The sequence below is a fragment of the Ictalurus punctatus genome, chromosome 2 (assembly GCF_001660625.3).
Source record: "Ictalurus punctatus breed USDA103 chromosome 2, Coco_2.0, whole genome shotgun sequence".
Classification (NCBI taxonomy): domain Eukaryota; kingdom Metazoa; phylum Chordata; class Actinopteri; order Siluriformes; family Ictaluridae; genus Ictalurus; species Ictalurus punctatus.
Window position 1 is genome coordinate 6,008,317 of NC_030417.2, and position 68,927 is coordinate 6,077,243.

Below are 68,927 nucleotides of genomic sequence, written 5' to 3' on the forward strand. Positions count from 1 at the left end.
ATGATAAATTCACTCTCTTTTTTTTTTTTTTTAATCTGACCTTACATTTTTTCTCACCTTATCCAGGAATGCTCTTGAGAATATCTACACTCTTCTCCAGCCCCCCAGGATACCTGGTAGAGGTGGCTGCCCAGGTGAAGCTGATGGGAATGTAGAGGACCAGAAAATGGATGAGCAGAGAGTAGGGATGATGGAGATACGCTCTGTCCAGGGAATGCCGCTCTCTACATTCAGGACAAACAAACACCCCTTTTACGCTGGCAAAATGGTACGGTCCGTGTTCACTTTTAACACGCTGAAGAAGATGGTTGTCAAGTTGTGAAGCTTTTATAGTTGTTATATGAAGCTTGTAAAATGAGCAAAAACAACTGTGATGTTAATTACCTTAGTGACTGCTGAGTCATTTTCTTAACATCTGTTAGTGGAATCAGGTGCTAATCCTAATAGGACAATGCTAGCACATATCTGAACAGTTTGCTCTGCCAGTCCGGACTTTACTGAGAAAGATTCTTGTAACAGTTAGCACTTGAGCAAAAAAAACCCCACCTCAGCTGCTCAGCTATATGCCAGGATTATACTCTAAACAGTATCCTATTCTCATAAAACCCTCTGAAACCTACCACTTATACACTGGCAGAATAACAACAATGCTTTTGCTGTCAAGAGCAATTGTACATAGATTTTTTAAAAATCCCCAAGTTGTCACTTGTCGCTTACCAGCCCAAAGTCATCCGGAAGTGTCTTAATCCTCTTGTCCTACAGCAGTTTGCCAATGATTAAAAACTTTCAAAATGTAAAACACAAGCTTTGTTTCGTTACAAAATATTCACTATTTGGTGTTTTTGTGATTACAGAAATCTGAGACGGAACCTGACCATGACCCATCCTCAGGAACAGCTGACCGAGAGATCGACAGACAGACATTACGGCCAGGAGAGAAACAGATGAGCTGGGAGACAGACAGGCAAAGACAACTTGACAGAGAGCTTGAGTGGCAAAATCTCAGGAAATCTGAGAGTGAGACAGACGGGCAAACTCTGAGACACATAAGCAGAGAATTGGAAAGACAAGCGTCAAGACAGACAGACAAAACCTCAGAGAAAGAAGCAGACAGGCAGACCCTGAGGAAGACTGAAAAGGAGCTAGACAGACCAACGTCAAGGCAGATAGATAAGCCCGTTGAGAGAGAGTTAGACAAACACACTTTGAGACAGATCGACAGGGAGCTAGACAGGCAGACACTGTGGAAGGCAGAGAGAGAGTTAGACAGACAGGCTCTGAGACAGATAGACCGAGAGTTAGACAGGCAAAATCTATGGAGGGCAGACAGGCATTCAGAGAGGGAGTTGGACAGACACACGCTGAGGCAGATCGACAGGCAGGCCGAGGCTCAACAGAAACAGTGGTTAGAGACGCGAAAAGGTTCAGAGAGGAAGTGGGCGGAGTCAAAACAGCCAACGGACGCACAGTGGACAGACCTAAGGCAGGTGGACAGGCAGTCTGAGAGGCAGTGGATGGACAGACAGATAGACAGACATGCACCCGGGCAGCACAGGATACCGTCCCCCATCGCTGAGAAGGAAGTCTGCATAGATGCAGATATGCAAATGTACTGTGAAGCATCTATAATCACCGACACACACTCTGATTCAGGCTCCTGGGAGCAGCCGATGGAAAGAAGCCCACCTTCAGATCCACAAATGGAACACCGGATCGAGCCATATCCATCAGACGAGAGATGTAGGGGGGCAGGCACCAGAGGGACATCAGTGGGGCGTCTCATACTGTGCCCATCCAAACCGGAGCCACCTCCGCAGAGCAGCAAGCCCAGTTTAGCCAAACTCAGACAGAGACCTCTGCAGGAGAGCTCAGGTACTGCAGCTTCTCTTAAACATCTAAAATAGATAAAAGCCTTGAAAACATTATTTAATTAGTCTATCCTGTTTGACTTCCCAAACGAAACATTGAATGTCAATAAATGCACATTTTTATTACATTTTAATCAATTGGGAGTGTGTGTTTTTTAAAAAAAATTTATAACATTTTTTAAAAAAATGTGTTTTAGGTACCGAGGATGAATTTGGAGAGAGCAATAGTAGCTTCCGAGTGGAAAGGAAAGACAAAGATGGAGGGATGGAGCGAGTAAGAGAAACAGATACACACCATCCTCCAATCCCAGCAAAGGTATGCGGGTATCTGTGGGTGCACATACTTGGATTGTTCACTGCTAGCAGTTTATTGATAAGGGTTACAGATATACAGTAGTACTTCAAAGTTTGTGAACCCTTTAGAATTTTCTACATTTCTGCGTAAATATGAAGTAAAACTTTGTCATATTTTCACACAAGTTCTAAAAGTATACAAAGAGAACACAATTAAACAAAATGAGAAAAAAACAAAAACATTATACTTGGCCATTTATTTCTTGAGGAAAATGATCAAATATTACATATTTGTGAGTGGCAAAAGTGTGTGAACTTCTAGTGTAAGCAGTTCATTTGATGTCAGGTGTTTTCAATCAGTGGGATGATAATCAGGTGAGTGTGTACCCTGTTTTATTTAAAGAACAGGGATTTATCAGATTCGGATCTTTACAACACCTGTTTCTGGAAGTGTATCATGGCACAAACGCAGGAGATTTCTGAGGTCCTCAGAAAAAGAGTTGTTGATGCTCATCAGACTGGAAAAGTTTACAAAATGATCTCTGAAGAGTTTGGACTCCACCAATCCACAGTCAGACAGCTTGTGTACAAATTGAGGAAATTCAAGACCATTGTTACCCTCCCCAGGAGGGAAGACCAACAAAGATCACTCAAAGAGCAAGATGTGTAAACGAGTAAGGAAGCAGGGTAATTTTTAAGCAACTAAAGGCCTTCCTCACACTGGCTAATGTTAATGTTAATGAATCCACCATCATAAGAACACGGAACAGCAATGGTGTACAGTACATGGCAGGGTTGCAAGGAGAAAGCCACTGCTCTCCAAAAAGAACATTGCTGCTCATTTACAGTTTCTAAAAATCACATGGACAAGCCAGAAGGCTATTGGAAAATGTTTTGTGGATAGATGATACCAAAATAGAAGCAATATTATGTTTAGAGAAAGAAAAACACTGCATTCCAGCATAACCTTATCCCATTTGTGAAACATGGTGGTGGTAGTGTCATAGTTTGGGCCTGTTTTACTGCATCTAGGCCAGGAAGACTTGCCATCATTGATGAAACAATGAATTCTGAATTATTCCACCGAATTTTAAAGGAACACATCAGGTCATTCTAACAACAAATGGTTAAAGAAGTATGAAGTTAATATTTTGGAATGACCAAGTCAAAGACCTGACCTTAATCCAATAGAAATGTTGTGGAAGAACCTGAAGCAAGCCGTTCATGTGAGGAAACCCACCAACATCCCAGAGCTGAAGATGTGCAGGACTCATCAACAGTTACTGGAAACATTTATCTGCAGTTATTGCTGCACAAGGGGGTCACACCAGATACTGAAAGCAAAGGTTCACATACTTTTGCCTCTCACAGATATGTAATATTGGATCATTTTCCTCAATAAATAAATGACCAAGTATAATATTTTTGTCTAATTTCTTTAATTGATTGTTATTAATTATGTTGTTGAAAATTCTACAAACTTTCAAACATGACTGCATATAAAAGAGCTGACATGCTGGTTTATAAAGCATTTCAGACTCTGGCAACTGTAAGTTGTATCTCCAATACTGTGGTACAATGACTACTGGCTGGTAAGGAAATAATGCTTGCAGCAAAAGATGCAAGAGCACAGAGATCTTACAGACACCATTTCAAGCTTTCAAGGCCAGATTGTCAGGATATTGGTGTAAACATGGTACACAAGGTGCCACTGGTACCTGGACAAGTCATTGGTCCACAGGCTCAGGAGCCATTAATTGATCACCTCCTTCTGTCTAAGACAAGAGCAAAACACATGCCTCTCTAGGTATTCTAGGTCTGCTCTAAAAACATTGTTCTGTTCAATAACAAAGATCGCAACAGTGGATTTGCAGGAGCTATGCAGGATATAGCGGGGACCACATTCATCACGCCATCACAGCGCCCCAGAAGACAAAGATTGTTTTCATGCCAGAACATTGTAAGTCACTGTGGCACAGCAGAACACACACCATGGAATTATGGGTATTAGCCTTGTGAGTGACCCCATCATACTGGGCTATTTGCATGGGAGTGCATAGTCCAAACTCTTCTTAAACGTGTGCCAGGTTTCCAACTGTCTCTTTGGTGATCCCACAGTAGGATTTGGATTTGGAGCAGTTGGAGCACCGTATGAATCAGTGGAAGATGCAGGAAAAAAATTTCACGGAAGACAGCCTTATTACTTGCCATTACTATGGGACCAAAGTTCAAACGTGTTGTGCTGTGCTCAAACTCAGCACTCCTACCAAAGATAATGAGACCACATATATATATTATAGCAATAAACTTTTGGACCTAGCTGCCCTTGTAGATGAGAGTGTGCCCAGGCCAGCCTTATGTTAAGTCAGAGCTCCCAGGCACTTTGTACACCGACCAGCTGTTTGTGTGCTTTGGGGAAGACCATCTGCTCTAAAGGAAGTGGTTGTGCTCGGACAGTTGCACAAAGGTCAAGATGTACCTTCTTCTATTAAATGCTGTTTGACCGGTGATATGGGTACGTCCTAGAAGGTTATAAGAGGAGTGTCACTTGTGGATCTTATGTAGTAGTGACATGGAGTTCATGGTCTACCTTTGACAGAGTTTACAGTTTGAATGTTGTCATACCAACCCATGTGCTCTATGGTAAATTTGAGTGACCTTCACCTTCAATAAAGTACAGCATCAGGACTATTAAGACCAACTCTTATACTCAATAGAGTACGGTACATTATAGACCGTGAGGACACTATAGTTTTGCCCATAGACTTAATCACTTGTTTTGTGATTAAGTCTATGGGCACTAAACACTGTGCTACCAGACTTAACTTCCTGTTTAGAGACACGCAACACATGTATTATCATCTAACATCTGACATACTGAGGGCAGTTTAGAGGTGTATAAAATGCTATGTCAATTGATTCTGTTGCCATTTTCTCTACCGACTCATAGCCAAAGACTGCTCCGTATGTGCTCTCACCCACCGAATCAGCCAGCGATAGGAAGATCCTTCCAGCTACACCTCCAGCCCCCACAAAACCCACCCTAGGGCTGACTGAACGTTCCCATACTCAAGGTCTGCCTTTATTTTTATTGATTAGTATCATGTTTAACCTTGATTATAATTGTATTTTAATCTTTAATGCTGTTTGTGATGAATGCATTTGTGAAGAATGTTAGTATTATTCTAATAAGTCCAAGCATCACACCAAAATACTTTCTATGTATGTGTAATCTAATTTTCTTTAGAACTGGGGTAACTGATCAGCACACTGGTCTAACAGATTTATCTGGAGCAGCATGCAGTTTAATACACATTTATTACGTATGAGTAATTATACTTTTTTCCCCACATCCATCCATTCCTCATTTTTACTTCACTTGACACACACACACAGTAGTGAGTTTCATGTAAGTCAATGCAACACTCACTGCTCACTGCTAACATGGAAGTATTTTGAAAAGCCATCGAACCAGAGATATGTTCTATGTTCCTGAGTTCTTTCATTACTCCCAGTTGAAGTTATCCTGGGTAATAAGTAGTTCAGCACCATATCTATATAAATACTTGATGATGATTGGGTATATTGATAAATCGGTTTGTAACTGAAGCTTATTACATTAGTTATTAAATATTAGTGTAATGTTTATAAGTAAATGAATCCTGGGTAATTGGTAGTTCTGTGTGTACGTGCATGGCGAGCAGGCGAGGAGTGTGTGAGACCGCAGGCTCCAGTCAAACCACAGAGAAACAGAAAAGCTCTGTCCTGTGACACAGGTATTTTGTTTGGTTGTGTATATACACACACACACACACACACACACACACACACACACATATTAATTTGGTAGCATGGCTCATCATATGTTTCATGATCTATGTTTGTGTGGTGTATTGGATTTTTGTTGTTGTTGGGTTTTTTTGTAATTCTTGCTGATATTGCTGTCATCATTAGGCTTTGTATGTGAAAGTGTGTACTTGTGCATAAATTCAGTGTGTGTGTGGTCAGTTGTGACACATGTCAGTGTGTAAGGTCACATGTGTAAAGTGTCCTGACGTTGTCCTTGTGCGGTGTTTGTTGCTACAGGCACAGACAGGGACAGCCCTAATAACCTGGAGAAGCCCCCAATCCCTCGCAACCCCCCTGTGAAAAAACCTAGAGCCCCCCAGAACAGAAACCAATCCCTGGACCATCCTGGTACTGTGTGTGTGTGTGTGTGTGTGTGTGTGTGTGTGTGTGTGTGTGTGTGTGTGTGTGTGTGTGTGTGTTTCAGATGACGTCACATAAATGCTGTCAACTTTATCTCTCTCTGTCTCTCTTACTTTCTCTCTCTCACACGTACACACACACACACAAACACACACACACACACACACACACACACACACACACACACACACACACACACACACACAAATGCACATATGCCCTCAAAATTTTTTAAATAAATTTCTTCTGTTAAAATTCAGATGAAATTTTCAAAATTACAGCAAACACCCCCCCCCCCCCCTCCCCCCAAAACACTTTTTTTTAAAAGCCCCAGCAAAAATTTATGGCTGTGACAATAACAAAAAAAAACTCAGAGAAAGCCTGTACGGTAAAATTTATATCTGGAATCTGTATATTTCTGTAAAATCACCATTCAAATAAAACTGAATTGAATTGAACTGAATTAATTGAGTCCAAGTGCAAACAGCCAATAGTCAGGTGAGTTGGAGCGTGACATAGAGTGTGTGTCCTGGGATGTATAGTCTGTTGCATCAGTGTTTGTAAGCCATGGTGCATTCTGGGAACTCGACATGACAGTCCTCTCTTAATGAGAAGGTTTTTTCTAAAAACAAACAAACAAACAAACTCAAATCTCAAATTTTTTAATTCATCCTTTTGTGAACCCTGAAGGGTTGGATCCAAAATGTAGATAATCCAAAAGTAAACTATTGTTTAGGCTTGTTACTGATAACAGGATTACTTCCCATCGTGGCCTCTTGTATTCGTGGTTAAAATATTCTGGAAGTACTGATTCCTCTCATTGCATTTTTTCTTTTTCCCCTTCATTTCCTTCTCCCCTAATATTTTCTCCCACTTCATCCCTCTCGTCGTCTTTCTCTCTGTACAGATAGTGTTGGAGTGTTGCCTGGTAACAGTGAGCCCTTGTGACCACTTACCCACCGATGGCTGACCAGGAGGTTGTCATGACAACAGGTGGATGATGACGACAACGACGAAGATGATGATGATTGTGACCAAAAAAAAAAACCCATTTTAATAGATAAATAAATAAAAGGTGATCAGAGATCAGAACTGTGAGAGTAACCCCAAAAAAGGAATGTAGGAAAGGCTGGTGATAGCATTTATGTAAAGCAGTGGTTCTCAAACTAGGGGCTGTGGCCCCCACCAGATGGTGCCAGGGGGGCCGTGTAGAAATTCTAGAACAGAATTTTTTTAAAATTAATTTTATCTGTATGTAAGTCGGGATTGTGAACCTTTACACTATGATGTACATAAAAATGAGAAATATTAATGAATGAAATCAGTTATACACAGCACACTAAGACACACATCAAAACAAAGACATATGTTGATATACTAGTGTACAGTGCTGTTAGCCACACGTTGATAAAACCTAAAACTATTTTAAATCGATACGTTTTTAGATAGAGGACGTAGTCTCTTATCTGAGAACGTTAATACAGAAAAGCCTAGTGTGAAAAAAACTAAACTGCAAAAATTTGACAAAGGGATGCACCCTACACAAAGGGGGCCTTATGCTGAAAACGTTTGAGAACCACTGATGTAAAGCGATATGCACTTGAGTTGATGTGTGTACTTGCAGTTTATTGTTTGTTTGTTTGTTTTTTACATGCATCACTATCTTTGTCACATTGAACTTGTCTGACATAAAAAATGTAAGCAATTTTCAGTAATTACATGATGACTAAAATGCTTGCAACTCAAACGCTAGCTTACAATTGCTAGGGGGCCAAGCACCAAAAATTATTTATTTATTTATTTATTTATTATTCTTATTATTATTAACAGAATAACAATAATAATTGATATTTTCTTTCATTTTTTTACAGCTGTGTTTACTGGAAATGGGAAAAAAAATATATTTGTATTTGTTTATTAAAAAACTATAGATTTTCTGTTGTTTGCGCTCACAGATTCCGTCTATGACCGCTGTTAGCATTCTTTGCTATGGAATTTGATTTGTTGATATTTATGCCTATCTGCTTTCCTGAGCTGATGTCTAATATATTTTGTACAAAATGAGGAAGTTATCTATATGAATTAAAGACTTAAGTTGGGAGTCCTAAGAGAAGATCATTGTTTCTGGCTAGCACTCATGGGTCAAGCATATTAGGTATGTTAAACATATTACTTTAACAACTGCTAAAAGGCAAACAGTAAACATAACAACTTGTTCACCATTATAATAATACAGTATAAATAGTGACTGATCTGCAAAATGATTGATTCAAATTAGATTTGTTTAAAGATTAATAATGTTTATAACCGTCATGGAGATTTGTCCTTGTTTATGTTTCAGATACTGCAGAAAATCCAGGCCTCCCCATACTCTGTATGGGAAACAAAACAAAAGGGGTTCTTCAAGGCATTTAGTTGAAGACAGTTCAAGTTTAGGACTGTCCTGTGTCTGTTACAATATTGTATACAGTAATCCTGAATCAGCTGAGCAAAATGTCAAATTAACTATATAGTTGGGCAAGATGAATAACACAGCCCCAAGAGAAAAGTAAGAGCATCTTTACATATTCATTTAAAGATGAAAAAGCTCACAATCCTTCCTAGATCAAACACATAATGGCAAATCAACCCCCCATTAGGAGTCTACATGACTTGGCCAAAGTATGTTTAAGGTGCTTAACATGGTCCAAACTAGGTATTGAATTTGATTGTATGAAACATTGAATCTTACAATTTTTTGCTAATTTAGTGGCAAACCTAGCATCAGTCCGAGGCAAACCAGAACCTACTGCCTCTGGATGCACTGGTATGCCTAAGATCTGGATTAGGTGGCTGACTCTAGAGGTCCCTTGAGTTTTCTTCCCAGAACCACCTCAGCAGGTGTGAAACCAGTGCTTCACTCTCATGTAGTGTTAATGCCAATTCAGAACTCTGGTCCCATAAGCAATAATGCAGGCAATCATAGTTTTTAGGGTCCTGCTGATGCATTTTGGTTAAATTGGTTTGTGGATATTAGGCAGCAGTTAATCTTTGAACAAGACCCTGATAGGCTGGTTTACCCCTTCAGGTGACGATGTCCTTGATGAGGATCTGTGGAGCTTTAGTTGGTTGAAGGGGGCACATCTTATACCGCTTACTGCAATAATCCACAACCACATGTAGGTGTTCATTTTATGCAATAAGATCAATATCCCATATACAGTTGCAATCAAAATTATTCAGCCCCCATTGAAAATCAGGATTATTGTAAAAATTGGCAGACATTCAGCTGTTTGAAATGAGCAAATCAAACAACAGCAATTGAAATCGTTTAACACAATGAAGTGGTTTCCCTAAATTTAACTGAAAATGCACCTTACAATGACTTCTCCAGTTTCAAAATTATTCAACCCCTTCATGGTAAGCATCTTTAGTACTTAATAGAGCACCCTTTTGCTGTTATGACCTGCTGAAAATGAGATGCAGAGCTTCTGGCAGTGTTGCTGAGGAATCTTATCCCATTCCTCATGAGCAATGGCCTCCAGTTCAGTAATATTCTTGGGTTTGCATGCTCCAACCGCCTTCTTCAAATACCACCAGAGATTTTCTATGGGGTTCAATTCAGGTGACTGTGATGGCCCTGTAGAATCTTCCAGGACTTCTTCTGCAACCAAGCCTTGGTGGAATTTGAGGTATGCTTGGGATCATCGTCCTGTTGGAAGGTCCAATGATGCCCAAGCTTCAGCTTCCTCATGGACGTCATGACATTTTCACCTAGGATTCCCTGATGCTTCAATGAATCCATCTCGCCTTTCACACTTTGCAGGTTTCCAGTGTCAGAGGATGCAAAGAAGCCGCAGAGCATCACCGAGCCACCACCATGCTTGACTGCGGACAGAGTGTTCTTTCTTCATTCTTCTTCCTCCAGACATACCGCTGATCCATCGTGCTGAAAAGTTCCAGATTTGTTTCATCGCTCCACAGAACAGAATCCCAAAACTTCTGTGGCTTATTTATATGATTTTGAGCGACTTTTCTTGTGCTTTTGGGTCAGAAGTGGTGAACGTCTTGGAGTTCTGGCATGGAAACCTTCTGCGTTTAGTACGCGCACCTTACTGAGCTCACTGAAACCTCAGTGCTTGTTATACCGAGTCTTGCTGCAGGTCTTTTGCAGTCACTCGAGGGTTTTCCACAACCTGCCTTCTCAGAAATCTGCTTGCAGCCGTTGATAGCATCCTTTTTCTGCCCCGTCCAGGTATTTCATGCATTTTCTCCCCCTAGCCAGTTCAAGTATTTCATGTGTTCCAGCTCAAGCACACCTGATGCAACTAATGAAGCGCTTGATTAGTAACATCAGGTGTGCTTGAGACAACACCTATTTTGCATATTTATGCTGTTGTTAGGGATTCTGCTAACATAATTTTGAAACCGGAGAAATCATTATAAGTTGTATTTTCAGTTGAATTTGCAGAAACCACTTGAAGCATTCATTGTGTTGAACTATTTCAGTTGTTTGATTTGTTCATTGCAAACAGCTGAAAGTATGTAAATTTCAACAATAAACCTGATTTGCAATGGGGGTTGAATAATTTTGATTCCAACAGTATATGCCCATGCTCTCTGGGTGAAAGGAATGCCGTACTCTCTCTCCTCTGACACTACACGATCAAGTGCGTCTGTGAGCTTATGAATGCAGAAGTGCAAATAGTGCTTTTCTCTGAGTGTGCTACATTGCCCAGTGATACAGTTTGAGTAGTAGTTGGCTTCATGTGTCTCTTAAAAGGCATACCTATTGTACATGGCTGTTCGGGGGAACTGGCAGGTTACATCATGGGAATACTCTAAAACATATTTCTGGAACTATATTGATAACAAGACTTGTAGTATCTGACCCTGCTGATGGTCTGGTACTGAGCCATTTCAGCTCGCTAGCTGCTATATTGAGTATCTCTTTCAGCCCAGTCCGCTGGAAGGTCATGAAATGGTTTGACGGCCCATAGTGTTTAGCAGTGATACAGGTGAGTGTCGCATAGTCGGAAACAACTTTGAAATGTTGTCCTTCCAAGTACACTAACATTTATATTTGTTACATTTGCAGCAATGGGCAAATCCCTTATCCATACTTACAACATTGCTTTGTAGTGTCCATCCAAAACATATCCTCATGTTAGTACAAACAGGTCATGACCTAAGAATACTATCTTTCAAGATCAATCTTTGTTAGAGAGAAGTTAGTACAGCTCTCAATTTTCTCAAAAGCCCACATTACTGCTAGACAATAGTTCTTTTCTGTAGTTCTTCCTCCAAAATCCTGGACACAAAGACAATGACATGTTCTTATCCATTCACCTCTTAAGTGATTATAACCCCTAGAGCATGAATACTGACATCAATCTGGTCCTGAATGGTTCTGGTGAAATCTGGTAGAATTAGAATAAGAGTTTAATGTCCTCAAATTATCTCCTATATTTATACACAACTGTGTGCGATTGTGCCCTGCGATGGGTTGTAACCCTGTTCAGGGTGTCCCCCGCCTTGTGCCCCATGTTTCCTGAGATAGGCTCCAGGCTTCCCAGAGAAGTGTAAGTTGTGCTAGTGGTACCAGCTGATTAACCCCATAATATTCTCAAGAAGGGTTACTTTAGGGTAAGGGTAAGGTTGAGGGTAATTCCTGCTTTATAGAGACTCTCAAACACTTCTTGAAGGTGGACAAAGTGCAGTTTGACTGTGCCTGAATAGACAATGTAAACCAAGCAGATAGTTCATCTTGATTTGCTCAGGACTGGAAGGATGCTGTGGCATTTTTTGAGGCCAAATGGAAGAACAGAAAACTCAAACAACCCTTGACATATTGGGGGCAGTAATGCATGCACAGTTGTGGAGATTTGTCAGCGGATTTTGTGTGGCACATGCTTTTCTGCCGTTCCACCCACATCAATACAGTGTGCAAAAAATTGCTAAAGAAAAAGCAAACACCAAAATAAACCAGCAATGCACAATTATGTCAGTATGAAAACAGTGTCCAAATGACTTGCTAATGCAGAGTTACTGTCTACATTTATTTATTGCAAATCAAGTGAAGGATTGTCAGTGTTGTTCATGAAATATTCATATTGATAGGCTTTCCAGCAACATACTGTATGTAGATGAGTGTATTCAAATTGCTTAAGGTATGATTAGATAGATCGCCTTTCTTCGTTTCAGGTCATTTGTCCACTAAGTTTAAGGCCCTGTTTATGGTTCTGTGGTGGTGTAATAAAATGTCCAGCATAAATCATCCTGATTGTATCATTTATCTGCTGTGTTAATTTGTACAAACATAAATGTAGTTCAAATCTTATATAGCTCACGTTCCTAAAGACATTTTGGACTTCAATAGCTGCTCCTAAAACTACATATTTGAACTCAAATATTCATGTTGCACCATGTTTGCAAAGCAGAAGACATGCTAGCCTAGCTGACGCAGAGATACGGCTTTATGCTTGCCGTGCTCTTTCCCCCAAAACCATTACTCTGCTCTACACTACACCGTTTGGCCACTGACGTTTTACTGTCTGTTATCATCCTGCTAATTCTATTCTATACAGTATATTCTGTATATCTCTATATAGTTGAACAATTCATAGTATATATTCTAGGTTATCTTTATATATTATTCTATACTGAATATTCTGTATATACATTGTATATTGTCCTTGGAAAAGCTGGGTAATGTTGTTCTATCTATCTATCTATCTATCTATCTATCTATCTATCTATCTATCTATCTAACATAGAACATATACTTATTTTTGTTTTGCTGATTTTGTAACTTTCAGCTTAGCTCTGAAACATATCCATACATTGCCCATGTTTTGATGAACCAGCAGGGGGCATCATACACCAACAAAGAGCTTTCAGACTGTGCACTATCTCACTTTCTCACACCACAACTCAAACTAACATGAACATATTCCCACACGCCAGGGAACATTCATCTAGCAGTCATTCTGCAGGTTGTTAGGAGCAACCAAGCAGTGATCCCTTTTCACCTAGCGATGTCGTAGGAGGAGATAAGGACCACTGTGTCTGTGGGGTCCCTCTGCCTCTCTCTCTCTCTCTCTCTCTCTCTCTCTCTCTCTCTCTCTCTCTCTCTCTCTCTCTCTTTCGACATGGTTGAGTATGTGGGCATAATTTAAGTGTTCAGTTAACTGCTGATTGGTGTTTTATAGACTTCCATTAGCTAGATCAGACATAGTTTAATAGGTTGATTGACTAGATTTGTGGTAACTTGGACATTTCACCAAACATATTTTAAGTTGTATATAATAGCTTACATTCTGTTTTGCAGAATTAAAACTAAAACTAAGGGACTTATATATTATTTGAACCCAGGTCTTTCCTTGTGTAAATACTGCTCCTAATAGAAAAGATAGCAAATAACAACCCTGACATGTCTATTGCAATACGTATTGTGCATTAATGTCTAGAAGAAAAGGAGGCTCTTCATTAGACCTGCTGACCTGCGTGGGCAGGTTTGAGCTGTGAAACATGAAATGTGGGTGAGATATGATAATGATCCAGCATAACGATATGACCGTTCAATATTTTGAACCGACTAATAAACGTATTACTTAACCTTCTGGAAAGATTTTTTTTTTCATGTTTCTCTGCTGGAAAAACATGCTTGTTGGTGGTGTAGCCGTGTGTGACAGTGGGCTGTGAGGATATTCTGGTCCATGTGTCTTCTATGTGTCTCATCTAGTCATCCATAACCAGACCCTATATATAAAAATATATAACATACTGAGCAAAGCAGACAAACTGATCAAAGAATTTCGACTTTTGTGCATATTTAACCTATGATTTAAAAAAAAAAAAAAAAAAAAAAAAAAAAAAACAGCATTTGGAATTTTTTGTGACATAATTTCAATTCTTGATTTTAGAATAAAACTCAACTCTTTGCAATCACACTTCTGATTTTAAATAATCAGGACTCTCAGTGGTACTTATTGAAGTTTCGCTTCAGCATTGTCGAGTCCATAGTTAATTATTCGGCAGGAATGGACAGAATATTAAGTCTGTTCATGTTGAGATTATACTTAAGGTGATGCAGGTTAATTTTATGCAACTCCAGTGACTTCAGTATGCCTTTATACATCATTCCCAGGCTTAAGTAAACACATAGGGGTAAACGAAATCAAACATGCTCTATAAGAAAGAATAGGAATTAAACAGTGCCAATTGTTCATAATTGGCGATGTACAGCTGCATTCACAAACATCATTGGATAGCGCTGGATTACTTTCAAAATTTGCACTGATCCTCCTTATCGAGCATAGAAAGACGCACTAATAATAAACACCAATATTTTCATCTCAACTGCATATGGAAAATTATATAAACAGATTGAAATTAGGCACTTTGAAGTCATATTTCTTTCTTATAGCAGATGCTTGATTTAGTTTACCTCTGTTTGTTGGTACTAACATGTACTTAAGGTGGTCGTTATTCAGGCCCGAATTCATAAGACTTCTTCGTTAACATTAGCTCTTCATTAATTCATGATTAATACATGCCTTAACTCATCATTAGTTCATACTGAAGTAAGTATTAATTCAGGTATTAGTGTATTATTATTCATGTACTGTTATTGTCAAGTGCTACCGGTATATTTATTTGTGACCACCACCTCAGTGGATCTGTAAACTGCTGATGCTATGAAAAGAGTGTGATTAAAATGAAAATGGCTACGTATCAGATTTTCCAACCTTCAGAAGTGTGAAAATCTGTGGTTTATACTATATATAGAAGCTGCAAAAGCCTGTCATGTTGTACGAGTTGTTTTTTAGACATGCATTAAAAATAACCTTGTTAACGCCTTTCAAACTGCTGTCTGTAACAAATATTACCGCATTCGTTTTTTTTATATGTTTTCCAATACCAAGATAAGCTGTTCTCAAAGTGTTCTCAACTCTGACTAGGAAAAACCAAAGAACACGCTCTCTCAAATGGGAATTCCTACTAGGAGGCTTGGGATGGTCTTCTTACCTACGAGTTCAGCATGTGACATCAAATGAACATGGCTGTGCATAGCATTAGCAGTGAATTTACTTTTAAATGAGTTATGCTGTATATACAAGTACTTACTTTAGATCAATCAACATCAACAACAATCTATAACATCGGCGATGCTGTTTTGTGAAGGAAAATATACCGTACATCCCTCGTTACAGTTAGCTGGCTAGCTTGTTTCTAATAAAAGACACGACTTCAATGTATTTTTTCCCGCCACAATGCAGCTCGAACACTTGGAGGTTGCAAAAGATGTATAATTCTGAGCTCTTCCGACTCGAATGCAGCATTAGAGCTTGCAAGTGTATGCATACATAATTTGTATTTACATATTGACATCAATATAGATTTATGTAGCTAATTTACAATTTACTTACAAAGTAATCTTCATTGAATTGTCATTATAATTATGTCACATATCAAGGAGGGAACTCTGGACTTTGTTTCCCAGCAGCCACTGCACCATATTACATCATTGTCACATGACCACCTGCACCTGTATCACGTTTTTTGCTTAACGAGCTCTCATATATATATAGCCACTGTTTGCACTGCTTCCTCGTCTTGCGTATTGTCTCTCTTTTCTCGCTTTTGTCCAGGCTTCGATGTTTAGTTTTGCCACCGTATTTTGCCTCGTGTTATTGTGTCTTTGTTTTTTGTCTGTTTGTTTATTAAATGTTTGAAATCTGCGATTGCTTCCGTCATCCATCTTTGTAACGTGACAAATTACATTTGAAGTATTCATTTACATAGTTAATGTATACAGCATATTAGTTACTTGTTTGTTACTCATATTGGGCGATCAGAGAGGAAATCTGTCATGGAAATAATAAGTTAATCAGATAAATGTCTAATAAGAGTCAGAGAGATGTGTTCACACCAATGAAGCACACACAAGATCGGAGGAAGTGATTTTACATATGTAAATATCACATGAAAGGGTGATGCAAAAAAAAAAAAAAAAGGGTTCACCCTATGATCAGGAGATTGTGAGTTCTAATCCCAGCAATGCTGCAGTCGTCCATGGCCAGGAACCAAGAAAACAAAAGGCTCTCTGGGTGGGAGGGATCGTATTGTTTCACGCTAGCACATCATGGCCAACTGTGAGCAGAATGTATGCGGAAGAGAGTAGCTAGCACTTTCCTATAAGTGTGTTATGTTGCCCTATGACGTAGCATGAGCAGAGGTTCAAAAAGATGGAGTTGGAAATTGGCAGTTGACTATAAATAAATAGTATAAATAACATCCACGCATAACATCCATTCTTCTGCATGTAACCGTGTGTGCGTGTGTGTGTGTGTATGTGTCCTTGTCCCAGAAAGTGTGTATGAGCATCATCAGACAAAAGAAAAAAGGAGCAGTGACCCATTTAGAAAAAAAAAAAAACCCACAGAAACCTTCATGCTAGTAATTATGTAGCCGTTACTTAGCAACATAATTTCAAATTCTAAAGAAGGACAGGAAAGAAGAAGAGTGCGGGAAAAACATGAGTGGGTACAGAGATGGCGCAAGGGATGAAACGTTGGAGTTTCTCAACAAGTGTGTCCTTCTGATGTTATGAAACACTGTGGGTACAGACTAATCTGGAGGAAGCATATTTCTGTCGGGGACGTCTCCAGAAACGTCACTTCAACCTGCCGAAAAATCAACACACAGGGCATCTGGTGATTCATATGACGAGCTAATAAGATACTGGGGCCTGTCAAAGCCGTGAGCCATGAGTCATACTCTGTTGCGGTTGCAAAAGGAGGAATCGGACATGAACGCAGGAGCCCTGCTGTGTGTCAAACTAGGACAACTGGGTGATTTCAGTGATTGTGATCACTGCTTTTCTCATTGTTTGGTATATATGTGTGGCCTGAGAAAACACTTCACTTTTTCTCCTATATATAGTTCTGAAAGCTGTAGCCTTTCCTGAACGGAAATATGTTTAGCATGCACAATAAATCGGCATCATTTAAAAGAAAATAAAGCCTGGTGAAAGTGAAAATGGAGAACAGTTTCTCTCATCAACTGGAAGCTACAGTCTGGAGAGTGCTGAGGATGGTACTGTTTGAAGTACCATGGAAATGGTTTTGGACCTCAATTCCACATGGACATTCTTGCTGTGGTCGCTGGGACTACGGTTGCTGCGATGGCCTTGGGACTGCAATTACCACATACAATTTTGCACTCAAGTCTCCTTTAGTGAACAGTGGACTAGATTAACAAACAGTCTTCATGTTAAAACCACAATGAACTTTCATTTACTTTCACACTATCCGTCGTTACCCAGATGAGGACTGGTTTCCTTCTGAGTCTGGTTCCTCTCAAGGTTTCTTCCTCATATCATCTTAGGGAGTTTTTCCTCGAAACACTGTTAAATCCCCTTCAATTTGTTCTCCTCACTAGTCAATTGGTCCCCTATTAATTCCCACCCACCAGCCAGCTATCATACATCAACTATAAACTGGAGAGGGTGAAGGCTAACGGTACATCTACATTAATCCAGATAAAACTCTAAAACGCTATCCGTCTTCACCGGCATTTTCAAACGTTTTCCAAAAATTCCTCGTCCATGTTGAAACGTCTGAAAACGCTTACATTCCTATACTGCGCATGCGGAAAAAATGTAAAAAGCTTTGACCTGCGTCATTCCCGTCAAGCGTTTATTTACTTTCCGTCTCTTTGAATCGATGCTCCAATGTCGAGGAAACACACTTGTCCTCGTGTTCAACCACCAAATAACAACTGCGAGTGAGCATTCCGTCCCATTAGAATAAAAACTGCAATCTGAAGGTTGTACAAAGTGGCAATCATCTTTAACAACGCTATCAAACTGCATAGCAGGCACAATAACTACAGTACAACATCGTCCACCATGTTGTTTGTTTTTGGGTTGAACGGGTCACAGAAGTAAAAATACGCCATTGTTTTTGAATGTCTCTGTTTTCTCCGTCCACACTACAATGCGAAAACGGCGTTTTCAGATTTCTCCACGTCGGAGAGCGTTCCCGAAGAGCTCCGTTGTCGCTGGACAAAAACGGAAAGCCAAAACATTGAGAAAAAGATGCGTTTTCAGATTCATCATGATTAATGTGGACGTAACCTAACATGTGCTTCCTCCAAGACACGTGAAGCCAGCTAACCACATCTTTTTGAACTGCTGCTATCCACCGTCTTTCTCATACATGAGCTCAAAGACTCCCGCAGTAGTTTACAGTCTCTCACTAAGATTTCTTTGTTTCCTTTTTATTAATTTGGTCACCTTTTTTTTGTTTACAGTTACATTTACATTTAAATTGATTCATTTATCAGACACTTTTATCCAAAACAACTTACAAATGAGTTAATACAAGCAAAAAAAAAAAAAAAAACCTGTATTAACAAAGTATTTTTAAATATCTTTTTTTTAAAATATAATATTTTAAACCTATTTAAATATAAGCAGCGTACATTTTAATATGACTCATATTCCACATATTGTATATGCGGCATTCTGTTTTCTAGTTTAATCAAATTTTCCATGACAGAAAAGGTCAGAAAGGATGCTGCACACTGTAAAACCCGGATAAGTTCATTTAACTCCAAAAATTTGAGCAATTACCTCAAAATTTTTAAGTTGATAAATCAATTTCACAAAGCCAAATACATTTAAATATACTATATATATCACGTGAGTAATATCTGATCTAATTTGAAAAAAATACGCGAAAGTACATCCGACATGCCCTCAAGTAGTCTGTTGACAGGTGTAAAAATTCATATCTGAAAATAAATGAATCACTGGAAAAATCGTGCGAGGAAAGACATACCTGAGACAATGTGTGAAACATAATCTGAAGTCTCGGGAAAAACGTTCGCTTCTTAGTGTTGAACTTTATGCATAATTATGCACTGAGCACACTTTTTTTAATGTAAAATGTGCAGAAATATTGTCTGAGAGCCTTATTAGCCTTCTTAGTGGTAGTCTGGAACTTTCTGGAAAAAGTGGCACAAAGTAGTTGCACTTTCACACCATATAAAAGCAGACAGTTTTCAAATAGAGTGGCTTGGAAATTGCTTCAAAGGCTTTTGATTCTCTGAAACAGGGTTTCAAACCTCCCTGTTTCTCTCCCCTAACCAAGGTCTGTAAGTCAATACTTATCCCATGTCACGCTGTAACCATTTGGACATGATGTACAAAATACACACGCTCACATGACCTAAACTCGACACAATGTAAAGCATAATAATGCAAGCATGTTGTAAGTACCACCAGTATTTTGCATGTTGTTTGAATATTTTTCCAACTTTTCATTCCCAACGTATTTACCATGTAAGCATTTTATTTCTGGCATAGTGAGTGTGCCGGTTGCTAAATAGCACGGGCACAGCTGATATCTAACACTTATATGAATAATTATCATTTCTCCTTTCATCTTAAATATTTGGTTTTTGCTCGCTACATTTCAAACACTCTACTTTCTAATCAGGACATTTTCGATTCAAACATCGCTGCATTCCGATGTAATCGCTATCATCTCCAAAGCCGCATGGGGAATATTTTTTAGCATCAGAAAGCTTTGAGTTGAGTAAATTCCTAACATATCTAAACTTCAACAGATGTGAGAGAAAGAACGAGACTGAATACACATCACTGTACTCTATCTGCTGCTACGTACAGCAGACTTCAGCTAGTCTGTGCTGTCAGACTTATTAGCATGCTAGTTAAAATTTGAGAGATTAGCATGCTAGTTAATATTTGAGAGATTAAGAATAAAGCTGTGTTAGTTTGAGCTCAAGTTGGTTCATTAATGATGTGTATGATTCTTATCTAAATCTTTCTGGTGCTTGTACATTCATACTTCAATAAGTTTATACTTGTTTATAAATTTTTTTATTTACCTTGAGTGAATCATTTGTAGCTGTTGGTATTTTTACTCTGTTGGAAACAAAGTGTTTCCACTGAGTGTGCACATGCATGTATGTGTTTGAGTTGTCTCAAGAAGGATGTTCACACTGTATGACAGTCTTAAATGTTGCTCTTGTGTAGAAAACAGCAGCCCTGAGGTCTGTATTTACACATAAAATGTCTTTATTTCTGTAAATAAGAACTTTTTTAAGGCAATTTCTGTCTTGGGCTGGTACATTGACCAAAGAAAATATTTTTAACTTTTCATCCTGTACATTCCAAGCTTAGTTTAGGAAACGAGGAAATTTAAATCACTTGTAACGATTCACTATTTTCAATTAAAAACCACTACATATGATTACATTCTATATTCCTTCATGTTTAATTCAGCACCAGCTCTCCAGACATTTATTAGTCAGCTTCCCACTAGGTATATCAAATTTCGTATGTGCGTCTTCCCCCACAGCATAATCTGACAGATTTGTACACTGTAAGAAAATGTACTGTATGAATGCTGATCCCACTCCAACCTTAACCTTTGCATTGTTTTTTTTTTATGATTTAAGACAAGTGAATGGTTAAAAATATATATATACATTCTTTGCTTTCATTGAAACTTTACTTAACCAGATTAATCCTGTAAATGTGTTTTTCAACAGAAATGTTCAGAATGCAAGCAAAGCATGAGATTAAAACCACCAACAAAACAACTATCAGGTAAAATTACAACATCCGTTAATATATTTATACTCATTCTTTGAAATCTTGCTGACAGTATGTCAGTTTCTATGAAGGCCATATCTATAATAAACTATTAACATATTAATATCATGTTATAATACGTTCTTAAGGCAGTATTCACACACACACACACACACACACACACACATATATATATATATAAATGCATTACACTTTATATCATTAGGAATTGTTAACATGGTGCATTATAAATAGTGTTAATACCACGTTATATCACGATGCAGCAGTGCATTATGAGAAGATATAGTATAATGGCAATATAATATGCTATAAGCACTTGTGTAATGCCTTATGAATGCATTATAACATGTTGTGTACATGGATGTAATAATAAATTGTTCACAGAAATGGCTACTTAAAAGACTTCTAGCACAACTCAGTCTGCACTTTCTGTATTTTGGCAGGAAAATCGTCTCCCGCCTTCTTTCCAAAGCTGAGCGATCCACTGCTTAAACAGAGACGGTCCCGCTAGAGAGGTCATCGCACTTTGATCACACTTGCATTTGAGATATGTGCAATACAAATCAAGAAACATCCCCATAGAGAAAAGGAGATAGAGGAGTCCTTGTACAAGTGACGGTGATTCCAATCTGGTTTTGGAGGAGCTGAGAGTGAATGCTTGCACCACTCTTAGTCATCTTCTTAATGTGCTGGTACGGGTAGCACACCGTGATGCACGTAACTGCCAGCATTGTGGTCAAGCCAAGAGAAACCAGAGCCATAGTCACACCATCCAAAGTGTCCCGAAATGGATTGAGCTGTATTCTTGAGCCACTGATGATATCTGCACTGCTTTCAATAGTGCTGTTGACTTCAAACGTGTCTGAAGTCAGACCTTAGTCCAATATGAATTCTAATATATAATTGACCAGGAAGTAGTTTTTACTGAAGATGATGAACAAATACACAACGAGCCTGATGTTCCTTTCAAGGCACTTGAAAAAGGTAGTCCTACCCGGAACAATCTCAATACTGTAGAAGATCTTCAGCCAGAGAGTAGTGGGAATGCTAATGCAAACCGCATAGAACATGAATGTGTTCACTGCGTGTTTTAGGTTCCAGCTCGTGGCACTGATGTCCAGGCTAAGTTGAAGGATCAGGCTGACCTGGAACAGACTGGTGCAGAAGATCATGAGCACCAGGAGGGTTGACAGTGGCTGCCTGATGTTCATCATCTGGCCCAAGGGAAATATGAAGCTGAAAACCTAAAACAGGTTTATCTCGAGACCTAATGCAGCGCAAGGCCTGTTCACACTGACACAAATAATGAACTCCATAGGGAGACCAGGACCAGAGGCTGCAGAGGCTGCCTCCTCTAATGAGCAGATTTAGTTTGTCACTCACTTTTACTGCATGATGGTGTTCATGGTGACCGAAGTGCAATGGACTGTTACTGAACTACGTATGTACTATATATGAAAACAGGCTTTCTTTGTAGAGTTTGCATTTTCTAAACAATTTAAGCATTTATTACAACCAGTGGTTACATCATGAATGCGCCACACAAGTACTCGTTCATAATAGCATATTTAATCATTTCTTTTCAAACAGACCCTACAACTGGAACTAACATATTTCCTAGTGTTTATCCATAATTGAAATAATATTTTTTTCATGTTTTGAAATGCGTTGGTGAATTGGTCAGCTGACTGTTATATACAATAAACTGTAGGAGCATTGTACATTCAGACTGTTGGCAATAAATCCAACAGCTAAGGCGCATTAAAAGAGAATAATCCAGCAAGAATTTTGGTAAAATTTTACAATAACAGTACATGAATAATCATGCACTTATACCTGAATTAACACTTACTTAAATATGAACTAATAATGAGTTAAGGCAAGTACTAATCATGAACTAATAAAGAGCTAACCCTGAAGTGAGTCTTTTGAATTCATGCGTGAATAACGACCCCCTTAATTACATTAGCACGTTTGTTAATTAATGTATTAATTAAGATGGAGGGAGTAAATTAAATCCAATTTCACCCTTGTGGGTGAAGGAGCAGTGCCCCGGGCCCTAACTACACAGAGCACATACTAGTACTACAGTAGGATTTGAAGAGGAATGCATAGAGAATGACAGAAAATGGGTTGAGATTAAATGATTAGTGCTTCTTTCTACTTTCAGTAAGGAGGATCGGTGTAAATGATTAAAGTAATCCAGCACCATTCAGTGACGTTTGTGTACACAGCTGTAATATGGCAAATTATATAAACAATTTGAAATTATAGAGCATGTTTGATTTAGCTTACCCCTTCGTGTTCATTAATACATTAACTAATAAACATGTACTAACATGTACTTAAGTGGGTCGTTATTCACGCATGAATTCATAAGACTCACGTCGTTAAGGTCAGCTCGTCATTAGTTCATGATTAGTACATGCCTTAACTCATCATTAGTTCATATTTAAGTAAGTGTTAATTCAGATATTAGGGCATGGTTATTCATGTACTGTTGTTGTAAAGTGGAATTTTTTTTTTATTGTGATTACATTATACTAGGCAAATCCAAGATTACCACTCGTACTTGGACCTGGTTGCCTGAAAAGTTGAAACGCTATATATGTCGTATATAGATGACTCATATTTTCCACCTTGCATGTCAGTCAGACTCCTCCTGCTTCTGGAATTACAATTATTATGCAGTCATGTAAATACTATGATTATACCCTCCAGGTTTTAGAAACCTGCCCCTGTCTTTTTGTGTTCATACATGCTGACACTCAAGACAGCTGATTTCAGAGGGGTTTTTTTAAATAGTACAGTTTTGGTTAAAATCACATTGTGTGTTCTTTGGATTTGCAAAGATGTAGGCATGTAACAGAAATGTAGAGTGTAAGACATGGAGGGGAGGAGGATGATGAGTTGATTTGAACATCATGGGAGGTGTTGTTCTGCAAGGCAAAGCATACCAGGGACAATGCCTTGGACAACATACTCTACTGCATGTAAATCTTAGGAAATGATTATCAATATTTAGTGTGACAACACTTTACTGTTGTCACACTTCTATGCTTCTGTGTTGTTTCAGGAATCCTCGAACCTATTTCAAGAAACATTGCCCTATTTCTTTTCGCAGACTTTGGTTGTCACACTAGAACATTTTTTTATTATTTGGAAATGTGTCGAGGGGGCAGGGTGGCTTAGGTGTTAGCAGGATTGCCTCACACCTCTGGGATTGGAGGTTTGAATCCCGCCTCCGCTCTGTGTGCGTGCAGCTTGCAGGTTCTTCCCATGCTTCAGGGTTTTTTTCCAGGCACTCTGTTTTCCTCCCAAGGGTGTGCGATTATGCACTGCAATGGGTTGGCACCCAGTCCAGGGTGTGCCCCAACTCCCCAGGCCCCTCCAGGCTCCCCTGCAATCCTTTGTAGGATAAGTGGTATGGATAAATGGATCGAAATGTGTGCTCTCATCTACTGGCATATTAAAGCAGAAGATACTGGGGATGAAAGGCCTAAAAGTGTTTATTACAGAAAAGAAATGACTAAGATAGTTAGGCTTCTCAGGGTTGGTGCTGAGGGATGCAGAACAGGTTTCTTATTCACTATGCTGCCCATAGTATGCGTTTCTTGTAGCTATTCTATATATAACACAACACAACTGGCTCAACTGATGCAATAAGTCAACGTTCAAATTGCAGGAAAAAAAACAACAACAAAAAAAACAAAAACAAAAACATGACCTAGATCCATCCCCAACACTGTGGAATCAATCCACCCCAGGGATATTACTAAGCCATTTACAACTTATGTCATGTTCTAAGAACCCTAAAAATATCCACTAGCATTATCAAAATAGTCTGAATAACCATCTTGTGTTTATTCAGCTTGTTGATAATGTTATTCACTGAGAGACATTAAATGGAGGTTATTACAAGCGACTAGCTACCAGAGATCTACTACCCAGACTTGAAATATCTCATCTTTTCTACACCTCTTTTCACACAGAGGTCTATAATGGTGGGTCTCAGTGTGGGAGAAAATGAGCAGATTTAGTGTCACCTTTCAGACTGGCACCAAGCCAGAATATCCACTTTAATCTACTCATCCCACACCATACCTCCTTCTTGTCCTCCTCCTCCTCCTCCTCTGCTTCTCTTTCTTGCCAACCTCTTCTCACGTCTGCCAGTTACATTGTCTGATCCCTGCAACTGCGTTATTGCATTGATCTGAGTCTGTGTTTGGAGTCTAACAAAATTAACTACCATTTATTCTGAGTCTGTGTTTATGGGGTTGTTTTTGAGAAGATGTACACAGGGCAGATGGTCACGTTGATCCTGTTGAGTTATTTATTTCGTTTAGAGATGAAAGTAGAACCGTGCACTGTGATTGTACAATATTATATATCAGAATCAGAGTCAGTTTTATTTGCCCAGATAAATAATAGTAGATACTACTACTACTACTACTACTTTTACTACTACTACAATTATTACTACTATTATTACTACTATTACTATTACTACTACAACTACTACTACTACAGCTATTACTACTACTACTACTACTACAACCATTACTACTACTACTACTACTACTATTACTACTACTACTACTATTACTACCACTACAACTAATACTACAACAACTATTACTACTACTACTATTACTACTACTATTACTACCACTACTACTACTACTACTACAACTATTACTACTACTACTACTACTACAACCATTACTACTACTACTACTACTACTATTACTACTACTACTCCTACTACTACTACTACTACTACAACCATTACTACTACTACTACTACTACTACTACTATTACTACCACTACTACTACTACTACTACTACTATTACTACTACTACAACTACTACTACAACAACTATTACTACTACTACTACTACTACTACTACTACTACTACTATTACTACTACTACAACTATTACTACTATTACTACTACTACTACTACTACTACTACTACTACTATTACTACTACTACTACTACTACTACTACTACTATTACTACTACTATTACTACCACTACAACTAATACTACAACAACTATTACTACTACTACTATTACTACTACTACTATTACTACTACTCCTATTACTACTCCTACTACTACTACTACAACTACTACTACTTTTACTACTACTACAATTATTACTACTATTATTACTACTATTACTATTACTACTAAAACTACTACTACTACAGCTATTACTACTACTATTACTACTATTACTACTACTACAACTACTACTACAACAACTATTACTACTACTACAGCTATTACTACTACTATTACTACTATTACTACTACTACAACTATTACTACTACTACAACTATTACTACTACTACTACTACTATTACTACTACACCTACTACTACTATTACTACTACTACTACAGCTATTACTACTACTACTATTACTACTACTATTACTACTACTACTATTACCACCACTACTACAACTATTAGTACTACTACTACTACTACTACTACTACTACTACTACTAATAATAATAATAATAATAATGGGCGGGGGGGGGGGGGGGGTTTAATTCTGCACATATCTGAACTTTATTCCACATTCTGCCATCTGTCATAACTGTCACATCTGTCTAACTTTTGTATGATATTTTTATATAAACATTGTTTTTACATCAATTCTGTTTTATGTCACTGGACAGTCGTAAAAAGCATTTCACTGCACCTCATACTGTTTATGGTTGTGTGTGTGAGACCAGTACAATTTGCTTTAAGTTGATTCAGTATAAAAATACATTCACATCTATGCAATTTCCTTTCTTTTTTTTTATCCAGTTGATCAAAATTTAACATCTCTCCTTCAGCCCTTATTGTTTCCTAACAAATCTGACAAGCAGTAAAAGAGCTTGTATTGTTTGGGGGGGATTTTGTAAAGATTGGTGTAATTATGTTTTTAGGGGGAGGAAGGAGGGACACAATGTTGGTATTAGAAGTGACCAGCATCTGTCTACATTACAGCCCCCTGTAATAAAGCACTGAGATCTGTTAATCTGACAAGAGATTATAGAAGGAGAATCAGTCACTAAATCCAATGACTAGCCTTATAATCCAACTCAAAACAAGACCCATGCACATGTCCAATACACAAGACATACACTAATTTAGAAGTACGCGTAAAGAGGAATTCAAGCTATAAAATACACACTGTATGCGAGTTACTCAAAACCTTGCTTGATATTAGCATAACTTAATCTGGAGGTGACCGGAATACAAATAATTATGTACTGTAGATACAGTTAATGCAAAGCTTGGAGAAAGAGGAAACATTTGTGTGCCTGTGTGTGCAAGTGTACTAATTGGCATGAGGCGTAGCGACGTAGGGTGCTACGGAACATTATGCTCATTTCCATTTTGACTCAGCTGTCCTTTACACGGCATAGAAAGTAAAAACACACACCCTGTCTTACTGACCTGGGCCAACCTGTTCTAATCATGTCCTCACTGGACCATGTCCTCAGTTGACATGATCATGTTTTATGTTTACGGGATGAACGTAAGGTCACATCTAGGATGAAGGGACCTTGCGGATTTGAGGGATGAGATTTGACAGTAAGACAGGTGGGAATTAATGTACTGTTAGTGTTAGAAGGTGGTGTGAGTGAACAGTTTTGCACACAAATCATATCTATAACACAAAGTCTTGGACCACTACGAGTCACCAGAACAGCTTTATCTTTGCATACTGAAATAATAAACTCTCGTATTCACTTAGAGCTGTTCCTCTTGCCACAAAGCATCATGGTAGGAAGTTAATCGCTTAGCTCTATCGTGGATAGCATTCACGTATGCGTCTACAATTATTTATGCTTTATGTTTTATCTTTAATTTGTCTTACAGCTGTGTAGAAATTGATGCTATACCACAGAGCTACTGTTCTACTGTTGAAATTGTCTCATGCATCTCAAGACCCAAAAAATCTAGCAATTATAAACAGTCAAACAAAACTTATTTATAAGTTAATAGAGCAAACAGTCTGAAAGCCAATGTTTTTTTTTTTTCACTCTAGAACATAGAACATGCGCATTAACAGTGAAATTAGAGGCAAAATAAAACAAAGGTAATATTTAATTTACTTATTAACTCAGTTGAATAAATGATTGTCAATTAAGTTGTGTGTGTGTGTGTGTGTGTGTGTGTGTGTGTGTGTGTGTGTGTGTGTGTGTGTGTGTGTCTAAGGGATTACCCTTGACTCTTTATAACTGCATTTAGTGTATATCCTAAATCAGATTTAGTCACATTATATTAACACACTGATTCCCTAACAAGACGTTATTAGGATCCTCAGATTAGGTGGCTTAGCCCTGGATGGTCATTAAAAAGTGCTCCGTTAGCACTTTGCACAGCAGTAAAAGATCCATAATTACACTATTCTCTCTCTCTCGCTCCCTCGCTCTGTCTCTCTCGCTCTCTCTCTTTCTCTGTCTCTCTCTCTCTCTCAACTATGAATGTCTCAACTAGAGACAACTACTAGACAAGGTTTTCTAGTGCCATACACAACACACACACACACACACACACACACACACACACAATTCCTAAATGAACATAATTGAATGTGGAGTGTGTTCAAAAGAATCCAGAGTGTTGTTTTATAATTTGTGTGAACAAAGTGCTTCTGAAGGCCTTACTTTTTTTTTAACCCACATTTGTTCTTAAAGGATCCTCTGCTAACTTCTTGGTGCCAGATACCACAGCACACCTCCAGACGTCTTGTGGAGTCCATGCCTCGACAGGTCAGAGCTGTTTTGACGGCGCAAGGGGGACCTGTACAATATTAGGCAGGTGGTTTTAATGTTATGGCTGATCGATGTATAGCTACTGTATATCAGTATGCAGCATACATTCAAAATAAATATGGCAAGAGTTTAACATGCAGATCTGATACCTCATAAAACCGTTTGTTTGTTTCTTTCTTTGTTTGTTTGTTTGTTTGTTTGTTTGTTTGTTTTTTTATAACAGCAAGGCTCGGACAGGTGTGTAATCAGGTGTGTAAAGGTGTGTCAGGGCTTTGGAACAGTTTTCAGGATTTCTCAGTAATCTAAGAGAGGGAAAACAGAGAGGCTGGCAAAAGAACGACTATTCATAAAGTAGCTGCTATAAGGTAAGTGATAACAGGACCTAACTTGTTTCACAGACATTCCACAAGTTAACTAGAAAAAATGATTTTGTTCTTTAATAAATAAAATAATTCATGTTAGTGTTGGTAATTGTTGTTTTTTTGTGTATTAGATCCACATATCCATCCACTTTCCATACCGCAGGGGAGCCGAGAGCCTAGGAGGTGCACACATTCACACACACATTCACAAACCCATTCACACACTACGGACAATTTGGACATGCCAATCAGCCTAGAACGCAGGTTTTTGGACTGGGGGAGGAAACAATAATAAATAGTTGTATTGTCATACTGATTTTATCTAACATGCAACATTATTGCACTAGTTTGTTTCCTAAACCTGTCAGGTGCACTAAATAACACACACACACACACACACACACACACACACACACACACACACACACACACACACACACACACACCATGAAGAAGCCACGAGGTGGCAGCAATCACACAATTGCTGGTCTGTATGCTTACCTCTTATCTCCTCATGTGATTGTCTGTCATCCCACATATGAACATTTCAGGACCATAACCACTGCAGTCAAAGTAACATCTATTTATGTCTGCTTACACACTGTTGCCATGACAACTTGCCATGGTAGGCCGGTCCTAGCCACGTTTTAAGAGTGGAGTAGTGGAATGATTGTGTTTATGTACGGGGAGACACACACAGACACACACACACACACACACACACACACACACACACACACAAACACACGCACGCTATAGTCTGTGTCTGCATATGAAATGATGTGATGCTATTTTCCACAGTGATTAAGGCAGCTAAACAAAATGTATAATTAACAGATGAAAAGTACTGAGAGAAGTACTGTGAGAGAGAGATAGAGATAGGGAGAGAGAGAGAGAGAGAGGGAGAGAGAGAGGGAGAGCATGGACATGACAGAACAATTGAACACACATGTGGCTTTGGGAGGAATAAAAGAAATGGGGAGCATGACAGAGAGAGAGAGAGAGAGAGAGAGAGAGAGAGAGAGAGAGGGGTTGGGGGAGAGAGGGATTTACATCTGAGAGGAGGGGGTAATGACACAGTCAGTTACAAAGTGGCACACGCATGCTCTCTCTCTCTCTCTCTCACACACACACACACACACACACACACACACACACACACAAGAGAGGCATCGGTCAGACACACTCGGGAGGCATCAGTCAGTCCGTCAGACACTAATGAGGAATGAAACAAATCAAACGGATCCCTGTCTGCCTCTCTGTGTATGACCCACGGTAAGAACAAAAACAAACTTGTTCAATTAAAAAATATATACTTGGTGTTTTCTACCTCTCTGTGAACTCCTGAACTCCTGAACTCCTCTTGGGACCAACTTTGGTCTTGTCATTTCTGTTCGATTTTGGTCTCTTTTCCAATTCCCTGAGCCTTTGGATCCTTTCAGTAGGCCTGTAACAGTTTTTTTTTTTTTTTCTCTGCCCCGCTTCATTTTTAGGCAACGGAAGGCTATTGATTTAATGAGTTGGATCTAGAATGATCTAGAATGATGACTTCAGTGCTGTATACAAAAACATGTAGAACTTTGAGAAGGTTTACAAGATTCTTCTGGAACGATGTGAAATTGACTCCTTGAATGATAAGAACGTACAAGACCTACATACAATATTTCTTATAGTTTCGTTCTGAAAACAGGAAAAAGATCAATCGAAAAAGTAAGTTCAGAGAAGACTCTGCTCTGTCACACATGTCTGTAACTTCTTAGATTTATCTCTTATGATATAGCCAATAAAACTTCTTAAACTGTATGAAAATCAGGTCTTATATATCACTGTTTGTCAATGTATTAATTATTAGTATTAATATTTGTTTAAGTTTCCCTATCAGATGATCAGGAATAATGAATCATATCATGATATCTCACAAGTGTTTTTTTTTAAATATTTATTTATTGTATTTTTTTATTGAAGAACAATTGCTGGAAATAATAATAATAATAAAACAATAATCTGACCCACTATAGGCACAAAATACTCACAAGCCTAGAAGAACACATTTGTTAGGTGTTGTTCATGTAAACCTTTATCAAGAAATAAAACCACAACTAATACAATGTTTGCTGTTGTTTAGTTAGACATTATACAATTGAGACCGCTACGATGATTACACATGCATTGTATGCCATATTAAAGGGTGTTTCACACTGATGATCTCATCAGAGTTAGATAGATAGATAGATAGATAGATAGATAGATAGATAGATAGACGAAATGCAGTTTAGCACCTATCAGAAGTGCAAATAGTATCATTCCGCAAATTAACAAGTGCAGGTTGAATATATATATATATATATATATATATATATATATATATATATATATATATATATATATATATATATATATACACACTAAATAAATGATATTATATGACATAACTCTATATTGCACTTACACACACACACACACACACACACACACACACACACACACACACACACACACACACACACATATATATATATATATATATATATATATATATATATATAGTAAATAAATAAATAACATATCCTTGTTATGGGCAGTCAACACGTGCAGTAGCCATTGAGTAGAATAGTATGAATGATAAATACACTATGTTGTAATAGAAATAAATAAATAAATAAATATAGCGTAGTCGTAAATATATGTAAGAGATATGTACATTGTATATACAAGAGAACCCAGCTTATTTATGCATAATATTCTGTGCAATGTATATACAGATATATAAAAGATAACTTAGGATATACAGTATATTTTACACATAATACAGATTATGCAGAATGCCGTGTTTTAGGTGTATAAACTTCCCAAACTCATGGAAATTAAAGCAATGTGCAGAAATGTATGACTATTAATTCTCATGTATTCCAAACCTTCGCAATATCCTATATCACATCATTATAGAATGTTTAGATAAAATTGTTCAGAAGGGTTTTTTTTTTTATTAGTATTATTTTTATTTCGTCTGTCTGAATTAAGATTAGATTTAAACCAGGTACCAGGGATTAGATGTAAACCTTTCCCAGTAATCTGAAGATTTATTCCTTCTGACATGGATAGCAACAGTTACTCATATTCTGATTGGCTTCAGGCATGTTCAAGATTTATACATATATCAGCTGCCCCTGATGTTTGAATGTAGTTCACTATACAACACGATGACCAATAACATGCTATATATAGTAGATTCTGCATAAAAAGGTTTTGAATTGAAAGGACCGAATTACTGAACATGTACACAAGCACACGGTGCTAACAACATGCAGGACCTCTGAGTATTTTATAGACTGACATCTATAAAAAGTGATTCATCATGGTCATACTTATTTAACGCACCAGATTTGAATCCATTCCCTACAAAACCATATATTTCCCATAGTGAGACAGGACGCTAATATTGTGCTATAGTGTCGTTCAATGAACATTATTAGCATATTCCAAATAAATTCTGTAATAAAGTCAGAGTTTTGTTACCATTTACAATGCCTATCTCTCTGGCATAATGAGGCACTCGCATGAATAGAGACTGCATGGGTCTACAGTGGATGGGTCATTTCTTTCATGCTGCTTTTGACCTCTCGACCCAAGGCTTACTGATGTTATCTTTACTTCATTTCCTGCCATAACATGATGAGAGCTTTTAGAGAAAACTTTGCCAGATTTGAGACAACAGCTAGAGGTTGGGTACCGCTAGAAAGGAACTAAGCGGAACTAAGTTTAACGTCATCATCCGGATTTCCTGAAATAGCCCCACAGGAGGTCTCACTTAGTTCATGAACATAATCGTGACTGGATACTTACCGTGTTTGCAGGTATCATTAACGCTTGTTTGTTTTATGTTGGTGTGATGTGTTCATTTAGCTTTTGGTTGAATTTTACATAAATCTTCTTCAGTACCGAAACAATCCGACACTTTCAGAATAGATAGATAGATTGATAGATTGATTGATTGCCTGATTTGATTGATTACCCTGACAGATCAAAACAACTCTACAGGGTGTGTAAATTTGTATATGTTTTCGTATTTAAATAAACTGAATCTTTTCAATTTGATATCTGGTTACTCACAGCTCCAGAATCCCTGGTTCCCTTACTGGAGTTTCGTATGTTCTCCCAGTGTTTTCATGGGTTTCCTTTGGGTTCTCTGGTTTCCTCCCACTGTCCAAAAACACACAGGTAGGTGGATTGGCTACAATAAAATTGCCCATAGGTGTGAATGTACTGTATGTGCGCATGGTTCGCTCCCAAGGATTGGAGTACCATCTTGGGGAAATTCCTCCATCTTACTCCCAATGTTCTCGGGATAGTCTCTGAATCAAACATGACCCCGAACGGGATAATACAGTTACTGAAGTATGAATGAATGATGATATCTGGTCCAATATTGCATAGTTCTGTATTAGTTTTACTATCTAATCACAAGTGACGCGTATTTTATCAGCACAATGCTAACATTCACTCACCAGCACTGCGTAGAACAAATAGTATAAGGGTATTTACTATATATAGTAAGTACAATATCACTTCGTCACTTTGCATTGTTGTAGTTTTGGAAATGGATATCGTACACACAAAAACATCTTCATATTATATGGGGGCAGTGGTGGCTCTGGGTTACACATCAGAAGGTTGGGGGTTCAAGCACCAGCACCACCAAGCTGCCACTGTTGGGCTTTTGAGCAAAGCTTTTAAGCTAGGGGGGTCGTATAATGGCTGACCCTGCACTCTGACCCCCAACATCCTAACAAGCTGGTATATGCTAAGAATTTCACTGTGCTGTAAAGTATATGTGACAAATAAAGGCTTCTTCTTCTTCAAAATGATACCATGCTGACTATTGATACATCCATTTCTGACAGGATGATGAGGTGACACAGAAGGTCCGCTGTACAAGGAAGCAACAAAGCCCCAATGCAAGTTTCACATAAGAACACGCCTCCTGGTTTTGGCCAATCAGGGATCTAAATAAGAAGCATCACTGCTGATCCCAACCAGGGCATTGGACCACTAACTGAATCTCAGTCTGAGAGTGAAAGGAGCAACACTAAATACGTCTTAGGAAACCTGCTACACCCAAAACTCTCCAGTTGTATTAGCAATTGGTGGCTATGTCATCGCCTTCCATCCCTCTTCCCCCATTGCCCCCTAGCCCCCTGGCCATGGAGTACTTAAACGATTTCGACCTGCTCAAGTTTGAGGCAAAAGCTGACTCTCCTCCCCCTCCTCCACCATGCTCATATCCAAAAGCAGTCCAGCAACAGGACCCCTCATCATCCCCCTATGTGGTTCGACCTCCTTCGGATTCCAGCCTCAGTTCCAGCCCCTACACCTCTCTACCTCCCTCGCCAACCCTCAGTGATGCTCATCCGCTTCCATCTGCCTCTTCTTCCTCCTCCTCTTCGATATCCATCCCTCTCTCTATCTCTGCCAGCTATGTCTCTGGATTAAGTTCCACCTCGCAAGGGAATCTGGACTGCAGCCCTGCACCTGGTGTCCCAGGCCAGTGTCCAAACCCCACGTCTTTGGAAGATCTGTTCTGGTTGGCAGCAATCCAGCAGCAGTTTGGAGGGGATGCTTCTCTCCTAGAGGCCTTAGGAGGAACACCAGAGAGAGGTGACAGAGACAGGGGGGTCGTTGGGGGATTTCTGGGGTGTGAAGATGCAGTGGAGGTGCTACTCAACTCGGCTGCCACTGCTGTGAGCTCACAGGTGCAGTCTGTGTTTTTGTGTGTTAGTAGGTGTTCTCTGGTAGGTGGTAGGTGTGTGTGGGCGGATGGGCAATGGCTTGCATGTCTTTTTCTGAGGGCTGATAGAGAGAGAGTGTGTATTTTTGAGAGGCACTGAGTGTGAGATGAAATGGAGAGATGTTCATTTGCATAAGTTTTAAGTGTTTAAAATGTCAAATTGGCGGCACACTAAAATCTCTACTGAGATCTCTTACTTTCTTCCTTTCTCTCCATCCATCATTTTTTCTCTCCTTCCCGCTCTCAGTTCCCAGTTCTATCTCAGAGCTCTGGGAGTAGTAATCTGGGAGACTCAAGCAGTGAGAGTGGAGGTGATGTAAAGGCCTCGGAACTATGTCACCGTCCTCTCCTCTTTGTTTCCTCTGGCCCTCCGTCTCTCCATAATGGCAATCCAGCACAAGGCACGTACCACCAGCCCTCAAGCCCTTCAACCCGCCATCATAACCCGCAGCATCATCATCATCATCACCATCATCCCTATCATCTCATTAACAGTCATCACAGTCACCATCATCATCAGCTCCAAGCTAGCCAGGTAATAAGCCAGGAGCTTATACCGATGTGTTGAACTGTTGTATTGCATGGTTATATCTAAAGAAAAAAAAAAAGAACCTCCTAGTTTACTGTTATCATGAAATCAGGTGATGAAAGCTTCTGAAGTCACGTTAGTTTATGTTTCAAATGTAAACTTTATCCACCTTTTTGAATCCTTTCCAAAGATTATACTGCTTGTGCTTGCGTTAAACTTTTGGGAGATTGTGTAGTTCTCATGATAAAAAAAACAACAACAAAGAATCGGTGTCAATGTTGAAGAGGGATGTAAAGATCCTGAAATGTAATATTAATGGTTTGCAAGACTTAATCAAGCAACATCTGTACCACTAGTGGTGCTCCAAGAAAATTTTCAGTGAGGTGGCCAGACAAGGTGACTGGAAACTGCCATCAACAAGTAAGCTAGCTAACTAGCTAACTATATTACCAAGTTATACCCTGTATGCATACTGTAGCAGTGCCCATACTTCATTTACGTTTACACAGTGGGCCAAATTTAATGTTCTCCTGATCCACTTACAGAGAATGAGAACGGTGGTAGTCCCTTGATGCACTAGTGTTAGCAAGATAGTTAGCTAAATCATCTGAAGCAGCTTTTTAGGTGTCATTATTTTCAGCCGTCGTTACAATGTGGTCTGGTCTGAGTGTGTGTGTGTGTGTGTGCGTGTGTGTGTGTGTGTGTGATGTTGTATGTACCAATGTGTGCATTTGTATCAAAGCTGAGACGCTGTTCTGAGATGTATGAGGTTGAATGTGGAACAGGTCTCTGAGATTAGCATAATATCTGCTATTATTGTTTTGTAATCCTGATCACTGTCACTTGCACTCTGTCAGGCAGATTATAGATTATAAACACACGCATGTCTGTTTGCATGCTTGTGACATGGCTCACGACATAACGAACATGCGCCAGCAACATACACGTGGACGCCTCATGGCATCATTCCACATTATACTGTACATATGTAGCTTGGGTAATAATGATTTTTTAATCACCAGACATATCATGACACTATTGATACACCTTACCGTATACAATGTGTGAATGGGAAAATTAGTTCCAATCAAAGTATTCCCTTATTACTAATATCGGTATGACTGGATCCGCAATCATAACAAGGACATTATTAACATTAACATAATGTATTAACATATTATGACTACTAAGAGACCACATGCACTAGGCATGAACTATTTATACAATGTTGAATTCTCAAATCGGATTGGTCAGTAGGTGTTGTATAATTTCTCTAACAGCAGATAGACCCGTTGCCATTTAAATCACAGTTTTATATTAACGTGCGTGTTCTAATCTAATGCGTTATCATTTCTATATATATATATAACTATCTCTATATATAACTCATTTAGAGGAACTTGCACGAGAGATTTATGTGGCTCTAAACAAGGTGTTGTCATAGAATAAAAATAATCAATAATAATTAACTGTTGATATAGTGAAGCTTTCTATAACGAGGTGTTTATTTAACATTTATAGAAGGAGTCTCCAGTTTCAGTACTTTGTAACAGTTAGTACATTTTCTGAGATGATATGAATGAGAGTGTTGCAGTTACTCTGTAACCTGAGAAGCTGCAGGTTTGGGTGTTTTTTTTTTGTTTGTTTGTTTTGTCTTATTAATTTCAAGAGAAAGAATAATGAGATGTCTGGTGAGCTACATGTTTATAGTGTTTATATATCACTATTGATGAAAGGAAATCATTTATCTTGGGAATTTCCACAACGTTGAAAATGGTTAAAAGAACGACGCGTCAATAATGAAAGAGTTAAACAAGTGTAAGTGTGAAATGATTGTGGTGTAAGAGGAATATAACCCTTTGAGGCCAGGCCACGTCATACCAACAACCTCATTGATTATGATAATGATAATGAGTCTTTATTTATCACATATACATATGCACAGTGAAATTGTTTTCTTCGCATACCCCAGCATGTCAGGAAGTTGGGGTCAGAGTGCAGGGTCAGCAATGATACAGCACACCTGGAGTAGAGAGGGTTAAGGGCCTTGCTCAAGGGCCCAACAGTGGCAGCTTGGCAGTGCTGAGGCTTGAACCTCCGACCTTCCATCCCCAAGCCGCCACTGATTATTTTCCTATAACAGCACTTCCAGTTTGTGTTTTATTTTTAACTTGTTGCATTATCCTCCCTCCTTTAGTCTGGGTTGGACGAGCGGTTTTCAGACGAGCAGCTCGTCAGTCTGTCTGTGCGCGAGCTGAACAGGCACCTGCGTGGTGTGAGTAAAGACGAGGTGGTGCGTCTGAAGCAAAAACGCCGCACCCTGAAGAACCGAGGTTATGCTCAGTCCTGTCGTTACAAACGACTGCAGCATCGACATGCACTCGAGTCTGAGAAACACATCCTCACACAGCAGGTACACACACACACACACACACACACACATGTATGCACAAATATATGTACACTACATTCCAAGACATTCACAAAATCTATACAAGCGCAATGTTTCCATTTTACACTATGCATATTGAAAAGAAGCATGGGCATGATGACACTTGAGCATTTGAGTATGCGCTGGAAGAGAGCTCTCAGTAGAGCCCATTTGTAACCTATTCACTATCAGTTCATATTTATAAACGTACATAGAGAAAATGCGCCTCTAATAATCCGCAGCTGCCAGCTGAATGCAATCGTGAATGCCAAGAGTTTTCCTCTTACATAAGTGTTTTTCAAATGAACTCTCTCCATCCCTCTCTTCCCCCCTCCCTTTTCATCATTGTACATCTCTTTCTGTTTCTCTCTCTCCCTCCCTCCATCTCTAATATAATCTCCCTTCTCTGTATCTCTCTCCCTGCCTCCACCTTTTTCATATTTTCTCTCTCACTATTTTCTCTCATCTTCTATCTACCTCCCTATCTCTTTCTCTCATTTCGTCGCCGTCTCGTCTCACTCTCTATCGTCCTTCCTCTCGCTCTGTCTGTCCTTCATTCTATCTCAATATCTTCATTTCTCCATGCCTCGCACTCTTTCGAACCTACTTCCTCTATGCTTTCTGTTCCTTTTTTTTTTTTTTTTAAATCTTTCTTTCTGGCCTTTTTGAATCCTCTGATTTTGTGTCTCTTTTTCATTTATCATTTCTCTCACTCCGTCTTGGTCTCTCGCTCTACTTTCCTGTACCGTATTCTTCTCCAAAATCTCATAACTCTCGTAAGTGTTCTTATATCTCTTTTTCCCTCTCTCTCTCTCTCTCTCTCTCTCTCTCTCTCTCTCTCCAATTCTTCCTCCATCTTTCTTCCATGTTTCACTCACACCCACTCTCACCATTACCCCTCTCTAGCTGGAGCAGCTGCAGTGTGAGCTGTCCCGTGTTTTAAGAGAACGAGACGCCTACAAGGCTCGTTACGAGAAGCTTGTTAACTCCAGCGAGGCCCAGCCCACTCAGACCAACAACCCACCTTCCCCTCCTACAGACTATTTCCTCTGAAAGGAAAGCAGGACTCCAAACTGCCAAACTGAAAGAAGAGAAACGGGCTACGTCACCGGGCCACCTAAGCTATCAGAAAAAAAACATTGCAAAGACATGATGGGACACTAGATAAGGTGCTCGATTGTGAAAGATTCTATTTAACCAAAGCTAGTCGAATCTGAGTGTTAAAGTCGGGGGTTTCGCCAAAGCCCTATATAGTCACTTTGCCAGGACTTCACTTGCTGCTGCTGCTGGACAACGGTTTTGGTTTGATCACTGGGAGGTTCACAGGAGCAGAAATAATTAGCTGTTTTTCGATTGCTTTTTCAAAATTTTGTATGCACAAGCATAAATCTAGGGAAAGAAAAATAACAGGAGATCTGTGTGGCAATTATAGACATCAGACATTCTCCTCAGATACAGAGCTGAGTGTCCAACTTAATGAGTTTTCCTGTGTGCCACAGCTCTGAACTGACTGAATAAGGTCATTTTCCAACTTATAATTGTAACTTAGATTTTAAAGTATAAATTGCTGCTATATAACCAGCACTGTGTCTGAAATCACTCCCTCAGCCCCCTCCCCCCCCCCCCCCCCCCCCCCCCCCACCAACCCGGTTGACTACATGGGGCGACAGTAAAGACTGTTAACAAATTACCTTGCAAACTGACACAACAAAAATAAAAAGAAGTATTAAAAGTGATATATTTTTTTTTTGTATTAAAATATATAATTTAAATCACTACCTGTTGGGCTTAGTTGTCATTAACACCCCCCCCACTCCCCACCCCCTTCACCACATTATTATTCCTTTACGACAAGCAAAACTTTAGCTAAAACCGCTCAGCTTTGTGCGGAAATAGTGTGCTTTGGGCGTACACTGGATTTGTAGTGCACTATGGGTACGAATATAAGTTAACTACCCAAGGAATATCATGTATCAAGTGAGAATTGGGATAACACTGGAATAACAGTGCACTGTTTATGGTGAATAGGGAACACTATGGTTACTCATTTCATCCTTTTAAGTTATAAGTATAAACGACGGATTGGATGGGACTGTGACAAATGAAAGGAAAAGACAGTGGCCTTTTTCCACTGTGGGAGATTTAATTTTCTTTTTCTCCCTGCATGGTTTGTTTCCAGTTGTGCACTTAGAGAGATGAGTCACTCTCAAACCAATACAAAGTTCTTCTGACTAATCACCTTTATCCCATGATAAAGCATTTCTATCTTGATGGGGAATGGACTATTCCAGGATGACTCCGCCCCCATTCACAAGGCATGAGGGCCCACTGAATGGTTTATTGAGGATGAAAATGATGCCCATTATATGCTATGGCTTTAATAGTCACCAGATCTCAACTTAATCAAACACTTAGGGAGATTTTAGAGTGATGAGTTAGAGAGTACTCTAAACCACCGTCGTTAAAACACCAACTGGAGGGATATCTTTTGGAAGAAAGGTGTTCACTCGTACAGTATCCCTCACAAAAACCAAAAAAAAGATCAGGCGAAGTTTCTGACAGGAGTGGAACTTCATCTGCCTCAAGGTTCGGCATGTTGTGCAGGTTTCTCTGAGATGCTTTTCTACTCATCACGGCTGTAAAGAGTGGTTATTTGAGTTACTGTAGCCTTCCTGTCAGCTCAAATCAGTCTGGACAGCTCAAATCTCCTTGGACGTCTCTCATTAACAAGGCATCCCACACACAGAACTTATTCTAAGTGGATAGTTTTTTGTTTGCTTGCTTGTTTTCTCTAGAGACTCTTGGGCGATTTCTGATCCGTAGTTTCTGGAATACTTAAACCAGCCCCTTTGGCACCAACAACCATACAACAGTCACTGAGATATTACATTGGATGATAAGTTATACATTAATTATACACAGTATCTCTCTTACAGTTTTCACATTTGGTGGTTTGCTTCTGCAGTTTTTCCACTGGACCTGGAGCACCCAATTCTTGCATAATCAACCACATTTGAAGCGATTAATTTCTTTTTCTTTAGTTCTTTTTTTGTGTGTGGAAATATTCCATGCAGTGTTATATTCTGATCTCATTTATACAGTACAAAAAAAAGGGGGGGCAAAAACATGTCGCATGTTATAACACCATATTTGTCACTATATACAATTGTGCTCATAAATTTACATACCCCTTGCAGAATTTGCAAAATGTTCATAATTGTAAAAAAATCAAATAAAATAAGAGGAATCATTAAAATTGCATGACGTTTTTTATTTAGCACTGTCCTGAATATCCTATTTCACATATCAGATATTTACATATAATCCACAAGACACAATAATAACTGAATTTACACAAACGAACCAGTTCAAAAGTTTACACACGCTTGATTATTAATCCTGTGTGTCGTTACCTGGATGACCAGCGACTGTGTTTATGTTTTATGAGAGTTGTTCACGTGTCCCTTGTTTATCCTGAGCAGTTAAACTGCCCACTGTTCTTCAGAAAAATCCTCCAGGTCCTACACATTCTTTACATTTCCAGCATCTTCTGCATATTTGACTCCTTTCCAACAGCGACTATATGATGTTCAGATCCATCTTTTCACACTGAGGACGACTGAGGGACTCGTACACGATTATTACGAAAGGTGCAAACGTTCACTGATTCTCAAGAAGGCGACACAATACATTAAGAGCCGGGGGGTGTAAACAGGATGATTGTTGTAAATTGTTCATTTTTTTAAAATATCTTATTTTTTTCATTTAGTACTGCCCTTGAGAAGATATTTACATGCTTCCCAGAAGACAAAATAACAACAAAGCGTATGTAAACTTTCTTACTGGTTCATTTGTGTAAATTCAGTTAGTATTGTGTCTTGGAAACATTTATTATGTGAAATAGCCTATTCAGGGTAGAACTAAATAAACAACAAAATGCAATTTTACTGAGTCCTCTTATGCTACTTTGCAACATTTTGCAGATTCTGCAAGGTGTGTGTAAATTTATGAACACAACTGTATTCAGGTATAAAATCTGCTGCCATGTTATTGTTCCATTATTCCATCACGAAGGAATTCCTAGCTGCTTTTATTGTGTGAATTTGTCTGTGAATAGTACGGGGATCGAGGGGTTTTGAGTGATTGTCAGTGAATTAAAATAAATACTGTTTGTTAAAGAGTGTAACTTTTTTTCCTTTTTTTTTTTTTTTTGTCCTAAACTGATTTCAAAGAAACTGAAACCTCCGAATACACAGAGCTGGACACTGTGGGTTATTGATGTGTGTTGTTTTGTTTTGTTTTTAAATGACTAAGTGATATGCAGAGACATATAATAAGACTTGGTACATTGGTACATTACCATAATTATTTATGCATAACAAATCATCTGAGGAACTTTAATCTAGACTTTTCTTTTTGAGTCTGTAAGTAAATAATATTGGTTCTCCTATTTATTCATTTACACTCTTTATTATTACTATTATTATTATTATTATTATTTTCTGATTATTTATGTGATCATTTGCTGGTTTCTCATTTCATTGAGTGTGTGTTTTATTTATTTTATAGGTTAAGTGTTGGTTTATGCTGTAGTGGTGACATAAAGAGTATTTGACAATTGCTCTATTATGATTACTCGTATACCGGCAATAAAGACAAAGCAGAGCGCAGAACACATTTCTATTCGATCACTTTTATTACTCAGATATATTCAATGTGTCTTAAATAAATGAATTTTGAGTAACCTCTTGTGTATTTAATCTTCTTTCATTCTTAACCGTTGAAAATTTTCCATCACCCCAACTGCTCTCTCTCTCTCTCTCTCTCTCTCTCTCATTATCTATCTCTCTCTACATGTAACTACGGCCAGGGCAGGAGGGCAGGATGACCTCACTTTTAGCCCTCCCTCCTTGCTCTCTCTCTCTCTCTCTGTCTCTCTCTCTACATTGGCGTGGGGATTAGGAGGATAATAGGCCTCGGTCAGCTCACTGCCGGAGTGCTTTGGAAAAGGCAGGGGGCCTTTATGTTCAGGGCATACGCAGTGTTACAGGAACACACAAACACACACACATACACACACACACACAGCTAGAAACCAGAGCAAATTCCACATGTTGTATTGCATACAGAAAACGATAGAGGTATTGGATATAATTTAGTGAAAATGAGAAAGACAGGAGAACGGGAGGAGGAGAGACAGGAACAGAATGTCCAAAATGTGCAGAGTAGTAATGTGATGTTCTTGAACAAGCCAGATTTGTTTTTATTGAGTGATTTGTTGCCATTACTCTTGCAGTAGGTGAGGCGTGAAGCAAGACATGGAGAATCCGCTTCACTGCTTATTTTTGAGGATGTGTACTCAGGTGTATTAGATGAGGCAATCAATTTACAGGATGAATCCTCCGAATGAAGCACAAACAGAGCCGGCACAATAACAGTAATGCCCGGGGGTAATTATTACTGTATAATTACTTATTACTGTTTACATCAACGTACATTTGTTGCGCCTTGCTGATTTACGATGATATACATAGATGCCAATTTGTTCATTCATCTTCATTAATCCTGGTCGGTGTCCCGGTGGAGCCATGGTGTGAGTCAGGAATGCACTCTGGATGGGGCACCAATCCAACACATTCACATAGGGGTAGCTAGTACACATACTGGCATGTTGTAAGCCAGTTTCAACCATAGTTAGGCAAATGAAACAACTTGCCGGTCAAAATATCACAAACGAAATCTGATGAAAAATAAATGGCACGGTAGTGAGCCAATTGGGAGGCAAAAAGAGTCGGATCTTATTGGTGAGCTGAGCCAAATGATCTGACTCACTAAAAAGAGCCAGAATTCCCATGACTAGCATACAGTGCTCTAGAATGTGTAGAGGAGGTTATTGAGAAATCAGATTTTTCCCGAAACACCAGTAACTACATATGATTTTATTAGGTTCATGTACTGAATCATGTGCTTTCAGATAAATATATGAACAATAAGCTGTGATTTTAAGGATCCAAAGATCTCTGTCTCATATTTATTCTGTTGATGTCATGTTAGTTTACTTGCATATCTGTTTCTTATACTTCTTGGCATAGTCTGAAACAGCCCAGTTGTCTGTCTAGTAAGCTACTCGTGCAATTACAAAACACATTCCTCGTATGAGTGGCAAATCCAACTGATTTTTAAAAAACCGTGTTGGGTCACCTGGGTCATCAAAATCATCTTGTATTAGACTCTTGTGGGCTCTGCTGCCCCCTACTGATTCTAGGCTGTAAAAACTTATCCAAATAACGAGGTGTCCAGAACATTTCAGAAAATTTCTAGAATGTATTAAAGAGAAAAAAACAAACATATTACTGGTGGGTAGTTAAGACAAACACACTCTCTTCCCCAACAATATATATATAAAAATATATATACATGAAAACATCTGTATAATTTGCTGGTGTATGATTTATTAATCTTTAAAGGTTAGATTATAGATGTAATTATTTTTTTTTTGACAATAAAATAACAATTGATTCTTCTTTCTTCAGAGAGAGAGAGAGTGAGAGAGAGAGTGAGTGAGAGAGAGAGGTGCGGTGGCGAGTCGTGAGCGCGGATCAGGTGGATCCCAAGTAGGCGGAATGGGCGTGTGCGCGCCCGCGGGAGCGCGCATCATTATAGGGCGGGGAGCGCGCTCGACGCTCTCCAAACTGAAGTGCAAGACGGAGGGAGACGCGCGGAGCGAGAGCATCTCTGATGGGTGTTTTGGAGGTCCTCGGTCGAGGTAGGCGGGTTTTTAAAAACAAACATGTAAGCTCCTCCATCTAGCCTTCTCTGTTTATAGACTATATATATATATATATATATATATATATATATATATATATATATAGTGAACATTTGATATATGAATTGTGGTGAAGTTAATGTATACAAGGAGGTGGTTATGGAGGTGAAGTTTTAGGAATTGGGTAATGGGTAATTGGAGAGGTAAGGTCACTAATATTGTTCTTTTGAGACAGGGAGAGAGGTTATAACTTCCCCTGGAACCCCCCCCCCCCCCCCCCCCCCCCCCCGCCCCTCCTCTCTCTCTCTCTCTCTCTCTCTCTCTCTCTCTCTCTCTCTCTCTCTCTCTCTCTCAGTTAGGTAACAGGTAAAAGCCTGGTTGTCATGTTTCTTTGAGCTCACATCTTCATCATAGTCCTTTAATTCTGAAGGAATTAACCTGCATGTTATGATGGAGGACATCTCTCTCTCTCTCTCTCTCTCTCTCTCTCTCTCTCTCTCTCTCCTGATCTGTCCTAACCATCAAAAGTAAAAACTCACATCAGTTCCATGTTATTTTTTTCAGACAGTGTCACCAATATGATCTAGTAGCTTTACAGAAATCCAGATATAGGTTTAGCTCTCTGAATAATGATCAAGCCAGGAGCGATGAAGTGCCAAGGAAAAACTCCCTACATGGACATGAAATTAAAGAAGAAATCAAAACACAACCCAGGAATCCTATTCTGGGTGACATCGGATCGGATAGTCCATCCAATCCAATCCATCCATTTTTCCATTTTCTGTACCGCTTATCGTACACAGGGTCGTGGTGTATCCTGGAGCCTAATCACGGGAACTTGGGGCATTTGCTAAGCAAATGTGCTAACCACAAAGCGACCGTGCCCTCCACACTTGATAGTGTGATTATAAATCATTACTCTTCTGGCAGACAGTAGTAAGTGTGTAGAAAGGATGGCTGTTCAGTATGAGCAGACTGTGAATGAGTCCTGGGATGAGTACGGTGTAGTGTTTGTGATTACATCAGCAGGTATCAGATCTACAGTATACAGGTGAGATTAAGCATTGCTTTTGAAAACTGTAATGTTTAGGTGTGGGACCACCAACAGCAACAGAAGGTGAGTCACAAACGCTGACGCTCCGTGCGCATCAGCATGAATTAGATGACCACACGCTTGAACTGAATCACGGTTGATTCCATTTCATCCATTGCTTCCTGTGTGGGAGCTGCTTGTTTTTGGACGTGATTTAACCTTAAATGTAAAACCTCTGTCAGGTCAGCCCAAGGTCAGTTTTGTTTTTGCACTTAATCACTAACGTGTTTTAATTCTGATCTAAATGACAGAACATGCACTATTTTACACTACAGGACATTGTTGATGGTGGAGGAACATTTTAATGTCCAGATCCGAACATTTACGTTAATTAGGTTAGTACGTGCTGCACAACATGGACAAATTTGAGATGCAACAAACACATTTTTCCCCCCTGTATGATCTATGTACTTAATGCTGATCGGATACTGAAATCCTCAAAGCGACTGAACCGACTGTGCAAGCAATAGTTGGCAAGTTATATGAAACATCACAGGCGTGATGGCATCCTGTTCCCATGCGGTATCTCTGTTGTGTCGATCAACATCACATGCACACGGTGGATAGGCTGAGAAAAGCATCCATTATTGCGCATAGTGTGGAGAGCTCTGTCGAATGCTGTATAGACATTTAATGTCATTTTTTAAAAAATCTTTTCTTTCATTCCTTATGTGTACAAATAACCTGAAAGACATGTAGAACATGATAAAAAAACAAAACAACAACAATAGATTAAGCCATGGTTTTAGCAAAAGTGCATTAAATCGCTGAGAAAACCCATTCGGAAAACTGACTTCTGGTCCGGAATGCTTGTTTGTTTGTGTTTGTATGTGCCTCCAGTCATTTTGTAGACACTCGAATCTACAGGCCAGCGTAGATCCTGGAGGTGGAGCTTTGTCAACATGGCCAGGAATCATTCAAATGTCGAACAAAAAAACAGAAAGACTAATCTTACTTAATGCACCGTTAAACCTCTAAAGGTGAGCACCTTTGCTCTAATGCTGGCTGCGAGAGCTCTAATTAGATGTCCTAGACACAAGATGTATTTCCTTATGGGTTTGTTTTATTTTATAGTATACGTTATATAAGACACTGTGATTTTTCCTTTTCTTATCTGTAAAGGGTGCATTAGACAATCCAAATTAGTCAACATTAGGTCTCTAGCTGTTAAGTTGGTGGATTTGAATACATTATTTAACTTCTTGAGCCCGTCCCTCATTTCCGCCCCGTGTACACAAACCGATGAAGTGGGCTGTTTATTTATTAAAGTCCTCATGAAATGTAAATTTAAGTTTTGTTGCTTTTAGTATGAAGATGCTTCACGTTAAGGTGATCTAGAAGCGAGTGCGCTCCAAAATACTGACGCAATTCGCATTTAGAAGATTTATGCGTTCAAAATTTACAGTCTGTCTCTACCATCGATACGGAGCAACGATTTTGATGACATCATTCTGCACTTCAGCTCATCATCAGATTTTCTGTCCAATCAAATGCAGTCTAGAATCTGAAGTGCCCCGCCCAAAAAATGCTAAAAACCACCTTGCCAAAGTTGCTGTTGTTAAAATCAAGCAAGCATGGGTCGTAAATTTGACTTTGGCTGTTTGAACACGTGAATTTTCCAACTGTAAGTTGGTTAAGAAGGAAATGGCTTGAATTCATTCGCTCTGAAGAAGGAGAAATTTGTACCAGCTCAAGGCTTTGTGACAGGGATTTTTCCATGGTATTAACTGTCGAGTACGACTTAGCCCGGGCTGTGCGATAACCTACACACCATTGGCTGTATAAAAAGGAGGCGGGGCCTGTTGATCTGTCCCGCTTTCCTGCCTTGACTTCCTGTTTCAGTGGAAATTACGTCAACACATCGAATAACACTCAAGGCACTTCACAAGGACTTTAAAGGCATCGAGTTATTTATTATACAGTAGATAATAAAAGAGCCGAACATTTGTTGCACCGGATTAGTGAAGATAATATCAACTCGCGTGTAAATAAATACCTAGCTAACGTTAGCATCCTTAGACAGGCATCTGAGAGTCCTGTATCTCTATAAAAGGACGTCCATATAAAGACAAACAGGCTGTCACAACCCATAGATTTCCAAGCAGGTTTTCTCAGCCGCATTATATACATGGTTTCCATGTTATTTGTACAGTAATATATAGTAAGTACAGATGACATGATACTACTTTGTCTTTTCCAATAAGGATTATGAAACCTTAAGAGTCAACCGATATTGATTCCCGTCCTATATTGTTTTCTTTAATAACTACTCAGCGTTCAACTGTTAAACCCTTTATAAATATATATCCATCATCCAGGATATCAAACCAACCATTTTTTTTGCTGGCATTTGCCTGATACAGATACTGGGTATTAGATCAGTGCTGTCTCTACTAGTGAAAATTTTTTTAAAAATTAGTACTAAACTTTTAATAATAGGACTTCATGTCAAGAGCATTACTGGACTTTAAAACTACATAGCAGTGTGGCTTAAATTCAATTGTTTTGCCACTCATGATACCGAAAATCTATCTTTCCTGCTTATCTATGCCAAATAATCAGTTTTGAGCTTTCGCCTGGGCTTTACAGTTTCACCCAGCACTATTATTTTTTTTTTCTTTCCAATTTGCATAGCATGACTCTGTCCAGTGCCCCGCCACTTCGAAGAGGAAGCACCCCTGTTCCATTCAAATATCAGCTCCGAAGGGAAGAAGCAGTCAATGATGACTGTGACTGGACGCCAGGAATTGGAGTAACTGAAGCAACATCGCCTCCTCCAGTTAGCTTTGTCCCAGTGCAGGATGAGGTTGTGGGTGCTGATGTGGAAGAGAGACAGGGAGGCCCGTTCAGGATCGCCCTGCTCGGCCAGAACGGAGTGGGGAAAACGTCGCTCGCTATCGCCCTCACCGGGGAAATGGACAGAACGGCATCTGTGGACTCGGATGGTACATCGATTTACTATGATAATGCATAAACTGGAAACTAGGGCTAACATGTTATACCATATATCAGTGGTCACCAACCCTCTTTCTGGAGATCTACCTTCCTGAAGAGTTTAGCTCCAACCAGAATCATACCCACCTGATTATCTAACCATTGCTTTAAGAAGTTCTTGATCAACTTAAACATGTTTTGGTTGGAGATGAAACCTGCAGGAAGGTACTGTAGATTTCACTTAATAGGGTTAGCGACCACTGCCATATATCATGCTTTGCATATACAATAATCATGCTGTAAAGTTATTGGCTGAGACCAAGAATGATGCTTAGATATTTTTACCATTTCTGACATGACACACATTAGTGATATTCATTGCTCTAATTTGAATGCTTCGGTTTCATTTTTATATATTACCCAGCCATGGTTTCTTCTTGTTGATTTGTAAAATCACATAGTTAGTAGTTCAAATTCCAAATGACTTCCTAACATGGTGGCATTGTGTCATCTATTCAGTACACTACACAGTCAGTACAGCCCCATTTGAGATTCAGCTGAACAGCACAATTGTAATAAGCGCCTGTGTGAAACTAACGATGTAGAATTGACGTGAATGACGTGCATTTAGCTCTTTAGAATCTAGTAGCGCCGGCGTTTTTAATTTAGATGACTAAAAACTCAATATTATGTAGCTACTCAGGACCTCAAGCTTAATCCTGGGTGCCTTACTTCACCATCTAAATATTTTTTCAAATAGTTATCCCAATGATATTGCAGTGTGACTTTTCATAGCAATGTTTAGTCCTAAATGATACCTATTGTGATGATGATGATGATCATGATGAAGACATTTTTCAATGGAAAAATTGACCACAGACCTCAAATATTGGTCTATTTAGACAAATAGGTCATACTCTATTAGATACCAGTACAATCTGTGGAAGTCATTATTTGTTTTTTTTTAACATACAAAGATGCCTTTTATATGGCCTCCCCAACCTCTTTTGTAAATACAGACCAGAAGCATGAACTTGATTGTTAAAATAGCATTGCAGAGAACAGCCAGAGATGTTTTGTACACAGTAGGGGTCTTATTGCAGTTACATAAGCACCCAGCGAGAGAAGAAAAAACACCAGTCTCCCAGGAGCTGTTCTCTCTTGGGTCACGGGTGTTTCTGCGTGTTTGTGTGTATCTCACAGGCGAGGGCTACGTTCGCACCGTTACCGTGGACAACGAGGAGAGCACCATCTTTCTCTTTGATAACTGGAGACAGGTGAGATTTTGAAAGGTGTATATCTAAAACAGGTTGCTTTCTCTGCACTGTAAGTGTGAATGTCGAAGGTTTTCTATTCCTCTTCATAAATCTAAGCACGAGTATACTACCAGTCACATGGTTGTAAAATTTTGAGAGATTTGTCATAAAAGGAAATAGGAGTAGTAACCAAATTTTCACTGATGCCTTGTTTGGGAATTGCTGGCGTAATCAAAACTTCTGTCTTTAAACAGATTAAGCGATATCTATCATGTTGAATGTTAAGATATACTGTAATAAGTATCAGAATAAACACATTTATTTTTTTACATCTATTATAAGTGTGTCTTGAGCCTAGATTTAAAAGCAGATATGGAAGGAGCACTTTTAATGTCAAATGGCAACTGGTTCCACAGGCGTGGAGCACCGACCGCAAAGGCTCTATCACCTTTAGTTAGAGACATGACCGTGGGACATGTACGAGATAGATGTTGGTAGAGACCTCAAATCTGACTGCAAATGGATTAGGTCTGTGATGTATGATGTGGGGCCTGCCCATTAAGAGCCTTAAAAAACAATCAGCTGGACCTTAAACTGAATTCTAAAAAGGACATGGAGCCAGTGAAGGGAGGCCAGAACTGGGGTAATGTGATCATACTTTTAGTACCAGTTAACCGTCTTGCAGACGCATTCTGGACCATCTGCAAGCGTGTTCGTAAGGACTGGAGAAGGCATCGAGAATTGGAATAGTCTAGTCGTGATGTAATAAAGGCGTGATGTAATCATGGAAAGACATAAATGATTTGAGTTCAGGAATAATTCTTAACTGGTAGTCGGCATTTTTTTTTTTTTATGACAGAATTGATTTGTTTGTCAAGGCAGAGTTATCAAGAATAACACCTAGGATTTTTGCATATGACTTTAGATATGGGATGAGGTGGCCTACCTTGTTGGTGAGACAGCTTCTGGTCTTAGAAGGACCAAAAGATGATTACTTTAGTTTTGTCGATGTTAAACTGGAGGAAACTATTTGCCATCCAGCTTTTAATGGCCTCAAGACAGTCCAGGAGAGGATGTAGGAAATCCCTAGATCTTAATAGGAGATACAGGTGTGAATTGTCGGTATAGAAGTATAATGTTACCAAGGATGTACAAACAGAAGAGAACCAGCCCCAGGATGGACCCCTGTGCCCTGTGATGGGTTGGCACCCCATCCAGGGTGTTCCCTGCATTGCGGCCCAAATTACCGTGCTCCCTGGGATAGGCTCCAGACTGTGGATAGGCTCCACCCTATGTAGGATAAGCGGAACAGAAAATAAATGGATGTGTATTTATATATCTATATATGTATGTATATATATGTATACATATATATACATATGTATGTATGTACATTGTAAATGTGGCCGATCCATTCTTCTATCAGTGGGCCTTTGAAAAAGAAATGCATCTTAAAGTCCTCCATGAACTGTGCTTCTCCTAATATGATGAAACAAACTGCATGATGTCTTTGGCTGGACCTGTTTCTTTTCTTGGAATTGAATCTACAGTATGTAACTACATTACATAAGCATTGCTAACAGAAATATGATTAGCATCTATTTTATTATACTTTACTGCCTATTCTATCTATTCTATTTTACTGCCTTGTTCGGCTGGTATTAACTTGTTTGCCTCATTAAACAAACACATCCTGCATGCTTAGTTGATTGAATTCATGTTGCTTCACAATATACAGCATATAAATTCAGTTAATTATTCATAATATTTTTTACTCGTATGCTCGTAAATGAGGGTCTTAAATTTTTAGATGATTGTAAATTGAAATAGAGTCACTGTAGTAGTAGTAGTAGAGCGGGGCTTGTGGTAAAAACAGAAGAAGAAAACAATTTCCCAGCTAGCATTGCCTCGATTTTGTCTTTTATATTATAATATATGGATTTTTTCCACAGATGTCTGGGTCAGTGGTATAAAGCGATAATGAATAGCAGAGTAAAGCAGCACTTTCACTCTGTAGGCCTGTAATGACATTTTTCTCTGCAGGAAACTGAAGAAACATACTTAAAAGAAAAATGGCCAGTAAAAAATGTGTGCGACAGCGATATAGAAAAGAGAAAAACATGCTGTGATTGGGCATTAGATAAAGCTGTATAGACAGCACAATGGAACATTCACAATGCCAGGCCCATATGTACTGTATATGAACAGTATATTTCCTTTAAACGTTAAATTGGACACCTAATTTTCCTGGACAGAAGATTTCCTGCTTTCTTTTTTTAAGAAATAAATGGAGCTGTCTCATATACAATAGATTCTCATTTGCATATAGGGCAGAGGTGAGTAATCTCGTGAGATTTCTGTCTCAGCCCTTACTCATTAATTCACGCTGAGTCATTCACAGTAGTGTTAGGCTTGGTATGAGTATTTGATCAAAATCCAGTATATTATATTATATAAAAAGCATCGTTGTGATGTTTGTTGTAATGTTGTCAGTCCTTCCACGCAAGTAAGTAAGAGTGTGGGTAGAGAATTTTCCTTTTTATTTAAATGTAAGGTGTATTGTATTGCATGTTAAAGAGGAGCGCAGCTGTACCATCAAAAATGTATGAACTGATGGAAAACCAGGTTTGGTTTAAGCTTTTAAAAGGTGCCACTATGTGAATTTTTTTATTATTTTTTTTAAAAACAAAGAATGAATCAGTAAAGGGGGAGTTTGGATTGCACTGACACCTATGCCTTAATAACTCCATCTCAGTAAAAAAGAAAAGAAAAAAAAAGTATAAATATTACAGAATTACAGGTTATGTAGTGACACATCAAACTTACCGCTCTGGAAACATCTCGTCTTCTTGGTACACACGATCAGGCTTGAAAGTCACGTGGACACAAAATTTACAGTAACATGGGTATTTTCAACATTCAACTAGTTTTTAGGCTGTAAATTCTTTAGGCTTCTGGGAATACAGAGACTTTCCACATTTTGAAAACCTGCATTACTGTGGGGCGTTACCATGTGACTTGCAAGCCTGATTGTGTTTGCCAGGAAGAGGAGATGATTCATGAACCCGGTAAATGGGCAAAACTCATTATAAAAAAAATTTAAAAACAGGTAAATGTATTTATTACATATATATATATATATATATATATATATATATATATATATATATATATATATATATATATATATAAATTCAACTATAGTCATACAGGTTAGCTTGGTTAAAATACATTGCAGCAGAATGTCTCATCCGAAGCATTCGGGTGAAAGTTTGACACCCCTGCAGATACCTTTTATTTTTTGTGTTGTGAGACTGGGTTGGATTTGCATGGTTGAAATACTGCCCTTAAGTGATGCAGACAAAAAGGTACTGTATCGAAAAAAAATTGGAGGATGAAAACGAAAAGGCTGTTGGTGAGATAAACATATATGTGGCTTCAGTCGCATTTGTGAAGTTTTTAAAGAAACATGCAATGAAAATGTGTCAGAGTGGCATGACAGCCAACCAGTGGGCTGCACAGTTCTGTCCTTTTCTTGCTCTAATGTGAATCAGTTTATTAGTCAATTATAAATAAATCCTTTTTACTTCACTTGACATGTTAGGAAAAAATCTAACTATGCTGCTGTAGTCACCGGTGTCTACAGTATTTCAAAGACCTGTGTGTAGTTCAAGTTTATAATCCAATGATAATCTGTTCTTCAAAAAAATACATTTTTAAATCAAGTATTCTCTAAAATATATACAGTGTATATATATATATATATACTCACACACTACTCGTTAAAAATTTCACCTATCGTCCAGAGATCACCGGTTCCTATCTCAATGGTGCCATCTGTGGTAAAAGCCTGCTTGTTGTTTGGTAATCAAGGACATCTGCTTGTTCACATGAACAGAATATAGTGCAGGTAGTGCTCTCCTCCAAGCATCTTTAGTTGCCCGATTTTGTATAAGTGCAAGTTCAAAAAGCTATAGTGGTGGCTTTACAATCAGAGAAAATGTGTGAGCCTTTAGGCTTCTTAATTGGTGGCTTTCCTGCTAGAGAGAGACTCAGAGGTAATAGAATAACAATTGACAATGACTAAACTGGGAGAAGATAAATACATAATATAAAATAATAAATTAGTCAGCCATGGTACTAGGACACCACTGCTACAGTCATTGTCTGGATCCACTATATCAGCTATTCATAATATACTGTATGCTTTATAATACCAGGCAGAATCCTGCCCATTTTTAACTGGAGCCATATCACCCTGCAGCTCTTGCATGATTTCCCACTGAAGCTAGACAGGGTTGAGCATGGCCAGTACCTGGATGGGACCCCTCATGGGGAAAACTAAGGTTGCTGATGGCAGGGGTATTAGTGAAGCCAGCAGGTGGTGCTCACTTGTATGGGTCCTAATGCGCCAGTATAGTGATGGGGACACTATACTGTAAAAATAGATGTTAAACCAAGGTCCTGCTCATAAAAGAGTAGGTGTATAAACCCTGGTGAAATTCCTCATTGGCCCTTATTTTTCATGGCACCCTAATAATCTCCATCTCTGAATTGGCTACATCGCTCTCCACCAATATCTAGTGTGTGGTGGGTCTTCTGGCGCACTATGGCTGCCGTCGCATCATCCAAGTAGATACTACACACTGGTGGTGGTTGAGGAGATTTCTTCCATACAATGTCCATTGACATTGAGTTCCTAGAAAATAAATATATATCGCTATGTAAATCTAATGAATTATTATTATTATTATTATTATTATTATTATTATTATTATTATTATTATTACTTGTATAATCAGAGTATAACCTACTGCTTCTCTGTGTCTGACAGGATCTATCCATGCTGGTGTGTGAAGTATGTGTGTTGGTGTTTTCGGTGACAGACCGACGCAGCTTTCACCGCACGGCTCAGCTCCGCCTCCTTCTCAGGGAAAACCAACCTCAAACTCCCATCATCCTTGTGGGCAACAAGAGCGACTTGGTCCGCTCACGAGAGGTCAGCACGGAGGGTACGTCCTTTAGACCGGACACTCTCACTGCTGTATTAGAAAGATAACAGTGTTGCTATATCAACCAATACTGTACTTCACTTTGCTTCAGTTTCAGCTTTCTTGCTAGAGATTCTTTAAACTAAAAGTGCAAAACAAAAGGTATTCTTTTCCCACAAAGTATGGAATCTTTGCCAATATGTCGATTTAAATCAATTAGACTTGATTTGCTTCATTTTTTTCAGCACAAAAAAAAAAAACACATCTAAACATTTTCATTTAATTCATTTCCCAGTCAGATCCTTTGCGTAGCCGACAATTAAGAACGTGTTTACAAATTCTTTACATTAATTTAAGACGAGAAAGGTGACAGAATGCAAGGCTAGCATGCTAATCTGATGTTTAAGTAGATGTTTCACTGTGACAGGACAGGATGCCACATTATTTTTTATTTATTTTTTTATCACAGCGAGAAAAAAATCTTCCTTATCAAATGGTCACATGGTCCACCCTTGTTCGCAGGATGGGAATTTAAAAAGCACTGTCAAATATAAGAGCTGGATATAAACTGGTACTGCATTTCTTTGAACCCGTGTCAATAGCTTAAACGGTTTTATAGTACAGCACAAGTCAAATAGCGAGCTTAAGAGATGTCTGGACCCTTGATCCAGAGCCGAGGTGTTCAAATGTAGATGCAACCCAATTCAATTTCTTAAAGTGTCTGCCAGCTATGGGGCTTGAATCTAGATTTTTGTGTAGCTTGGTCTTTGTGTAGGTTATGTTTATTTACTGTACTTCCAAATGCCTGAAGGTCTATTCGTACTGCTACTCTTTACTGATAGTCTTTCGATTTCTTCCCGCCGTTGAATCTCTTTCCCTTTGCTTATGCTTCTCAGACTCTCTCCTCCTTCTGTCTTGTCTTTGGCTCGGTGCATGTTTGTGTGTATGTATTGGTGTATGCTTGCTTGTTTGTGTGTGTTCGTTTCAGTGTATGTGTGTATGTGTCCCATGTATCCAGCTGGAGGATTTGGATGTTGGCAGATTTACGAACGCACACTGGTGGAGGACAGTAGTATCTACTCTGTGTGGGAGGATTTAATGGGGATTTTTTTTTCACACACGTACGTACACACACATATTGTTTTCTTCACCTGTGTTTTTATACATTTTTATCCACGTAGGAAAACACAATGAAGTGAAGATCAGACCTGTATACACACACTCACGGACATTTGGGATTGTGCCTGTTATGCAATTTTAACTCTGTGTCTGTAGGGTTTGGGTGGTATTTTTATCCCTTTGGGTCTACGCTGTCAGCTAATGCACCATAATGAGGTTGTTCATCTGTGTGTTTGTGTCTGTGGATATGAGTATCGTTAGGGGAGACGGACAGAGTGTGTCTGCATCTCAGACTAATTTAGGTGAGGACAGGATCAGCATTCTTAGTATTATCATGTAACTCTGCCTGCAGCTTGTGGGATGACATTTGGGGTTAATTGCATTTGCAGGTGTTGGAGGAAACCATAATGTTCCCACTTCAAACAGGAGCTGTGTAGTCTTTTCCCCTAGATCACCGGCTTTGTACTGTATAGCTACCATTCTCCTTATGACAGGATTTTAAGAGTATCATTCTCTCTATATGTGTGTGTGTGTGTGTGTGTGTGTGTGTGTGTGTGTGTGTGTGTGTGTGTGTGTGTGAAGGTAGAGGTGAAGTTTCATAATGAGGTTTTTCACCTGGAAAGGCACAACTCTATTACCCTGCACTCAGTGTGTAGTGTTTACAGGGCAAAGTGAGGATGACTCACAACGAGAGACGGAATGTGAGATTTAAAACAATTGTCACGCTCCTAAACTAGTTATAATTTCACAGATGCTCTCTCGTCTAGATTATGCTTACCCGATTTCCAAGCTACAAAAGCACCCGAAATAATTAAAGACAGTGGTCTTCAAAGCAAGTTAGACAAGTTGTCTCTGGATACTGGAGCATGATGGTAGACTAGCAGACATCCAAGATGGCTCTAGTCATCCAAAAAAAAAAAAAAAATGCTGCTAGAAAGACAAGGCTAAATGTATCTTGGGGTATGAGAGCATCCTTTTGGGATTCAGTAACTTTATTTTGACAAGCATGCCAACATTGGCAATGTATAGGGCTCTGCAGTAATTAATAATAATAATACTGAAGAAACAGACAAAAAAAAATCAGCACTTCAGGACACTTCATAAGACCCAGTGTCATGTCTTAGTAGTAGTCATGAGAGCTACAAATGGATTTGAGAACACCGATCTAAACATTTCCTTGGCCTAAAGGTCTTGTTATTAAGGTATACTGTAGATAATAATGTTGCATTCTTCAATTTCCAATCGCTAGAATGTCCACAAGACTACGATGCAACAGAATATAAACACATGCATAATGCCAGAGCCATATCTCCCTGCAGTTCTCGCCTGGTTTCCCATTTAAGCAGGCTTTAGCCTGGCCAGTACTTGGATGGAAGACCTCCTGAGGAAAACTAAGGTTGCTGCCGGTAGTGGTATTAGTGAGGCCAGCAGGGGGTGCTCACCCTATGGTCTGTGTGGGGTTTAATGCCCCAGTATAGTGACAGGGACACTATACTGTAAAAACAGCACCGTCCTTCAGATGAGACATTAAACTGAGGTCCTGACGCTCTGTGGTTATTAAAAATCCCAGGAAAGAGTAGGGGTGTAACCCCGGTGTCCTGGCAAAATCTCCCATTGGACCTTCTCCATCATGGCCCACTAATAATCCCCATCTCTGAATTGGCTACATCACTCTCTCCTCTCCGATAATAGCTGGTGTGTGGCAGGTGTACAATGTAAAGCGCTTTGAGTGTCTAGAAAAGCGCTATTTAAATGTAACTGTAACTAACTAACATGCAAGTGTATTGTCATGATAATACGTCTCAGCAGGCAGATGGATACCTGAGCATCTTGGTATTGCAATGCTCAAGGTCAAACTGAAGAGACAAGACTGGAAAAAAATCAGTATAGTGGAGACAGAAGCGATGTCAATAATAACAGTTCACACCTATCACCCTGTTCAAAACTTTACATCCCCCTGGCTCTTAATGCATCTGTTATGTGAAATAGCTTATTCAGAGCAGTCTTATAATACCTCTTTTTTTATTTTTATTAACATTTTCTAGATTCTGCAAGGTGTATGTAAACTTATGACCTCAACTGTACTTGATTCAATATAACAGTAATTAACTAAACATAATACATAAAAACAACAATAAAGGGATATAACTGTTATTTCACACTTTGTAAGGACTGCACGTCTTCACTGATGGACAATAACTGGTCCATGGTTCAGAGGTAATTTGTGAAGACTCAACTGCTGTAAAATGTCTGTGCAAGTGTGTTTATTAAAGTGTGTTTATAATAGTCAAAGCCTAATACCAGGAGACAAAAATAGGCCAGAACTTGACAAGGTAAATATGTCTTGGAAGAATATTTAGTAAATAAACAAGTCAATTTTTTTGGATTAAATCTTTTTTTTTCTTCTCACAATCTGATCCAATATTTTCTGCTGATAAATGGCAATGGATTTCAGATTGGCGCTATCTCTAATTATGCACGTAACGTAGAGAGTTCATGAGAGACAGGGATAACAGACAATAGGTTTAACTAATCAACTATCAAGACAGCACGGAAAAAAAGAACAGGAAGTATAAACCATATAAGGAAAGCGGAATGCCAAAGGGACAACAGGGCAGGATTTGTCAGGACACAATCCTTTGTTAATGCGTGAATCATGACATTTAGAACCACCAAAAGACAAAGAGGTGGCCCTGTGTCTGTTTTTGGTATTTGCAGTGGTATTATCAGCCATGTTTTCAGAGCAGGCACCTGGCTGAATGACAGTGTATACAGTGGCTTTGACCGAGGCAGGACTCTTGGCAGTTTTGTAAATGACAGGGTTCTTAGAGGACTTGGACAGGGCAGAGCTCTTGACGTCCTTTATCAGGTTCTCAGCAACCTTGCGTTTGGGTTACGTGAGTGGTCAGGACAATATCTGAGCTTAACCACCACTTGCAGTCTCCGATACACAAGCGTGAGGTTTGAGCTGCTTAGTGGAGGTACATTAGTGTAGCCCCCAGAAATGGCCAGGATGGACACCTTAGATGAGCTGGCAACAGACACTTGACAGGGACCAGCATAGGTTGCTTGCAGACCCTATTAATACCTTCATACAAGTGGTACTTACTTTATATTAGCGGTCTATACCTCACTAATGTGTTGGTCGGGTATCAAACGTAATTATTAAGACGTCTCTATGATTTTAGTCCTGTCCAAACCAGTCGTGCCAGTCTTTTTTTCTTTAATAGATGTGCATTCCAGTGTCTGGAAAGGTTATGTCATCTTTTACCCTCTATAAAATGAGCTGTAGATATGACTCTAGTTAATATGTCCAAAGCAAATTGACATAGTGGTAAAGATTCCAGTGGGAAAAGAGCTTGCACTGAAGTCAGTACATTGAAGTACAAATATGTGATGGGCATGTAGCCTACTAATTATCGTACAGAACTTGCATGCCTCCATTACAACAAGTGGGATATAATAACATACAAAGAACTATTTTACCTTTAACCCTTTCTAGCAGTTCACTGGCGTTCCCATTCCTTATCAGACATTTTCAATCAGTATAAACAAATTCATTATTTATCGATGCAAGTCTGTTATTAGATTAATCAGGACACTGTTGGGTTTCTGTGTGTAGAGTATCAGGACTCGCGTACATAGACATAAAAGTGAATTGTAGTACATGGAGTGAAAGAAAGAAAGAAAGATATCTATAAAGGTTGTTGTATATTTCACAGTGGTCTGTTTGTCTCACAGAGGCTCAATCCAATGCTGCTCTCTATGAATCTCCCTATGTGGAACTGTCTGCATCTCTGGACCATGGCACCACAGAGCTTCTGGAGATGGTTGTGCGGGCAGCACGAGGAGAAAGCCTGGGGTCCTTGGGGGTCGGCGGGGCCGAGGGAGCGACGGGGGGTCGCAGTGAGAGCCTGAGCACACGGGCTAAGCGATTCCTTTCCAACCTTGTACCACGCTATCCCCGGGAAAAAGAGCGTGATGGCGGAAAGTTCTTCAGGCAGAAATCTCGCTCCTGTCACGATCTTGGAGCTTTGTGAGTCATAGATAGAGTGAGAGGGCGAAAAACAGAGACAAGGTAAGAATGAGTGGGAGAGGAGTAAGATTGGCAGTGAAGAATTGAAGGACCAGAGCCTGCACAGAAAAAAAACAAGAGTATTAGAAAGGTATATGGGATTTCATGAAATAGTCTATTAGTCTAACTAGTCTAAGTACAGAAAGAGAATGACAAGAATCATAAAAAAAAAAGCCTTAATAATAGTTAAGGCCAGGTATAGCATTTGATACAGTTAAAACTGTAGGTCATTGAGTGAACAAATGTAGTTTGCATGCTCCACTATTTAAAAAAAAAAGTTTCACTCAGATAGTATAGACAATCCAGTTACTGTGAGTATTTGTGGTATCCTGCTATATTTGTGTATCTTAAACTAAATTGTTACAAGTTGCAGAAATACAATTGAAAACTCCACTAACCTGGGGAAAACAGTTTTCTGTTCAAACGGTAGAACAATTTTCAAAGATTGCAATCACATTACTGACTGTGCTACTGAAATTGTATGTACAAGAACTTGAACCTTTACTTTGATAAACCCACACAAAGGTCCATTCTCCATTACTGAGAGGTCCATTAAAAGTATTTCAAAAACTCAAGCTTTCTGTGCCATCATTTAAATGTCAACATCACCAAGCTTGTTCAGCAATCAGCACTTTTTTTTTATAACATGCAACCAGTCGATTAAGATCTAGCGTTACTAAAGTGATCATCCAATAACAAAGTTATCTTTCAAACAATCGCTCGGTACCTCACTATGGGAAACGCCTCGGGCGTGATAGACTATGGAAGCACCACTTCCGTCAGAAGGACGGTCCAATCATAGCTCATGACAAGGAGCCCACCCACTTCCTATTTACAGCTTTGATCCCCGAAAAGGCATTCTCATTCTCTTCCCCATGAAGGCTTTCCATAAACCTAGGCTGTACTGCTTCAGTTCACAAATGTACCGTCAAGGTTGATGTTGCGGAATGCAGTGCATTTAAAATCTGTTGTGGATTCTGTGCTAAGTTAAGTTTATTGGATAGTCTGACTCACCATGTCGGTGTCAAAGGTTGCCGCGGAGAAAGGGAAAGATGCCCCCTCGGGCTCATCGGCACCATGTGGATTTATGATCTCAGGCAGGGATCCGCATCCGATGTGCATTGCATGCATGGGTGTCAAGCATGCTCAGGCTGTGCTGGTGGATGCAGAAAGTTGCACACACTGTCGTGTAATGCCGGCCAGGATTTTGGAAAGAAGGCTTCAGGTGGCTGCTAAATCTTCTAAAGACGATTCGTTTCTGTCTACTATCCATCCTTCGGCTAAGGGGGCTCAACACTCTCCCCCGCAGGATCTTTCTTCGTGGGGGGATATTATGTTTTTGGAGTACTCTGAGTTTGCGCCGCTTTTCGACCACCAGCCGCTTGTGCCAGGCGATGAGGTGGAGAGAGATGAGAAGGAGGCTGAGATGTTAGCTTGCTTCCTTCAAGATGAGCTGGATGCTGAGGAGGATGATGCTATCCTGTCTGCAGCCCAAGCGTCCAGGCCCATGAGCGTGCAAGGTGGTGGCTTAGCGTCGACAATGCTGGGTTGTGACCTAGTAAGCGTGCGGCAGCTAAGATTGGTATCGCTTGGCCTGGGGATCCAGGAGTTAAATGGGATATCCAAGACGGGAAAAGGCTCCCTTCTCCCTTTCCCCTGGTGAAACAACTGTTTCCCGCTTTGCTGCCATGTATAGCAGAAATGAAACGATCCTGGGATAAACCCTTTTCTCAAGGGCTACTTGACGCTCAATGTGAGCGAGATGGAGGGGCTTGGGTTCTCTTACTCTCCCACGGTCAAACAGTCAGTGGCTCACCACCTGCATCCAAACAGTTGGACGACTCTCTCATCTGCCAGTCCCTCCCTCCCTTGGAAAATGGAATGCTTCACCGCTTCCATGTACCAGAAAATATATAAAACATCAGCATTGGCGATGTGGGCACTTAACGTCACTTCACTGTTGATGGCCTACCAAACAGAGTTATTGGAGGAGCTGGGCACTCAAATGGACATTGGCAATCCAAACCCGGTGGTCTGGGAGGAGATCTCTAACATAACAGACCTCAATCTACGCACCTTATATGGTGTGGTGCAAAGCCGTACTATGGCTCTCACCATTGAGGGCGAGAGGTCGCTTTAGCTTAATCTCTCGAGCAATCTCTTGAGCATCATTAGCTTTGAATGCTAATCCATGGGGAAAGCAGTCATTCGCGGTGGTGGCTGCAAAGTCTAGGTCCACTAACCCTTCCAACAAAAAGAAGAAGGATACCTAGGACGCAATCTCTGCATGGGAGGGACGGACACCACCTAGGGTTTCCTGTGATGTCCTCTCCCAAGTCCGCCATGTCTGATCCCCCACCAGTAAAGAAGCGGGGATGTGGAGTTTGGGCGAAAAAATGGTTCTAAATTGTGCTCAGGCCAGTTCAGCTCCCCCTCAACGCACAGTGTTCTGTGGATTGCGGACAGCAATACCACAAGTTGAAGTGCAGGAAACTCAACCACCACAGCGGGAATGTGGTCTGATGGTTACAAGTACAAGGCGTCTGTGTCCTCGTTGGCACCTCGCGCGCAGAATGAGAATATCCTCAGAATGCGTAATGGCTCTTCATCAGTGGAGAAACCCCTGTGTGTTCCAGACAGGGGTTCTGCTGAGGAGCGAGTCTCTCAGAAAAGTAGTGACAATGGATACATCCCTGATGGGCTGGGGGTATGTTTTCAGGGCAGATCGGTAAATGGTTGCTGGATGTCCCAGCTTCCTAAACTTCACATAAGTCTTTTGGAGTTTTCTTTCTGGCCTTGAAACATTTTCTCCCATTCTTGAAAGGGTTTCACGTTCTGGTCAGGACAGGCAACACGACAGTGGTGGCATATATCAGTCGCCAAGGGAGAACGCATTCGTTGCAACTGCACAGTCTAGCTTGCGAGCTGAATTTTAGTCCAGATGACAGCAAGGTTACGTTGCTGCCTGACCTGCCTTTTGTTCCCAAAGTCAGTGACTCCGCTTATAACTGCTTTGCTTTGGACTTGTGTGCCTTTTACCCGCTCTTTTTCTTCATTTACACACACTCGGGAGCATGAAAATTGCACGCATTTACACGAATACCATTTACACTAATTTTTTTATGTAGATGTTCTTCCTGTTTAAAAAAGAATGTAATTATTTATTAATTTCTAATTACATTGTCGAAGTTGTATTTAAATTACTGACTAATTACTCTGTCTGAAAAGTAATTGCATTGCTTATTGCAAATTACTTCTTAAAATACTTCTCAACCTTGGTCAGGTGCTTCAGTAGTGCTTTGGAGAAAGGCCGATATTTTTTCTTCATAACTTGCATAACCTGAATTTAGTGTTTAGGGCATAACTTATATTTTACCATGATGTTCTTGTCTACATGTGTTAACAACAAAGACTTAATGGGTATACTGCCATTTAGCAAAACAGCCACATGAATGACTTCACAGCCACCTGGCACAAACTTGTGCACACACACGTAAGCCTACAGCTAACAAATGTAAAGGGGCCGGGTTAAATTAGAAAACAGATGTTGTCTTTAGATGATCAATTTAGAATTTATATTCAGTACAGTGTGTAATGCAAGTACATCATAAGTAACTGTAAGCAAATTACTTAAAAATGAAGAGTAATCCCTTACTTTACTTTTTTTCCAGAGGAAAAGTAATTTAATTACACCCAACACTGGTCATTAGTCATACTAATAGCATTATATCAGTATTGGCCATTAGAAAGACGCTCATTTAGTAGCACTATTTAATGTTCCTAAATATAAACCTGTCATCATATCACCCTGAAGCCTATTGTAGTGCAAAGAGGGTCTTTTTTGTTTTTTAGAGGGGTAGATGCTCAAAGCTGAAAGAGAACATGGTTCTTTTGTTCCTACCACTTTTTATCAGTAATTATCGGCTGGAGTTACTGTAGTTACTCAGGTTTCCATGTTTCTTTCTGAATTACAGCAACTCCGGATTTCTAAACAGGAACCATTACGGCTTCTGTAATCGATCCTCTGTCGCACCTTATCGATTACTTGTGTGTATGTCATTTCATTTTTTATTAACATTTCAGACCAGAGATTAGTTATATGGCTAGAAATGGTAGAAGATTCCATTTCCATCTGTCCATTTGCTGTACTGCTTATCCTAAAGAGGGTCATGTTGAGCCTGGAGCCTATCCCATGGGACACCTTAGATCGCAGGGCACATTCACACGCTATGGATTTTTTTTGGAAATGACAATCAGATTAAAACACATGTTTTTGGACTGAGGGAGGAAACCAGAGTACAGAGAGGAATCCCCCTGAGGCATAGGGCGAACTTGCAAGCTTTGCGCACACCGAGTAGAGGCAGGAATCCCCAAATCCAACCCCAGAGATGTGAGGCAAATGGCTTAAAACTAAAACTAAAACTATTAAGCCACCATGCCCCCTGGCAGAATTTTCACAGATTTTTTTTTAAAAAATAGATTTTCTTTAATTTAGCTCCTCCCATCTAATTAGTGAAGTGACATGAGTTAGCTAGCTAAAATCTGATATATCTCATCTGAGCCTGTAGTCAAAAGTAATAAGGTGAAGCGCCAGTGCAAAATGAAACATAACATAAACACTTCAGATTTTCAGATGTGTCTCATTTATAGTCAATATTTAATAGTAATAATTCATGTTTAAGCATTAAAAGGTGAATGTGGTCTCTATTCAGTTATGTTAGTTGCTTTCTTTGTAAGGAAGGAAATTTATGAAACTTCATACAGTACATATAAGTTGATCTGTAAATAAGGTTTTCTGTTTATAAAATCTGATGTATGGTCTTCATAAGTATAATAACAATAATATAATACTATGGGTATGTATGAGTACACCTAGTAAACAGAGTATTTTATAAATTAGCACACAAAATGTTGAAATATGTCACATGTTGAAAGTACACAGTGTTTATTTAAGTCTGTCTGGACACAAATGAAACATGTAAGACTTAATTAAACACAGCTAAATACTAAAAAAAAAAAAAAAAAAAGTAAAAGTGATATTGGCTCATTTGAGCCAGATGAGATCGAGAAACACAGAAAATGGCTGTCCTGGTTTATGTTCTTTAAATCGATGGAGGCGGGTGCACTGTCTGATCGTTGCCTGGCGACAGTAGTCATAGAAACTGGGAATCGTTGTCACATGAAAAAAATCTTCTACATTTCCTCCTTTTCCAAGCATCTCAGAACAGGTAAAAATAGGCGAGTCTGAAAGATGTGCTTCCTGTAGAGAGACATCGAATGAGCATTGTAAAATATAAGAAAGATCCCTATTTTTAATTTAAAGTATGATCTTATTAGTGTGAAATGGAATGGAATGGAATGGAATGGAATGGAATGGAATGGAAATGATGAATACAGGTATATTCCAGCCTTATGAAGCCTTCAAACATCACAAAAATGCATGTACGTCAAATCAGTTCATCACTGTGCTATCCTTCCTCATCAGAAGAACATGAGATATGATAATGATGGGTAAACGTCTAGCTGGTGACCTCACTAATAATCCACAGCAGCGTTTTATTGCAGTGACTCACAACCATGAGTCTCGGCAGTCACACATAATGCAAAGAAAATGGTACAGGAACAGTTGACTGCCCTCTTGTGGAACTAATAACAGGTCAGCGTGAGTGCAACAGGACACACAAACACCTGCTGATATTTCATGGATTAACATGGATGATATTTCATGGATCAAGGAGTAACTCACCTGTATTGAATTTGGCTATAGTCACTGATGTGTATCGAGCTTACAGACATTACAGTATTTGAAAATTTTATGCAACTTAATTTTCCTCAACTTGATGTGACTAAAAAAAAGGAATGAGATTTTGACTGGGTGTTCAAATAGCACAGAGATCATACCAAAATCTAGTCATAACCCTGCCTGTCTGGTGGCAGCTTGAGGAAAATAGGCAAGTAATTACTCCTCAGACTTCCTCATTGTATTAAAAAAAAACTCATTCACTGTTGGGATCTCTGCTGGGAATCTTGACATCATAATCATTCACTGGAAATTGTCATATTATTGAAGTTGAGCACAAAATAGATCTAGGTCTAATTGTTTCAGGAGAGTAAAAAAAGAAAAAAGTACTTATTATGATAGATTGGAAGTATTTCAAAGGAACCATTTTTGAGTGTAAAAGAGCCACAGTGCTTGCTATTGCTATATGAGAGAAGTTGGTTAGTATGGGTTGATCAATGAAAGTTGGACACTATATGACCAAAACTTTGAGCACACCTGACTATCATAGATATATGTAGGCCTTCCCAGAACTTGTTGGAGGCACATGATTATCGAAAATGTCTTTGTGTCTTAGCATTATAATTTCCCTTAACTGGAACTAAAGAGCTCAAACTTGTTCCAGCCTGACACTGCCCCTTTGCTACATTGTTTGTCAAGGTTGAAGTAGAGGAGCTTGAGTGGCCTGCTGAACACCTTTCAGATGAATTGGAATGCCGTCTGCCTCCTCACCTGTCATCAGGGACCTCACAGTGCCCCAGAAAGAATGTACTGATGACACACACACACACACACATATATATATATATATATATATATATATATATATATATATATATATATATATATATATATATATATATATATATATACATATGTATGTGTGTATATATATAACAAATGCAAGTGTATGTGTATATATATATATATATATATATATATATATATATATATATATATATATATATATATATATATATATACTTGCATTTGTTTCTTACAGGAGTTCTTACAGGAAGGATCTAGTTGCCAATTATTTAGTTAAATAAATAGCTAACAAAGCACACCTTAAAGTTGTTATTCTTTCTGAAATACGCCTTTTCCTTCTCCTCAGGAAAAAGAAGTTTCACCAAAACCAAAACTATTCAGAAGGAGTAGATTTTACGCCATGGTTTACCTCAGGAGTCAGCTTGAGGACACCGACAGGAAAACCCTCGAAAATGAAACCCAGTAAAAATAGTTCTTCTTCTTCTTTTTTTTTTTTTTAAAATAAACAATTAAAATAAATGTGACAGTAGTGTTTTTATTCTCTGTTTTATTTTTAAATAGAATACATAAGCCTAATAGTAAATAAACATGGCAAGCAGTTGTTTTTCTTTTCTTTATCAATTAATACAATAAATGTGACAAAATGAACAGCATTTCAGAAAATGAACTTTACTATTTCACGATACAATCCATAATGTCTGTGACAGAATGCCCTTTGACACATTATCAGCATCTGAATTCACTCTCTCATTTTCACTGATGGCATTTGGCAGACACACTCATCCAGAGCAACTGATTATCTCCTTTATAAATCTGAGCAGTTGCGGGTTAAGGGCCTTGCTCAAGGGCCCAGCAGTAACATCTTGGCAGTTTGGGGTTTGAACTCATGACAGTCTGAACAGTAGACCAACGCCTTAACCACTGAGCTACTTTTGCCATAGGGAATAGTGAATGAGTGAACGAGTGAGTGGCTTCAGACACCGCATAGGTCATAACCCAAACAATGCTTACTCTGGGTTTTCTGGTTCCAGAACACCTGTGAGGAGTAAGTTCGATCAACCTCCTATTGATAACTCAGAGATAACACGCGTGCACGGTGTGTACATAAAGAAATTGTCAATGGCTCACCAACTTCAGGAGTCGCCATGGAAACCCACGGTGAGAAAAGGTGAGCTGCATACTTCAGTAAAGCAGAATTAGAGGTTTTAATGCATGCTTATGAGGAATATAAGCCACTTATAACAAAACGTTTATAAGTTCATGAATGTCTGAAATGTTTCCTTTCATCATGATGCAAAATTGAACCTTGGATCCTATTAGAACCGCGCCGTAACATTTAATAGATATGCCTTTACTTTTAGCCCTCCACCAATTTCTTAATATTGTACGTAGTAGTAATAATATAATAGGCTTTATATTTTATCAGATGTAATCCTTCTCGATCCAGAACATTACCCCAAGTTCTTGACCTCTATCCGCATGTTTTTTTGCATTGTGCTGCTGACACATGAATGATTACATTACTAAATGAATGTGCAGGTGTACAGGTGTTCCTAGTACACATGTGGGTATTTAATTATGCCCTTTATTGACACCCTTCAATTTTGAGTCTATTTACATTGTCAGTTAATTAGGCATAGTTCTTTACATTCAAATTCAGTATTGTGTATAATAGACACACCCCAGTTGTGCGCACGTATGTATTTATATCTGAAGTCTGAATACCAATGTGCTCAACTGAACTCATTATCTGAAGGCCTATTATATCGAGAAGGAGCGGTAAAGGTTACTTTTGGTAACAATGTTGATACAGTGGAGGAAACAACTATTAAACGCGTCAACATTTTTTCAAGTAAATATATTTCCAATGAGGCTATCAACATGAACTTTTCACCAGATATCAGTATTAACTTAATGATTAATACCGATGTCTGGTGAAAATTTCATGTGAATAGCCTCGTTGGAAATATATTTACTGGAAAAAAATGTTGACGTGCTCAATACTTATTTCCCCCACTGTAGCATCGGGCAGCTATGAGAAGTCTGGGGATAATAAGAAATCTAAAATAAAAGAAGAAGAAGAATCTGGAAAGGAGATTAGAATCACATTTGGAGAGAGTGATATAGGAGTGGCTGAAAAACGCCCAGGGGAACACTTTAACAGGTAACATTGCAAGCATATCACTCACATACACACCCACACCCCCAGACACACACACACGGTTGCCAAGCTTATAAACAAATT

General features: G+C 39.1%; 3 protein-coding genes across 5 annotated transcripts in view; all 3 read left to right on the forward strand.

Moving 5' to 3' along the window:
- The window catches only part of LOC108275256 (capping protein, Arp2/3 and myosin-I linker protein 3), a 61,511-nt gene extending 54,011 nt beyond the window's left edge, over positions 1-7,500 (forward strand). The window contains exons 34-40 of one of the 3 annotated variants that reach the window (XM_053687083.1): positions 67-268; positions 855-1,872; positions 2,066-2,184; positions 5,113-5,236; positions 5,867-5,938; positions 6,249-6,359; positions 7,279-7,500. In XM_053687083.1, the coding sequence (XP_053543058.1) occupies positions 67-268; positions 855-1,872; positions 2,066-2,184; positions 5,113-5,236; positions 5,867-5,938; positions 6,249-6,359; positions 7,279-7,319 (1,687 nt within the window). In that variant the 3' untranslated portion in view covers positions 7,320-7,500. Of the gene's footprint in view, positions 1-66; positions 269-854; positions 1,873-2,065; positions 2,185-5,112; positions 5,237-5,866; positions 5,939-6,248; positions 6,652-7,278 lie in introns of those variants that run through there. The other 2 variants (XM_053687084.1, XM_053687082.1) reach the window with 2 other exon arrangements.
- A 26,577-nt stretch (positions 7,501-34,077) lies between these two features.
- nrl (neural retina leucine zipper) lies at positions 34,078-39,068 on the forward strand. Its single transcript, XM_053685660.1, has 3 exons — positions 34,078-34,393; positions 37,665-37,880; positions 38,805-39,068. Exons 1-3 carry the CDS (start codon positions 34,304-34,306, stop codon positions 38,949-38,951), a joined length of 453 nt encoding a protein of 150 aa, XP_053541635.1. The 5' UTR covers positions 34,078-34,303; the 3' UTR covers positions 38,952-39,068.
- Positions 39,069-44,557: 5,489 nt separating this feature from the next.
- On the forward strand, positions 44,558-60,712 carry LOC108274573 (GTP-binding protein REM 2). The gene is made up of 5 exons (XM_017484789.3): positions 44,558-44,664; positions 48,395-48,705; positions 49,898-49,971; positions 54,785-54,962; positions 59,802-60,712. Exons 2-5 carry the CDS (start codon positions 48,396-48,398, stop codon positions 60,098-60,100), a joined length of 861 nt encoding a protein of 286 aa, XP_017340278.3. The 5' UTR covers positions 44,558-44,664; position 48,395; the 3' UTR covers positions 60,101-60,712.
- Positions 60,713-68,927: the final 8,215 nt, after the last annotated feature.

What these genes read in the sequence shown, in the direction of transcription:
- nrl (XM_053685660.1), top strand. Translation starts at nt 34,304, where the DNA reads ATGTCATCGCCTTCCATCCCTCTTCCCCCATTGCCCCCTAGCCCCCTG. An exon ending in TCGACCTGCTCAAGTTTGAG is followed by an intron (nt 34,394 to 37,664) that starts GCAAAAGCTGAC and finishes TCCCTCCTTTAG; the next exon opens with TCTGGGTTGGACGAGCGGTT. An exon ending in AACACATCCTCACACAGCAG is followed by an intron (nt 37,881 to 38,804) that starts GTACACACACAC and finishes ACCCCTCTCTAG; the next exon opens with CTGGAGCAGCTGCAGTGTGA.
- LOC108274573 (XM_017484789.3), top strand. Translation starts at nt 48,396, where the DNA reads ATGACTCTGTCCAGTGCCCCGCCACTTCGAAGAGGAAGCACCCCTGTT. An exon ending in GGCATCTGTGGACTCGGATG is followed by an intron (nt 48,706 to 49,897) that starts GTACATCGATTT and finishes TGTATCTCACAG; the next exon opens with GCGAGGGCTACGTTCGCACC. An exon ending in TCTTTGATAACTGGAGACAG is followed by an intron (nt 49,972 to 54,784) that starts GTGAGATTTTGA and finishes TGTGTCTGACAG; the next exon opens with GATCTATCCATGCTGGTGTG.